Here is a 70541-nt window from a genome sequence, read left to right as displayed (position 1 = left end):
CAGTGAAGGCGTTACAGAGGAAGTGCATTTTATGGCTCTGGCTTAAAGACAAAATAGATGTTGGTTGCTGTCTGAGGGAGAACAGCGTGAGACAGGTTCAGATGGGTAGGTTCAGACGGAGACCCCATGCTAGTGGAGCAAAATGACTAGAAGGAGAAAATAGGGGCAGAGAATTAGCCAGAAACGAATGGACCAAGTCATTATTGTGCTTTTCTCCCTCTCTCTCTCTAGACTCCTATATGTCCCCATTGCCCTAGTATACGAGTTTTGTGCCATTCATTCCACTGGCACTTGTGCTGTATGTTTACTCCACTCCCTACTGTCTATTTCAGGTTTGCCTCTATCTCTGAAAGATGTCTTTCAATGGAGTGCCATGCAATGACCGGTGCCACAACCCATGTGAAGTCACATGCCCACAACCCATTGTGAACAGCAGCAACCAGCCCTGTGTTGTATCATGTGGCGATTCAAGAGTGGTGATCTACCCTCCACCGGTGGTCGTGACCTTCCCAGGACCAATTCTCAGCACTTGTCCCCAAGACAGCATTGTGGGATCCTCAGTACCATCTGGCTCCAGGATATCTGGGTCAGCTTCTGGGATTTCTTCGACACCAGGAGTCACTGGGTGCTCAAAGCCACATGCTGAAAGTGTCTTTGTGAGGAGTGAGCCCCAGTACACTCCAAAATACTCATGCACTTATTCTTCCCCTAGGATAAATCCAGGCAATAAGTCTGGCTCTGGATACTATCAGTCATCTTATGTCCAGAATGAATGTCCCCGAAATGAGGAACAACAAAAAAAATGAAAAGCAAGATTCAGAGCAGTGCTCATGAGCGTAGTTTTCACAGGTGCTAAACACTCATAACTCAAATTAAAGTCAATAGCAGCTGTGCATGCTGAAGCCCTCTGTCAGACAGACATATACGTCTCTCTTCTATTAGGCTTTTTTCTTAGATCGGTGTTTCCCAAACTTGGGACGTCCCTCGGCCCACGCAGCTTCCCGCAGCCCCCATTGGCCGGGCACAGCGAACCGCGGCCAGTGGGAGCCGCGATCGGCCAAATCTGCGGACGCGGCAGGTAAACAAACCGGCCCAGCCCGCCAGGGGCTTTCCCTGAACAAGCGGTGTCCCAAGTTTGGGAAACACTGCCTTTGATTTACAACTAAATCTTCCAATGTCTTCCCAGCAATGCGACTCTGCTACCTTAGCACAGTAAGGCTGATTCCAGTACATGTTCACAGAAAGTCAAGAACAGTTGAGGCCTGATTTTCATTGATACTAAAATCCCTTTGCAGGCACTCTAACGCAGCCATAAATTAGATTTACACACGCATTATGGCCCCTTTCCATGGCTAGAGCCATATAAAGGGGCCTTAGTATCAATGAGAATTAGGCCCTGTCAGTTTTAGCCTTTCCATACAGGTGTGCCGTTCATTTTTGGCTTTTAATGTGGTTACAGACAGTGCATCACGGGGAAGCTGCTTAGTCTGCTGCTTGTATTGTGCTTTGTCCTATTCAACCAAAGGAAAAATGTCTTAGGTGAAATATTTCACCTTGGAGCAGGTGAATAGTTTGAGCCCTGATTGAAACCCTGGAAATAGGTCCTTAATCTTCTGTATTAGCTCTTTTTGCAACTTTATAACTCTGCTTCTCATTCCTATTAAAAATGATGCTGCATCATGATATCAGTAGCCTGGTTTTCCTTTCTCCTCCTTGCAAACCACTCTGAGTGCAAGTCATAGGGCTGTGGGCAGGCTTAAGTCCCGCTTATTTCTGAAGTGAAAGGAGAATCAAGTCCTTTAGGTGGTTAATCGCATTGTCCAGGCCTTCTGCATCAGGGATGGAGGTGACATTCACTCTTGTTAAACACATTTCAGTTCTTATGGTTTTGTGGAGCGATTTTCCTTCTCAGAGAGGTCTGGTTACACCAACTTCTAGCTACAAAGCAGCAAAAATATTAATAAACAAATGACTCTCAACTTGAAAGTATTCCCCTGCTCTAAACAATATTTATTTGGGTCTTAGCCAAAATGACCCTCCACTGATCATTGAATATGGTGTTCATCTTTGTTAAAATAACCTTTAAAAGGTTTTTTTCAGCTGAATTGTGAATATCCACTGTCGCACTCCACTGATATGCTATAATTACATGCTTGATTTCATTCCTCCCCCCACCAACAAGGAATTGTACAGCCCAGTTTTTGCAGAGACTTACGAACACACTGTGTTTTCAGCATGTGGGGATTTGGTTGAACTCAGTGTGAGTACTCCCATGGTTAACATTAAGCCCCCGTGTAAGTCTTTGTAAGCAGAGACCCAAGTTTGCACTAGCAAAGGCAAATTCAGGGCCAAAGACTTAACATAGATTTAAGGTTGGCCAGCCCTGCTTCATAGCCTTCCAAATGTGGTGTGTAGCTAAACTTAAAACTTCTAATAACCAGGAAATAAAGAGTTTGAGTAATAACTGCCACTGCACATTCCCACCCAACCTTAACGTGGCCACCGTGGAGATGGCAACAGGAAGTACAGATATGGAAGAAGTCTCTTTGCTTTCCATAACTCCATGACATCTATCCGATCTGCAATTGCACTGTCCCTCAAGACACGGTGTTATGGATCTGAAGAGAACTTTCAGGCGAGCTGGATGGCTCTCACGGCCACTACCAGAAGCTGAGGTTCCTCTGGGAATGTCAAGAAGAAAAGGAAATATAAGAGAACTGAGCCTCATTCTAACAACTCCTTCCCCTTTCCCAGCAGGCAAGAGAACTCCACCTCTGCACTCTGTCCTGGGCTCTCTGTTATTGCTCCAATGAGGGGTTAGCAAGTATTACTGCGCTCCATCCAGCTCTGTCAGAGGAAAGTGAAGGTGTGTCCCAGAAGAATTGCTTAGGTCAAGGATGAAAGTGTGAAAACTTCAAGGGGGGTTTCTTTTCATTGGGAAAAGTGGGCGAATTTAATGCACGCTTACCAAGTGTCTTCCTCATCAAAGGAAGGCCGAAAAGTTTGTTCACACTCCTCTTCCTCCCTCTCACCCAGGAAGGATACGGCCTATGATCTCTCATTGGGGTGTTGCTCAAAGAGATAAGGTTGAATGGGAGCTTGTGAATTTTAAAGCACTGTGAATGCTGCCTTTGCATGGAAATATTGCCACACAGCCTCTCCCAGGGAGCTCCTGTATGCTAGTTTTTCTTGCTGTGCTTAGCATGTGCCCTACTTTATTGATCCAAAATGAAGGTTTAATTATTAGTTTTGTTATTATGACATTGTTGAAGGTGGATCTTGGTGGCACACCTGAGATAATCTAAAAACTAAACGAGAAGGTAAGATTGATCTGGCCGACAAATCTTTGCATAGGTGTGGTGAACAGCTGTTGTAAGAACCAGGAAATTTTAAACTATGATCACACGGTAGGAGATTCTTAGGAATCACTAGACCAAATGAACCCAAACTTGATTCTTTAAGTCCATCCCATCCCCTTAACTGGTATGGCACTTTTTAAGACAACCTGAGTATGAAAGTGGTATTTGGAGCAAATTTACACCAGCTAAAGATTCGTCCCATAAACTTTAAAGTAAATAATAAATAATAATAATAATAATAATTATTATTATTATAGCAACAGCATTTTAGTGAAAATCAAATAACCACTGTTGATCCTCCCCCCTCCTTCCCCGGAGCTCCTTGTTGAAAGGCTTTAAGAAAGAGGCATTTGACATACAACCCAAGAACTCTTGAGCTTGAATCCTGTTTGGGAAATGTGTATTCTCTGCCCATTCCATACATATTTGCTCTCTCAGCCTGCCTTCTGCTTGGTTTATGGGGATGGAATTGGATTCTTTTCAAAATATGAGAGCCGTATGGAATTTTGAGGAAGGTGAGGTTTCCCTAAGGAGTCCCCAATCTTATATACCCACCTGCCTGAGTCCTGCTCTGCATCTCTTTGGTGGGCAGGAGAAGGGAAAGAAAACACCTGCTGAAACGAGTGTGGCATTCTTAGAGATTTAGGCTATGTCTACACTACACAGCCTTTCGCGACACGGCAAAACTTCCACCCCCAACGAGCGGCATTTGCGCTGTTGGTAGGAGAGTGCTCCTGCCGACAATAACGCTGTTCACACTGGTGCTTGTCGGGGCAAAACTTTTGTCTTTCGGGGTGGGGGTGGGGGTTAACACCTCTGAAAGACAAAAGTTTTGTCATTCAGTTGCCAGTGTAGACATAACCTTAGTTTCAGTCAGTATTTGTCTGAATGGGGTGTTCTCATTCAGCTAAGTACCTCCCATTGAGAAAAATGGGCCATTTTACACCTCTGAGAGCCTCCTTGTTTCCTTTGGAGCCTCTTCTCCCTATACTAGGCCCTGACGTAGAGTAGAGACTTTCGGAGACTCTTCCCCACCACTCACTTCCCCCTTGCTGCTTCACCTGGCATATGAACTCCTCAAAGCCCCAAAGACATGAAGGCATCAAAAGCAGAGCAGAATTTTCTTTTACTTGTGCAGCCTTGGGTTGTGAACTTGCAGACACTTACACAAGTGCTTATCTTTCACCACGTGATTAGCCTCACTGAGTTCCAACCTTTTACCTTTTACTCCGAAGAGCAGCAGTCCCACATCATTCAAGGGTATTTTAAAAAGGTGAACAATTAGTGCCACTTCCTTCGACTGCGATTGTGGGTGCTCACTGTTCTGTACCTCCAAAAGTCACGCCCTAAACTCAGATGTGAATCTTTGCCTTGCTCTTCATTTCCTGGTTGCTCCTTGTTCTGTGGGATCTTCCTGCTTGGTTTGACATGTTCCACAGGTTCCATAGCTTCAGCTTATGGCCTGGCTGGGTGAAAAATTGCACATTTTATATTTTGCATCAAAATTTGACATTTTGTTTAATGTAATTTTTTTTCAGGGATTTCCAATTTTCAGCCAAATTTACACTGCTGCCATTTTCTCCTTATGGCCTTCTTGCTCTTTTCCCCTGAGCTTCCCTCCAAACCAACACCTATGAACCTTTCTCACTTTCATTGTCTCCCTTTCGGAGACACCAAGTAACCTCCCTCTTTCTTTCAGACCTGCTACTGAAATGCATTTCTGCTGTAAAGCCGGAATTGATGAATGTTTGCAGAGGTCTCATTTCTTTGAGCTTGCACCATCCCCATCCCTCCTCCTGCTCTGTTTCTTGAGCCTTTCCCCCTGCAGAGTCTAGTCCTTCTTTTCATAGCGTTAGACATTAACAAGAAGGCTGCCTATTATTTTCAAAGCGAGTTATGATATCACAGTTTCATGCAACCCTGAATTCTCTTGAGCAGAACCAGACCCAGAATTGATCCCTGAGGGACCCCACTCCTTATGCCCTTCCAGCAGGACAGCGAACCATGGATAACTACTCTCTGGGAATGGTTTTCCAACCAGTTTTGCACCCACCTTATAGTAATTCCATCTAGGTTGCATTTCCCTAGTTTATTTATGAGACCTGATCATCTTGGCTAATAAGCATTGATGGACCTATTCTCCATGAACTTATCTACTGCTTTTTTGAACCCAGTTATACTTTTGGCCTTCACAACATCCCCTGGCAATGAGTTCCCCAGGTTGACTGTGTGTTGTGTGAAGTACTTCCTTACATTTGTTTCAAATATGCTGCATAATAATTTCACTGGGTGACCCCTAGGTCTTGTGTAAAGTGAAAGGGTAAATAACCCTTCCCCATTCACTTTCTCCACACCATTCATGATTTCTTATGTTCCAATACAATGCCGCAACCACAAGACCATACATTTGCTCCCATGTCCATGTCATTGAGATACTTTGTATTGTTTGCCACTCCCTTTTGAACCCCATTTCTTGCAATGCCCTAGAATTGTTCTGACAAAACCCACAGAATAAGGAAGGCTAAGGATGATGGTTTGGTTAAAATCTCCGACTGTAACAAGTAAGCAGATTATATACAAACATTCTATCACTGACAAAGGAGAGCCACAAGAAGGATGAGATGATTAGAAAACAAACCTTCAAAGAAGACTCAAGGAGTTCAGTCTATTCCACTTAACAAAGGCCGGATTAAGGGTGACTTGATCCCAGTTTATAATTACTTAGATGGGGAACAAATATTTGATAATGGGCTCGTCAGTCTAGCAGACAAAATTATAACAAAATCCAATGGCTGGAAGTTGAAGCTAGACAAATTCAAACTGGAGATAAGTTGTAAAATTTTAAGAGTGAGGGTAATTAACCACTGGAAGAATTTACCAAGCGTCATAGTGAATTCTCCATCACTGGCAGCTTTTAAATCAAGGTTGGATTTCATTTAAATGATACGCTTTAGTTCAGAAGGAATTATTTTGGGGAAGTTCTATGGCCTGTGTTACACAGGAGGTCAGACTAGATGATCACAATGGTCCCATCTGGCCTTGGAATCTGAGAGTCTATGTTATTTTCAAACCAGTTTAGAAAATTATAGGGCACAGCAGGGTGGAGATAATGCTAATAATTCCACCTCCTTTGTTAAGATTTAATCTCAGCATGCAAACCTGTTCTGTGCAGTAAAGCCTGGTTTCTAAAGCCTGTGAGTCAGCAAAACATGCAAATGAATAAGCAGAAAATATGCTTTTGTGAAAAGAAAACCTACAGATTATATAAATGGTCACAATTCACTTTCCTTCAGTGGACCTACACTAACTTATACCTGCTGAGGGGCTGGATCTACAAATGTTAGTTGTACACATAAGAACTCAGGAATTTCTAGACCAGTCCAGCCCACTTTTCCAGCTAGTCCATTATTCTGTCCTTCATAGTGTTAAGCCCGAGATACTGCAGAAAAAAAATTATAAGTACCCTGAAATGGTCCATTATAGAATAATCTGCCCATAGGGAGAGTCTGTCTCTTATACAAGTAAGGTACAGGTGAGCTTTTCCCTGAAAAAGGAGGATATACAAACGATGGAGTCTAGCCAGCTAGCTAGTTCCACTTCAAAATATCTATGAAAGCTGATCACCATAGCCTGATGGAATTAGTAGGGCCAAATCCTCTGCTGGTGTATTTTGCCCTGACTCTAGTAAAACAAGGTGGTCAAGAAAATATTTTGAGAGAGACAAGTTTTCGAGCTACACAGAACTCTTCGGGGCCTGAAAAAAAGTTTGATGCAGCTTGAAAGCTTGTCTCTCTCATCAGCAGAAGTTGGTCCAGTAAAAGATATCACCTCACCCACCTTGTTTCTCTAATATCCTGGGGCCGACATGGCTGCAGAAACACTGTCTCTAGTAAGTCAGATGAGGATTTGGTCATTTATGTATATATTTAAAAAACGCCAAAATAATATTCTCTAGTAGCCAAGTACCTTTTAGGCTGAGATTTTTTGAAAGCTGTCTAAGGCTTATGAATATCCAATTTAAATTTAACCAGAATTAGGAGTCCCAAATCCCTATGTGGTTTTGAAATTACCCACCTTATATTTTCCACCTGAAACTGGACTCTACCACTGCCTGCAACTGACTGGGCAACGTGAATTGTTTATTCATTGAAATTGGAGTTAACTGAAACTGTTTGTGAATTTGGGGTGCATTTCCCTAACATTGCTTAGAATCACAGAATGTTTGTGCAGGTTCAAGTCTATGTTCAAAGTAACCCTAAAGCAACGTTTTAATATTAATGAGTTTTGTTAAACCACGCAGAGGAGATGAGAAGCCCTTGGTGAAGGAAGTCCTTCTCACTTACCAAACTAAATTTTCACACGGGTAACACCTCTAATTTTGGTAACTGTTTTAATAATTGTTTATGGTTATTAGGCATTCCCAGATTGTAGGATATGCATATTACACCCTGCAAATTGCTTTAATCTTAAAGCGTTACGTACCCTATTCTTTCCTTGTTTCATTCCACTGACTTCCCTGGTGTCAAAATGAGAATTTAATAACCTGATAATATGAGCTGGCTCAGATATGTATCAGTAGCACAATCTGCTGTTGTGCACAGGATTCTAGATTAGTTTTTTCTTTTTTTAAATCCAGGCGAGTATCTAGTTGGGGGCATGGTGGAATTTATCCTTGTAACTCCTAGGAGGATGGGAGATTTTATTCTGTATGTTTAGGATTCCTACCCCTAACAATTCTCTGTGGGCCCTTTGAAATGAATTAATAGAGTTTAAGATATTTCACAGGCCACCAAAACTACCCAGCGCCCACACACTCACTCCCAACAACCTAAATGCAACAAAATATTACAGTCCACAGGAGTCTAAACTATTGTCTGCCACAGGCAGATAATAGAAGGGACCAAGTTGTACCAGCGCTTGAGGCTCCTGCAATGGCAGGTAACTGGAAGGAAATCAATGGACATCTTTTCAATGAGTTAAATGGCCTTCAAATATGAGTCGGTGGGTTGCAGTTATCTCCTGGACACAGTCCTGGCAGAAGGCATATGCACCATTTAAATCCCTGTTAAACTTTCAAAATAGGGTTTAAGTGGGACGGAAGTGGAGCATAGAATTTTGGGCTGACCTTCTGCCCTGGGGCCCATTTCATAGTAAAAGGATTAGAAATTCAGCTCTGAAGGACCTCCAGTCATGTGAATCATTGACGGTCACTATTGCAGCAGGAGAAAGAACAGATGTTTCAGTTCAGTGGCAGTTCTGAAAAATAAACAATAAAAGAAATAAATAAAAGGGAAAAAAAAGACAAGGTGGGTGAGACAGTGTTTTTTCTTGGACTAACTGTTGGTGAAAGAGGCAAGCTTTCAAGCCACACAGAGCTCTTCTGCAGGTCTGGGAAAGGTACTCAGGGTGTCACAGCTAAATAGAAGGTGGAACAGATCGATTAGCATAAGTAGTTAACACATATTCTAAGAGACCATTCCAGGTGAAGTGACCCAACACCTTCAAATCACAAGCCTGGGAGCTTAAATTTATAACTTTGCTAGACACTAAAAATCATGGATTGAACAGAGAAACTGGATTTATGGCTTATTATAACCCACTAATCCCCCTTTTTAGTCCTGTGACTGCAGAGCTTAATGGGCCACTTCACCTTGAATGGTCTCTTAGAATATGTGTTAACTACTTATGCTAAACGATCTGTTCCACCTTCTATTTAGCTGTGACACCCTGAGTACCTTTCCCAGCATGGAAACGGAGCTCAGCATAACTCGAAAGTTCGTCTCTCTCATTGACAGAAGTTGGTCCAATAAAAGATATGATCTCACCCACCTTGTCTCTCTAATATGTTGAGACCAACAAGCTACTGGAACACAACAAACAAAAAGAAAAAAAATCAATTTGGCAAGACTGAAGCTTAAATTCTCTGGAATTTTTGGTTAATTGAAAAAGTCTGTCTTGAGATGTTCTGTCCTCTGACCAATCTGTTCCACCTTGAGATGTTCCAGAGCAGGGATTTGAACCCATGTCTACGGTGCTATCCGCCAGGCTAAAGGTTATAACTGGGTCAGGCGGCAGTCCACTATTACCACTTCTTTATTGACAGCCTCCCTCCTCCACCAGCCATCTTGTGAATGGCTGAAACTATTTGTGTCAAATTTGCAAACAGTTTTGGGGCGACCGAAACCGCATTTTTCGTCAAATAAACCACTAGTCTGAAAAAATTTATTCAGCTGTGTGCTGAGACACCAGCGGAGGCGCTAGTGCTGTATTTTACTGCAGGACACTCCAGCTCTCTCAGTGACGTGTACGCTCTTCTCCTTTATGGTAAACCAATCTTCTCTATCTTTAGGCATGTCTGTAAATATGTTTAGCAGGCTCACTTAACCTTCAGTAGGAAGCCTGAAGAAATGAAAGCCAAGATTGCTAGTTTTTCTTGCTGGAATTAGTATACACCCTGTTTTAATAATTCAGAATGAAGATTTAATTAACACCCTTGGAATTATTTGGTTTTGAAGCTGGATACTGGTACCACACCCTAGATGAGCTAAGAGGCGGTGCAGAGACATAAGGTTACATTGATGCTACCCATTGATTTTTGCATGGCTGTGATTGAAAGATGTTATAAGAATCAGGCCATCTTAAAAAGGGCTTACTTGGTGGGGTGGAGCTCTTGGGAAACTCCAGCCTGAATAACACCAAACATGATTCACTATCTCCACCCCATCCCCTTATCTGGCACAGCCCTGTCTAGGACAATCTGAGTATGCCAGTGGAATCTCAAGCTGGTTTACACCAGCTGTGGATCTAGCCAGACAATTCTAAGAAGTATTATGTTACTAAATACTAGTAAAATCCTAATGAAAATCAAATAGCCACTGGGGGAATATTGTCTCTTCAGGAGATCACTGGTGAGCAAGTCATCGTCACTGAGTTAACTATACCTCTGACCCTGCATGATCTCCTCAAGTCCACTCCGTCAGGGGATAGGTCTCCTTACCTCCACCTCTCTACCCGACTCTCTGACCAGGACTTTGGCTGCAGTCCTTTATGTCCCATCTCTGATTCCTTAGCTGCATTTTGGCCTTTCCTGTCAACTTCCATTTGGGAGCTATGACTAGGGATTATTACAGTGACCAAGTGATAACTTAAAGTATGGTTACACAGTGTTTTACCAAAGCGGCTGCTGCCAGATTATAATAGACCCCCTAGTCTTTTTAGACCATTTTAAGCTATGCTAGACACCAGGTCTTTCAGAGAAACATACCTTACCATATTAGACAGTCTACACACTTTTATACAAAGATAAACAAGAATCAACAGTTGGAAGTTGGAGCTAGACAAATTCAGACTGGAAATCAGATGTAAAATATTGACAGGGAGGGTAATGAACCAAGGGTCATGGTGGATTCTCCGTCACTGGCAATTGGATGTTTTGTTTAAAAGATACACTCTACTTCATAAGGAATTATTTTGGAGGAAGTTCTATGGCCTGTGATATCTAGGAGGTCAGACTAGATGATTAGAAGAGTCCCTTTTAGCTTTGGAGTCTATGAACCTATGTCTTACCTGTGCTTACATGGACCTAGCTTATCCCAGGCTCTCCTCCCTCCCCGCACACTTCTGGAGTCCAAAGAGCAGAATGCCTCCATGCAGCTCCCCCATCTCCGTCTCATCAGAGCCTGTGCTTTAAACAGTTTCAAAGCTCTTTGTTAGGTTCTCTGTCTGGATCACATCTCCCTTGGAATCATGAGCATGGCAGTGTCTTAAGCAAAGCAGAGGTAAAACTTCAAAGGATTTGAAAGTTCTGTTGGCTTTTGTGTAATAGCTTTAGGGATTATCTGAAGCCACTGTCTGCTTGCCAGCCAACTGTAGCTAGCTCTCACAGAATTAACTCTTTGCTAGTCACCTAGCAAGCAATTTAATAGCTACTAAACAAATGGATGGATATATAATACTCATAAACATATCACAGGCAGCTCTCATGTTCTCCATCAGTGGCTTTAGTGAAGAGACATATAGCCTTTCGACCCAAGGACTCTGAATATGAACCCTCTTTGGCAAATGTATGTAACAATAGTGAAACTGACCCCTGTACAAAGGATGTGCACAATGCTAATGACCACTTAACAGGCCAGATTCTCATCTTACCTGAGTGAGGCTTAAGTAGTACATAGGCCTAGTGCAGGTCCCTTGCACAGGCGTGAATTTCACCAAGTGGTGTGTAAATAAAAAATGCAGGAGGAAGGAAAACCAGAAGGCCAATATTACAATGCAACAGAATTTTAAAGCAAATGAGAAGCCAAGTCTATACTTTCAGAACAAAGTAATGCAGAGTAGAGCGAATATAGTTCCAGGGTTTCACGGCACGCTATAATCATTCACCTACTCCAGCCAGCTGCATTTAACACAGGATGTTCTTCGTTCTTCGTTGCATGTGTGGAATTTGACGGTCATGTCCTATTTTCAACAATTTTAGATTACTTGTTTTACCTCACTTTATGTCAAAAAAGGCAAAATATAATATAAGCAGGGGCTTAAGCTGAAACGTGATAAAAACAAAAAAGCTATTCATAGAAGGAAAAGCATAACAAGGGGAAAACATATGCAGATCTGATTTAAAGAGGTTCTGAGCTTTCCTGGTTCCCTTTGACTTCCCTTGGAATTATGGATATTCAGCACTTCTGAAAGCCATGCCCATAAGTTCAGTTGTGAAACTGCATCTTGCTTTTCATTTCCTGGTGCTTCCTTGTTCTATGCATATTTCTTCTGGATTTAACATGGCCCAAAACTTCCAGAGCCATATCTACAGCCTTATAGGAAACCCCAGAACTCTATGATCCCCTGGAACCATAGGAGGTACCAAAACCTTTGGAGCCCCTAGAACCATACACATTCCTTATTCAGTTGGCACTGCAGTTCCCAGTAAGCTTTTCTGAGAGCAAGTGCTGAGAATTGATCCCGGAATGTGACTACAACTGGTAGTACATAGACCACCGCTCTTGTGTCTCCACATGATGTGACACAAGGGCTCATTGCAGACTTTAACTTTTCGGTGGGGAAATATCACATCACAAGGTGGCGTTGCTCTGTGTGGCTCACAAGCTTGTACTCTTTCCTCAACAGAAGTTGGTCCAATAAAAGGTGTGACCTCACCCACATTGTCTTTAATATCCCGGGACTAACACAGCTACAAAAACAGTGCAAACAAGCTGTCAATAGGAAGACATGTCTCTGTGATGGAGGTAAACCCGAAACACACTGTGGAGAGGAGAGTAAGAATAAAAGTTCCAATGATCCAATATTATTATAGTAGGGGCTCTGTAGGAACTTGCATATATAGCTAATTAAAGAGAGGGTGTTGATGACTTGGTCCTCTAGTTCTTGGCCAGATCTCTGGCCCATTTTCTCCTTTTGGTCCTCATACCCTTTTCCCCATAAACTTCCTTCTAACCAATATTTTTGAACCCTTCGCCTTCTTTTATCTCCTCACTCTTCCCCTCCCCCCGCCCCCGACACCTCTCTTTCTTTGGGACCTACCACTGAAATGCTCCTGTTTTCTAAAGCCTTTAGTGGTGACCATTTGTAGCAATCCCACAGCTCTGACCTTCTACCATCCTCTTTCTTCCACTTCTCTTGGCCACCTGCCCCCCGTTTCCTGACCGTTCCACCCTGCAGCTGCTAATCCTTCCTTTTATAGCTTCAGACAATAAAAAGAAGTCTGGCTATAACTTTTATAGCAGTTTACATTTTCACCATTCATGGCACCATTAATTCTCACAACACTCGTATGAAGTAGGTAATTATTATTTTATTACCTAATGAAGAGATCGTTGATGCACAAATCCTAACTGAGTTGCCCAAGGCCACTTCAGTGGAAAGACTAGAACTAGAATACCGCCACACCTAATTACTATTAATCTTATTATTTATAATTTGAACTCCAGGATATCCTGGATGCCACCACTGAGATCAGGGCCCCGGTGTGCTGCTCACTTTACAAACCCAGAGTCTGAGACAGTTCCTATCTTGAAGAGTTGACAAATTAACTAGACATGACTGAGAAAGGGTGGGAGGAAGGACAATCATCACCATTTTGCAGACTGGGAGGCGATGAACTGACTTGCCCAAGGTCCCGCAGAATGTTTTTCTAAAAGACATGCTCTAGGATTTTTTTCGGAGATATTCAGTGGCCTGCATTATACAAGCAATCAACATGAATGATCACAGTAGTCCCTTTTGTGGCTTTGGAATCTATAAACCCATGAATCATTATCCCCATATGAATGATAGGGAGGACATGAATAGAGAGATTAAGAGCAAGGTTTTTAATAGAGTCGGGGCTGATACAACGACCAGTGAAATCCAATAACTTGAGTTCCCTTTTAATATGTCCCTGTGGGTTGCACTTTCCTCCTCCGCAAAGGGCGACAAAAGGCAGATGCTCCATTTGCATCTCTCTTAAACATAAAAAGAACTGAAGTAGGACTGAAGTGAGGCACAGACCTTTATGGTGTCCCTCTAGCCTGGCTGAATTTCATCCTATGATGATTGGAGGACTGGTGTAAATTCATCAAGATGAAATTGAATAAAAACAAGTGCAAAGTACTTCATTTGGGAAGGAACAATCCCATGCAAACTACAAAATGGGAAATAACTGGCAAGGTGGTCGTACGGCTGAAAAGGATCTGCGGGCTATAGCGGATCACAAAGTGAATGCGAGTCCACAGTGTGACACAGTTGTGAAAAAGGATAATATCATTCGAGGCTGTATTAACAGGAGTGTTGTAGGTAAGACACAGGAGGTAACTGTCCCCCTCCACTCAGCACAGGTGAGGCCTCAGTTGAAACACTGTGTCCAGTTCCGGGCTCCACACTCTAAAAGACGTTGCCGCACCAGAGAGACTCCAGAGTAGAGAAACAACAAGGACAAAAGGTTTAGAAAGCCGGATGTACAAGAAAAAAGGTTATAAAAACCTGGCCACATTTAGTTTTGAGAAAAGAAGACTGAGAGGTGACCCGATAAATGTCTTCAAATATGTTCAGGGCATTTATGATCAACCGTTCTCCATGTCCACTGAAGCTAGGACAAGAAGTAATGGGCTTAAAATGCAGCAAGGGAGATTCAGATTAGCTATTAGGAAATCTTTCTAGCTCTAAGGGTAGTTTAGCTCTGGAATAGGCTTTCAAGGGGGGTTGTGGAATTCCCATCACTGGAGGTTTTTAAGAACAGGTTGGACAAACACCTATTGGGGATGGTCTAGGTTTACTTGGTCCTGCCTCAGTTCAGGGGAATGGACTAGATGACTTCTCAAGGTCCCTTCCAGTCTCACATTTTTATTATTCTGTTATTATAAATTCATCTCTGAAGGGACTTCTAGTCATGTGAGTCTTGAGCCAACACCAATGATATTGTTCCAGTTTACGCCAGTTGAGGATTTGGCCCTATATTTCAAGTAGTATTTTCCTAGGACACTCCAGCTCTGCTAGTGATGTTTATTCTCCTTTGTAGGAAAAGCATGCTCTGTCTCTTTAAGCATGTCTATACATTTCTTTTCCAGGCTGTTCTGAGCCTAGTTGAAGGCTCCCATGTTCTTTAGTATAAAGTATGAAGGACATTTATCTATCGGACATTATTCTATAATACCCACTAGCACAGTGCATTAAGCCTTTGCTAGATGTCCTCACACGTTCTTGTCAACTGCTGGAAATGGCCCACCTTGATTAGCACTACAAAAGGTTTCCCCCGCTCTCCTGCTGGTAATACCTCACCTTACCTGATCACTCTCATTACAGTGTGTATGGTAACACCCATTGTTTCATGTTCTCTGTGTATATAAATCTCCCCACTGTATTTTCCACTGCGTGCATCCAATGAAGTGAGCTGTAGCTCACGAAAGCTTATGCTCAAATAAATTTGTGAATCTCTAAGGTGCCACAAGTACTCCTTTCCTTTCTTTGAAAGAGGTGCTACTGGGTATTATTGACCAAAGGATCTAGGACCAGAGGAACAACTGAGCAATTCCTCTCTTCCTAAATATCCACAGAGAGTTCCCCAGTAAGCTTCAGAGAGTCTTTTGTTCTTCCTACTTCCCTCATTATAGGAAGCTATGCTTGGACTGTACATTAGAGAGACATGGAGGGTCAGGTAATATCTTTTATTGGATCAACTTCTGTTGCTGAGAGACAAGCTTTCGAGCTACACTGAGCACTTCTTCAGGTCATGGGCTGTATATAGCAATTTAAAAATCATTCCAGCAGTGGTAGGATAGTTCTCTGAAAAAGGAAGACCTTGCATCCTGTGCTGAAGCTGGTCATACACTGGATTAGTCTACTTTGCTCTAGAACATTATTCCTTAACCATTCTGCCGATGATTAAGTAGGGTTCGCTTCCATCGCTGATGGTATTCTTCCTGTGCTTTGTCAGTTACATTGTCCCAGAAAAACACCAGTGTCTTTTTACAGGTTCCATAGTTTATACAAGTCTTTATACAACACTGCACTCTTTCCTTTCTCCTACTGCCACTTTTGCTGCAACTCAGGAGCAAGCCTGCTGTAGGTAGCCCTTCGGTGTCCTGCTATAATCATCACCTGTCTTCCAGTCCCTAAACCAATGATCACTTGACTGGACATCTCTTCAGACTGGAAAGTCTAATTGCATTAGGCTGAAAGTCACTACTGAGCAGAGCAAGAGCACAAAAGATTATCGAAACATTTCAATCCTGCTTCAGCTCTACTTTGAAGGCTATGGAGGGATTTACGTTGTGGATAAGTCATGAACATAAGAATGCCCTGCAGGGTTAGAACAATGGTCCATCTAGCCCAGTATACGATCTTCCAACAGTGGCCGGGGCCAGATGCTTCAGCAAGAGTGAACAGAAATGGGCAATATGTCATCCAATCCCAGCTTCTAGCCGTCACAGGTTCAGGAACACCCAGAACATGGGGTTGCCTTCCTGACCAACTGGGTTACTAGGCATAGATGGACCTATCTTCTATGAACTCACCTATTTCTTTTTTGAATCCAGTTATCATTTTGGCCTTTACATGATTCATGATTTTATAGACCTCTGTCACATTCCCCCTCAGTCCTCGCTTTTCCAAGTTGAACACTCTTAGTCATTTTCATCTCGCCTCATACGGAAGCTGTTCTATACCCTTAATCATTTGTGTTGCCCTTCTCTGGACTTTATACCTTTTTTGAGATGGGGTGACCAGAACCGCATGCAGTATTCCAGGGGTGGCACACCACAGATTTACATAATGGCATTACAATGTTTTTCTGTCTTAGACAGATAGAATACCAGGGTCGGAAGGGACCTCAGGAGGTCATCTAGTCCAACCCCCTGCTCAAAGCAGGACCAATCTCCAGTTTTTGCCCCAGATCCCTAAATGGCCCCCTCAAGGGTTGAACTCACAACCCTGGGTTTAGCAGGCCAATGCTCAAACCACTGAGCTATCCCTCCCCCCAGGGATCCTACCCGTTTCATAATGGTTCCTAACATTCTCTTAGTGTTTTTGACTGCTGCTGGACATGGAGCCGATATTTTCAGAGACCTACCTGCAGTGAGTTTAAATTCTCTTTCCTGAAGGGTAACAGCTAACTTAAACCCCATCATTGTGCACGTAGAGTTGGGATTATGTTTTCCAATGTGCATTACTTTGCCTTTTCCAACATGCCATTTCATCTGCCATTTGCTTGCCAGTTTTGTAAGATCCCTTTGTTGCTTCAACTTAACTATCTGGAGTAATTTTGTGTGGTCTGCAAACTTTGCCAACTCACAGTATACCCCCTTTTTCATTTATGAGTACGTTGAACAGCACTGGTCCCAGAGCAGCTCCTAGAAGGAGCCAGCTATTTACCTCTTTCCACTTTGAAAACTGAACATTTTCTTCCTACCCTTTTCCTCCCTATGTTTTAACCAGTTACTGATTCATGAGAGGACCTTCCCTCTTTTCCCATAACTGCTTAGTTTACTTAAGGGCTTTCAGTGCAAGAGCTTGTCAAAGACTTTCTGAAAGTCCAAGTATACATTCTCCTCTGGAACACCCTTCTCCATGTATTTGTAGACCAACTCAAAGAATTCTAATGATTGGTAAGGCATGATTTCTCTTCACAAAGTCATATTGATTCTGCCCCAGTGTATCCTGTTAATCTATGTGGCTGATTATTCTGATCTTTTCCAAGTTGCAACCAATTTACCTGATACTGAATTTAGGAGACTTTTGTCAAAATTGGCGTCACATTAGTTATCTGCCAGTCATCTCATAGAGAGGCTGATTTAAGCAATAGGCTAGTTACCAGAGTTAGCAGTTCTGCAATTTTATATTTGAGTTCCTTCTGAACTTTTGGGTGAACACCATCTGGTCCTGGTGACTTATTACCGTTTAATTTATCAGTTTGTGCTATTGTCCTGGTCATGTGTCCAGCACAGTATTGTAACCCAGAAGGCCTGGTTCCAAGGCCATTGAACTGATTGGAGAGACATTCATGCAATTCCAAAGGGTGTTGGCTCAAATACCCACTGTACAGGTAAGGACGGGAATGCTAGACATGCAGAATAATGTCTCCCACCCCACTAAGAATTCAGAAGGGTGAATTCCACCTTGCCGCTAATTAGATACTAGTCAGGATTTCAGGAACGACATGGAATCCTGTACATCACAGCAGATTGTAATATTGATACACCTTCATATTTTGAAGTTATTCAATGAAGAAGTAATGCAATGAAACTGGATTTTTACCTCTGTCAACACCAAAGAGATCAGTGGGATGATACCAAGAAGGTATGTTGCCCATAAAGCTTTCAGATTAAAGGGACTTCAGGGTGTAATACGGAAGTCATCCATATGTGGGATTGGGAATTGAGTAATTGATGAACCAATGCAAAGCCGTTTAAATAATTAGAGGATAATAATAATTATCATCCAAAGCAAGAAAAAAATTTGTTTGGTCAGTGGTAATGCACGCAAGAAAACACTTTGGTTGGTTGGTTATTGAAAGGGTGTCTCCTATCCTTCCCATTGGCTAAGAAAGCATATAAAAGTGCTTGCAACTCTGGGTTGTTCTATCCACTTCTCTTGACTTCATCCCCTTGGTGAACTGGGTAAGTCTATTGAATTCAAGTTACTCTAGTTGTTGCTTTAGTGTTAGTTTTAACTATGGATTGAACCTTCAACAATACTGTGTGATTTTACCAATATTAATGAGGGTGGTTTTTCTTTCCAAAAGAGACTCTCTGTAACTAGTCAGTTGCAGGCCTTGGCGGTGGCAGACTTTAAAATTATCATGCTGGGATTTTCAAATCATATTTTCAAATCAATTTTCAAAACATATGGGATTGGGACACCCATTTGCAATAAATATAACAGGCTAGTGCATATACATCCATTACACAATTCTGAAAAATCTCAGCCTTAAACTACTTTAGGAATGGACAGCTTTATTCTGACTCTTTATAGATAAATATAATTGCCAGACCGTCAGCTGACTTCACTGGACTCACAGGTATTTGCAGGAGGGGATGATCTGATCCTCCAGTTTCCATAAAATGCTGGAGATCAGTTTTGAAATATAACAACTGAACAGCAACTTGATTGTTCCTTTTAGTTTAGTGGATGATCAAGATCTAGATAAGTTTGAGAGGTTGGAAGTGCTTTAAATGAATTTCCCTTCAGGGCAAATCTAGCCCCTAGTTTAGTGATGCTGAGAAGAAATTCACCTTATGAGCAGTTTCCTCCATAATGGGCCACGTCAGGGCTTCTATAATTTTCTCTCAAGGGTGTGGTGCTGCACAGCATTAGAGACAGGACATTGGATGAATTGGACCAAGAGCTGACACACTATGGCAAAACTTAAAGTCTTAAGGGTAGAGCTTGTACTGTTCGATCCCGATCTTTAGCTGGTGCAAGCTGAAATAGCAGCTTTGAATGAAAAGTAGCTCTCACTGACTTCACAGGGTGTTGTGCAGCTTAATGGTTGCATGAAGCAGTGAAAAGGTAACTTGTTCTGAAATTGCTGGGATTTTGTGTGTGTGTGTGTGTGTTTGAAGCCTAAGGGGAATGGGTGTGAAGAAATAGAAGGAAGAAACGGGAGCAGATATGTGGCCTTCAACAAAACTTATCTACCTACCTAGCCCCCATTACTCTAAAACTCAATGCCTGAATCTCTTTTTCCATTATCAGTTGTGTCTTACGCTTTCCTCCCTCCTGTGTTTTTCAGGATTCTCTCCATCACAGAAGATGTCTTACTGCCCGCCCCAGGATGGCTATTATGATATATGCCCACGCCCATGTATTGACGTCCGCAACGAGCCGTGTGTCACATCATGTGGCGATTCGAGTGCAGTGGTTTATGCGCCACCAGTTGTTGTGAGATTCCCAGGACCAACTCTCGCTACTTGCCCTCAAGACAGCTTTGTGGGAACAGCCTTACCAAATTTGCCCGCAAGACCTGGAGTCCCATATGGTTCTAGTGGAGGTTTCAGAGGCTCAATCGGTTCTGGGGGTAGTTATGGTGGTGGTTATGGGGGAGATTATGGTGGTGGTTATGGGGGAGGTAACGTTGTTGTTTATGGGAGTGGAGCCGGGGGTGTTTATGGAGGTGGAGCCGGGCGTGGTTATGGGGGTGGTTATGGAGGCTCATATGGTTATGGGGGCTCATGTGGTTATAGCAGGAAGTCATATCGTAGCATTTCTGGGGGAGGATATTCTGGGTCCGGCTATGGAAATTGTGGGCCATGTTAAACCCAGAAGAACGATCCATGGAATGAAAAACAATCAGGAAATGACAAGATAGAAATTCACAACTGATCTAATGGACAATGATGCCTACAACTCTACTTGCAGACTCTGGGTGTTCATCACCTCTGTAAATCAGGCCTATCGGTCTCTTCCACTTGTTACTTATTAGTGTAGGTTTATGATCCAATGGTTTTGCAGCTTAGTCTTATGCTCCTATTGTGCTTTGCGCTACTTGATGTTGAACTGGCTAAAACAAGTCACTTGGTTGAAAAAGGGACGTGATTTTCAAAGTCAGCAGCTTCAAGACAGAAAGCAGATCATCTTGTGTGAAAAGCATCACTTTGGAGCGGGTGATTGGTTCTTGCTCTATTTTAACCCTGAAAATACATTCTTTGTACTCTGCACTCATTCATTCTGCAAGTGTGTGCTCCACGGCTCATTCCCATTAAAAATTATTCTGCATCATAGCATTGGCCTTCTGGTTTTAGTTTCTCCTCCCTTCTTTCTATCCAAAGCAACTTGGGTGGAAATTCACCCCGGTGCAGATGCTCAGTACGTGCCCCCTGCACTACAACCCTCCACCTCAATGGAATAACTGAGAAGCAAAGTGCATTAACTGGTCAATAGCATGGTGCTGGCCATCTGCCCAGGGGAGATATTCCCCCTTGTTCCAAAAGTCTCAGAAGGGAATTAGAATATATTTCCCAGCTCTAAATATTATATAAAATTGTAGAATCCTGGAAATATAGGGGTGGAAAGAAACTTGGGATGTCACCTTTTCCAGCCCCCTAGAATCATAGAATCATAGAATCATAGAATATCAGGGTTGGAACGGACCTCAGGAGGTCATCTAGTCCAACCCCCTGCTCAAAGCAGGACCGATCCCCAATTAAATCACCCCAGCCAGGGCTTTGTCAAGCCTGACCTTAAAAACTTCTAAGGAAGGAGATTCCACCACCTCCCCAGGTAACACATTCCAGTGTTTTACCACCCTCCTAGTGAAAAAGTTTTTCCTAATATCCAACCTAAATCTCCCCCACTGCAACTTGAGACCATTACTCCTTGTGCTGTCATCTGCTACCTCTGAGAACAGTCTAGAGCCATCCTCTTTGGAACCCCCTTTCAGGTAGTTGAAAGCAGCTCTCAAATCCCCCCTCATTCTTCTCTTCCGTAGACTAAACATCCCCAGTTCCCTCAGCCTCTCCTCATAAGTCATGTGTTCCAGTCCCCTAATCATTTTTGTTTCCCTCCGCTGGACTCTTTCCAATTTTTCCACATCCTTCTTGTAGTGTGGGGCCCAAAACTGGACACAGGACTCCAGATGAGGCCTCACCAGTGTCGAATAGAGGGGAACGATCACATCCCTCGATCTGCTGGCAATGCCCCTATGTATACATCCCAAAATGCCATTGGCCTTTTTGGCAACAAGGGCACACTGTTGACTCAGATCCAGCTTCTCGTCCACTGTAACCCCTAGGTCCTTTTCCGCAGAACTGCTGCCTAACCATTCGGTCCCTAGTCTGTAGCGGTGCATTGGATTCTTCTGTCCTAAGTGCAGGACTCTGCACTTGTCCTTGTTGAACCTTATCAGATTTCTTTTGGCCCAATTCTCCAATTTGTCTAGGTCCCTCTGTATCCTATCCCTACCCTCCAGAGTTTTTTCCTCTCCTCCCAGTTTAGTGTCATCTGCAAACTTGCTGAGGGTGCAATCCACACCATCCTCCAGATTATTTATGAAGATATTGAACAAAACCGGCCCCAGGACCGACCCTTGGGGCACTGCACTTGATACCAGCTGCCAACTAGACATGGAGCCATTGATCTCTACCTGCTGAGCCCGAAAATCTAGCCAGCTTTCTATCCACCTTATAGTCCACCCTGTGCGGATGCACGACCTGACCTGACTGGTCTTCGTCAAACCTCTCCTTATAAACCGTCAATGATGGAGATTCCACAACTTCCCGTCAAAGCCTGAAATCAATGCTTTACAATCATAATAGTTAGAAAGTTATGGCCAGCATCTAACCTGTATCTCCCATCATGCAGATTAAGCCAATTACATCTCATCTTATCTTCAGCGGACGTGCAGAATAATTTACCATCATGCTCTTTAAAATGGCCCTACACATACTTAAAAGTTTTATCCGGTCCCCCGTCAGTCTGCTTTTCTTAACACTAACCAGGCCAAGTGTTTTCAATTTTTCCTCAGACGTCAGGTTTCTAAAATTTTTGTCATTTTTGTAGCTCTCCTCTGGACTCTCTCCAGTTTGTCCACATCTTCCCTATTGAAGTATGATGCCCCAAACTGGAGACAAAACTCACCAGTCCCTATCCGAGTATGACAATTTCCTTCCCAAACTTCATACTTTGTAGTTGCCTTTATTGAATTTCCGTTTATTGATTTCAGATGAAGTCTCCAATTAGGGAAGCTCATTTTGAATTCTTATCCTGTCTTCCAAAGTGCTTGCAACCTCTCTCAGCTTGGTGTCCTCTGCAAATATTATCAGTGAACTGTCGACGCCATTATTCAAGTTATTAGAGAATATATTGATGAGTAAAAGACCCAGGATAACCTCCTCTGGGTACCCCCCTACGTATAGCGTTCTAGGTTGACGTGGTTGAGGGAAATGTTTCTCAAGTTTGCTTATAAGAATATCTGGGGTGACTGTCAAAAACTTTCCTAAGATCAAGATATAGATAGGACTCTAAAATAATAAAATGATAACCCTTAAGAGAATATGAGTGAAAGGATTTTTAGTTGAATAATGAATTTTCTTCAAGTGACACCTACTTACTATACTAGAAACACTTGGCTTGTTTCATGCCCGAAATTTCTAAGTCTCTGTTCCTGCAAAACGTATGCACAGAAGAACTGAAAACTAAGAATTTCAAAAGTGCTTCGTCCTAGATTCTGCTTGAGACGTATTCATGAGAACAGGGGTCCAGAGAATAGACAGTGAGTACTTCTAAAAACAAGGATTTTTTCAAGATGTCTGAAGTTAGGAACCAAAATCACCAGTTGCTTTTGAAAATCAACGTCTTGGGTTTCGCCACAGAGGTCTTGAGTGGTCTTTGCAAAATCAATATTCTCTTTCATCTCCCTATAAGTAAAAAGGGTGGTGGTGATAAATCACTCATTCTGGGGAGATTACAATCTACTTATCTATCTAAGGCCTGGTCTACACGACGGGGGGCGGGGATTGATCTAAGTTACGTCTCAAGCAGAATCTAGGATCTAGCACTTTTGAAATTCTTAGTTTTCAGTTCTTCTGTGAATACATTTTGCAGGAAAAGAGACTTGGTGGGTTTGTGTAGGGCCATTTTAAAGAGCATGATGGTAAATTGCTCTGTATGTCCGTTGAAGATAAAATGAGATGTAATTGGCTTAATCTGCATGATGGGAGATACAGGTTAGATACTGGCCATAACTTTCTAACTATTATGATTGTAAAGCATTGATTTCAGGCTTTGACGGGAAGTTGTGGAATCTCCATCATTGACGGTTTATAAGGAGAGGTTTGACAAAGACCAATCAGGTCAGGTCCTGCGTCGGCACAGGGGGATGGACAAGGTGACATCCCAAGGTTCCTTCCAGCCCTATATTTCCAGGATTCTACAATTTTATATAATATTTAGAGCTGGGAAATATATTCTAATTCCCTTCTGAGACTTTTCGAACAAGGGGGAATATCTGCCCTGGGCAGATGGCCAGCACCATGCTATTGACCAGTTAATGCACTTTGCTGCTCAGTTATTCCATTGAGGCGGAGGGTTGTAGTGCAGGGGGCATGTACTGAGCATCTGCACCAGGGTGAATTTCACCCAAATTGCTTTGGATAGAAAGAAGGGAGAAGAAAGTAAAACCAGAAGGCCAATGCTATGATGCAGAATAATTTTTAATTGGAATCAGCAGTGGAGCGCACACTTACAGAATGAATTAATGCAGAGTACAAAGAATGTATTTTCAGGGTTACAATACGAGCAAGAACCAATCACCCGCTCCAAAGTGATGCTTTTCACATAAGATGATCTGCTTTCTGTCTTGAAGCTGCTGACTTTGAAAATCACGTCCCTTTTTCAACCAAGTGACTTGTTTTAGCCAGTTCAACATCAAATAGCACAAAGCACAATAGGAGCATAAGACTAAGCTGCAAAACCATTGGATCACAAACCTACACTAATAAGTAACAAGTGGAAGAGACCGATAGGCCTGATTTACAGAGGTGATGAACACCCAGAGTCTGCAAGTAGAGTTGTAGGCATCATTGTCCATTAGATCAGTTGTGAATTTCTATCTTGTCATTTCCTGATTGTTTTTCATTCCATGGATCGTTCTTCTGGGTTTAACATGGCCCACAATTTCCATAGCCGGACCCAGAATATCCTCCCCCCACAATGCTACGATATGACTTCCTGCTATAACCACATGAGCCCCCATAACCATATGAGCCTCCATAACCACCCCCATAACCACGCCCGGCTCCACCTCCATAAACACCCCCGGCTCCACTCCCATAAACAACAACGTTACCTCCCCCATAACCACCACCATAATCTCCCCCATAACCACCACCATAACTACCCCCAGAACCGATTGAGCCTCTGAAACCTCCACTAGAACCATATGGGACTCCGGGTCTTGCGGGCAAATTTGGTAAGGTTGTTCCCACAAAGCTGTCTTGAGGGCAAGTAGCGAGAGTTGGTCCTGGGAATCTCACAACAACTGGTGGCGCATAAACCACTGCACTCGAATCGCCACATGATGTGACACACGGCTCGTTGCGGACGTCAATACATGGGCGTGGGCATATATCATAATAGCCATCCTGGGGCGGGCAGTAAGACATCTTCTGTGATGGAGAGAATCCTGAAAAACACAGGAGGGAGGAAAGCGTAAGACACAACTGATAATGGAAAAAGAGATTCAGGCATTGAGTTTTAGAGTAATGGGGGTTAGGTAGGTAGATAAGTTTTGTTGAAGGCCACATATCTGCTCCCGTTTCTTCCTTCTATTTCTTCACACCCATTCCCCTTAGGCTTCAAACACACACACACACACAAAATCCCAGCAATTTCAGAACAAGTTACCTTTTCACTGCTTCTTGCAACCATTAAGCTGCACAACACCCTGTGAAGTCAGTGAGAGCTACTTTTCATTCAAAGCTACTATTTCAGCTTGCACCAGCTAAAGATCGGGATCGAACAGTACAAGCTCTACCCTTAAGACTTTAAGTTTTGCCATAATGGGTCAGCTCTTGGTCCAATTCATCCAATGTCCTGTCTCTAATGCTGTGCAGCACCACACCCTTGAGAGAAAATTATAGAAGCCCTGACGTGGCCCATTATGGAGGAAACTGCTCATAAGGAGAATTTCTTCTCAGCATCACTAAACTAGGGGCTAGATTTGCCCTGAAGGGAAATTCATTTAAAGCACTTCCAACCTCTCAAACTTCTCGAGATCTTGATCATCCACTAAACTAAAAGGAACAATCAAGTTGCTGTTCAGTTGTTATATTTCAAAACTGATCTCCAGCATTTTATGGAAACTGGAGGATCAGATCATCCCCTCCTGCAAATACCTGTGAGTCCAGTGAAGTCAGCTGACGGTCTGGCAATTATATTTATCTATAAAGAGTCAGAATAAAGCTGTCCATTCCTAAAGTAGTTTAAGGCTGAGATTTTTCAGAATTGTGTAATGGATGAATATGCACTAGCCTGTTATATTTATTGCAAATGGGTGTCCCAATCCCATATGTTTTGAAAATTGATTTGAAAATATGATTTGAAAATCCCAGCATGATAATTTTAAAGTCTGCCACCGCCAAGGCCTGCAACTGACTAGTTACAGAGAGTCTCTTTTGGAAAGAAAAACCACCCTCATTAATATTGCTAAAATCACACAGTATTGGTGAAGGTTCAATCCATAGTTAAAACTAACACTATAGCAACAACTAGAGTAATTTGAACTCAATAGACTTACCCAGTTCACCAAGGGGATGAAGTCAAGAGAAGTGGATAGAACAACCCAGAGTTGAAAGCACTTTTATGTGCTTTCTTAGCCAATGGGAAGGATAGGAGACACCCTTTCAATAACCAACCAACCAAAGTGTTTTCTTGCGTGCATTACCACTGACCAAACAACATTTTTTCTTGCTTTGGATGATAATTATTATTATCCTCTAATTATTTAAACGGCTTTGCATTGGTTCATCAATTACTCAATTCCCAATCCCACATATGGATGACTTCCGTATTACACCCTGAAGTCCCTTTAATCTGAAAGCTTTATGGGCAACATACCTTCTTGGTATCATCCCACTGATCTCTTTGGTGTTGACAGAGGTATAAATCCAGTTCCATTGCATTACTTCTTCACTGAATAACTTCAAAATATGAAGGTGTATCAATATTACAATCTGCTGTGATGTACAGGATTCCATGTCGTTCCTGAAATCCTGACTAGTATCTAATTAGCGGCAAGGTGGAATTCACCCTTCTGAATTCTTAGTGGGGTGGGAGACATTATTCTGCATGTCTAGCATTCCCGTCCTTACCTGTACAGTGGGTATTTGAGCCAACACCCTTTGGAATTGCATGAATGTCTCTCCAATCAGTTCAATGGCCTTGGAACCAGGCCTTCTGGGTTACAATACTGTGCTGGACACATGACCAGGACAATAGCACAAACTGATAAATTAAACGGTAATAAGTCACCAGGACCAGATGCTGTTCACCCAAAAGTTCAGAAAGAACTCAAATATAAAATTGCAGAACTGCTAACTGTGGTAACTAGCCTATTGCTTAAATCAGCCTCTCTATGAGATGACTGGCAGATAACTAATGTGACGCCAATTTTGACAAAAGTCTCCTAAATTCAGTATCGGGTAAATTGGTTGCAACTTGGAAAAGATCAGAATGATCAGCCACATAGATTAACAGGATACACTGGGGCAGAATCAATATGACTTTGTGAAGAGAAATCATGCCTTACCAATCATTAGAATTCCTTGAGTTGGTCAAGAAATACGTGGAGAAGGGTGTCCAGAGGAGAATGTATACTTGGACTTTCAGAAAGTCTTTGACAAGCTCCTGCACTGAAAGCCCTTAAGTAAACTAAGCAGTTATGGGAAAAGAGGGAAGGTCCTCTCATGAATCAGTAACTGGTTACAACATAGGGAGGAAAAGGGTAGGAAGAAAATGTTCAGTTTTCAAAGTGGAAAGAGGTAAATAGCTGGCTCCTTCTAGGAGCTGCTCTGGGACCAGTGCTGTTCAACGTACTCATAAATGAAAAAGGGGGTATACTGTGAGTTGGCAAAGTTTGCAGACCACACAAAATTACTCCAGATAGTTAAGTTGAAGCAACAAAGGGATCTTACAGAACTGGCAAGCAAATGGCAGATGAAATGGCATGTTGGAAAAGGCAAAGTAATGCACATTGGAAAACATAATCCCAACTCTACGTGCACAATGATGGGGTTTAAGTTAGCTGTTACCCCTCGGGAAAGAGATTTTAAACTCACTGCAGGTAGGTCTCTGAAAATATCTGCTCCATGTCCAGCAGCAATCAAAACCGCTAAGAGAATGTTAGGAACCATTATGAAACGGATAGGATCCTAAGACAGAAAAACATTGTAATGCCACTATGTAAATCTATGGTGTGCCACCCCTGGAATAATGCATGCGGTTCTGGTCACCCCATCTCAAAAAAGATATAAAGTCCAGAGAAGGGCATCACAAATGATTAAGGGTATAAAACAGCTTCCATATGAGGCGAGATTAAAATGACTAAGAATGTTCAACTTGGAAAAGAGAGGACTGAGGGGGAACGTGACAGAGGTCTACAAAATCATGAATCATGTAATGGAAATGCATAAGGGAGTGCTATTTACCCTTTCACAGAACACATGAACCAGGGGTCACCCAAAGTAATTAATAGGCAGCAAGTTTAAAACAAACATCGGAGAAGAGCAACAAAAATGATTAAAGGTCTAGAAAACGTGACCTATGAGGGAACATTGCAGAAATTAGGTTTGTACACTCTGGAGAGGAGAAGACTGAGAGGGGACATGATAACAGTTTCCAAGCACATAAAAGGTTGTTAGAAGGAGGAGGGAGAAAACTTGTTCTCCTTAACCTCTGAGGATAGAACAAGAAGCAATGGTCTCAAATTGCAGGTTGGGCCGTTTAGATTGGACATTAGGAAAAACTTCCGAACTGCCAGGGTGGTTAAGCACTGGAATAAATTACCCAGGGAGGTTGTGGAATCTCCATCAATAGAGATCTTAAGAGCAAGTTAGACAAACACCTGTCAGGGATGGTCTAGATAAAACGTAGTCCTGCCATGAGTGCAGGGGACTGGACTACATGACCTCCTAAGGTCCCTTCCAGTCCTACATTTCTGTGATTCTACGATTGAGCGGACGTTTTCAGAAAACTCCCCACAATAATTCCAAGATCTTTCTTGAGTGGCAACAACTAAATTAGACCCCACCATTGTTAGTGTATAATTGAGATTATATTTTTCAATCTCTATTACTTTGCATTTGTCAACTTGAAATCGTACTACCATTTTCTTGCCCAGTCACCCAGTTTTGTAAGATCTCTTTGTAACTCTTTGCCGTATGCACTGCACTTAACTATCATAAGTATTTTGTGTGGCCTGCAAACTTTGCCAATTCAAAATTTACCTCTTTTTCCAGATCATTCATGAATACATTAAAGAGCACTGGTCTGAGTACGGCTCCTTGAGGGAGCCCACTGTTTACCTCTTTCCACTTTGAAAACTAAAAATTTCCTTTCTACCCCTTTCCCCTTTATATATTAACTGGTTACTAATCCATGAGAGAACTTTCCCTTTTACCCCATAACTGCTTTAGTTTGTTTACGAACATTTGGTGCGGGAGCTTGTCAAAGACTTTCTGAAAGTCCAAGTACCCATTCTCCACTGGATCACCCTTGCCCAGATATTTGTTAACTGACTCAAAGAATACTAATTATTAGTAAGCCATGACTTCTCTTCACAAAAGCCATATTGACTCTTCCCCCGCATATCATGTTCCTCTATATGGCTGATAATACTGATCGTTACTATAGTTTCAAATGATTTACCTTGTACTGAACTTCAGAGCCATTTTTAAAAATCGGCATCACATTAGATATCCATCAATCATCTGATAGAGAGGCTGCTGTAAGCGACAGACTTCTTACCACAGTTAGTACTGAGGCAATTTCATATTTGAGTTCCTTCTGAACTCTTGGGTGAATACCATCTGGTCCTGGTGACTTATTACCATTTAATTTATCAGTTTGTGCCATTGCCCTGGTCATGTGTCCGGCACAGTTCTGTAACCCAAAAGGCCTGGTTCCAAGGCCATTGAACTGATTGCAGAGACATTCATGCACTTCAAAAGGGTGTTGGCTCAAACAAACATGGTATAGCTAAGGGTGGGAATACTAAGCATGCAGAATAATGTCTCCCACCCTACAAGGATTTAGAAGGGTGAACTCCACCTTGTCACTAATTAGATACTTGTCGGGATTTAATGAAAAAAACATGCAATCCTGTATGTCACAGCAGATTGTAACCTCGATACGCCTCTGTGTCACCCTCTTATTTTCAAGTTTTTCAATGGAGTACTAATGAAATGGAACTGGATTTATACCTGTGTCAACACCAAGGAGATCAGAGAGATAATACCAGGGAGGTATCTTGCCCATAAAGATTTAAGATGAAATGTTCATGTCATCTATGTGGAACTGAGAATTGAGTAATTGATTAATCATGATCAAGACTACTGCAAACATTAGAGGCGTTACCCATCGAGAAAAACACTTTGTTTTGTTACTGATAAGGTCTTAGTACAGAAAGGGTGCCTCCTAGCCTTCTCATTGGCTAAGAAGGCATATAAAAGTGCTTGCAAGGCCGGGTTGTTCTATCCACCTCTCTTGACTTCATCTCCTTGGTGACCTGGGTAAGTCTAATGAATTCAAACTACTCTAGTTGTTGCTTTAGAGATAGTTTAACTATGGACTGAACCTGCACCAACAGTCTGTAAGATTAGCAATATTAAGGAAGTTAGTTCTTTCTTTCCAAAAGAGGCTCTCTGGAACTAGTCCGTTGCAGGCCTTGGTGGATGCTGACTTTAAAAATATCACGCTAGGATTAACAAATGGGACGGGGACACCCATTCCCAATAATTATACTAGGGTAGGCTATGTAAATCCACTCCACAATTCTGAAAAATTGCAGCCTTAAACGACTTTAGGAATGGACAGCTTTATTCCGACCCATTATAGACAAGTAAGACTGGCAGACCTTGAGCCGACTCCACTGGATTCAGAAGTATTTGCATGAGGGGATGATCTGATCCTGCTCTTTCCATAAAACCCTGGAGATCAAATTTGAAATATAACAATTGAAATGCAACCCAAGTGTTCTTTTTAGTTTAGTAGATGATCTCGATCAAGGTAAGTTTGAGAAGTTGGAAGTGCTATATGTGAATTCTTCTTCAGGGCAATTCTAGCCTCTTCGTTAGTAATGTTAGGAAGAAATTCTCCTTATGAGCAGTTTCCTCAATAATGGGCCATAACAGGGCTCCTAGAATTTCCTCTGAAGGGTGTGGTGCTGCACAGCATTAGAGACAGGGTACTGGATGAGTTCAACCACGGAGCTTACCAGTATCGCAAACTGTCAAGTGTTATGGGTGCAACTTGTAAACTTCAATCCAGATCTTTACCTGGTGTAAGTTGAAATAGCACCTTTGAACTAAAAGCAGCTATGATGACTTAGATCAGATGAGGGTTCTAGCCCCACTTTTCAGCTCATTTAACAAGGGTACTTGCATTCTTAACAGCTTCTCTGCACTTCTTTCTGGTAAAACTTTCCAAAAGGATTTGAAAATTCCAGGCATCCATAACGGAAATAGTTTCGACTGTGGGTTTAGTAATTAGACTCTGTGTTTTTTACCTCATTCCTCCTGGGCTGCTGAGAACAGAAGGTCCTGTGGTAAGGGCAGAGGACAAGGACGCAGTTAATCTGCATTCGGATTCTGCATTTGATTTCCTGTGTGATGGTGGGCAAGTCCGATAGGATGAGCTTCTCAAACAGCTCAGCGCTCAGACAGTGTAGCTGCATTGAAAGCTGGGACTCTAATCTCCTGAAGCTACAGCAACAAAGAGACTTAAGCATCTAAGGTCCCCTTTAGGCAATGAAGTCCAACAATAAGGTGACACTGATGTCTTCCAAACTGCCAGCACTGCAGGCACCTAAATTCTCTCAGCACCTAAGTTTCTATTTGTGCACATGCAGAAAACCACCAATGTCCTGATTCTCCCATGGTGCTCAGTGTCCTGGCTCCAGAGGGAATTTCCCCCCGATCTCACCTATGGCTCATAGTGCATTAGGTTGCCTCAGGGCACACCTTACCAGTTCAAGATGCACCACAGATACAACTGAGGGTGACCATATCAGGGCTTTGGGGGGCTAGTGGCATGGGGGTGTTCTAGAATATCTGATAGCCCAGTGGTTAGAGCACTCTGCTCAGATTTAGGAGACCTGTTTTCACAATCTCACTCTGTCAAAGTCAGAGCAGCAACTTGACCCCAGATCTGACACCTCACAGGTGAGCTCCTTACCTCTGGTCTTACTCTTTGTTGGTTGTACAGTGCCTGTCACAATGGGGCCCTATTCTCAGTTGCAGCAGTTAGGAGCAATTGGAATTTCCTAATGATCAATTCTATCACAAATAGCAATTAGGAAGGTCTAAATTCTGCTTCCAACTCATCCAATGACTCACCAATAATGGTGAGCAAGTCACTTGCGTCTATCCTCTGTGCTGTTAATATTGTCTCCCAACGAAAATAGCAACTCACTTGTGTGTTGTGCAGCTTTATGCTTGCATGGAGCAGTGAAAGGGTAATTTCTCATGAAATTGCTTGGAATTATTTTAGTTTGTTTTTGTTTCTGAAGCCTAAGGGGGAATGGGTTCAGAGGAATAGAAGGAAGAAACAGGAGCAGATATGTGGCCTTCAACAAAACTTATCTACCTACCTAACCCCCATTACTCTAAAACTCAATGCCTGAATCTCTTTTTCCATTATCAGTTGTGTCTTACGCTTTCCTCCCTCCTGTGTTTTTCAGGATTCTCTCCATCACAGAAGATGTCTTACTGCCCGCCCCAGGATGGCTATTATGATATATGCCCACGCCCATGTATTGACGTCCGCAACGAGCCGTGTGTCACATCATGTGGCGATTCGAGTGCAGTGGTTTATGCGCCACCAGTTGTTGTGAGATTCCCAGGACCAACTCTCGCTACTTGCCCTCAAGACAGCTTTGTGGGAACAGCCTTACCAAATTTGCCCGCAAGACCCGGAGTCCCATATGGTTCTAGTGGAGGTTTCAGAGGCTCAATCGGTTCTGGGGGTAGTTATGGTGGTGGTTATGGGGGAGATTATGGTGGTGGTTATGGGGGAGGTAACGTTGTTGCTTATGGGGGTGGAGCCGGGGGTGTTTATGGAGGTGGAGCCGGGCGTGGTTATGGGGGTGGTTATGGAGGCTCATATGGTTATGGGGGCTCATGTGGTTATAGCAGGAAGTCATATCGTAGCATTTCTGGGGGAGGATATTCTGGGTCCGGCTATGGAAATTGTGGGCCATGTTAAACCCAGAAGAACGATCCATGGAATGAGAAACAATCAGGAAATGACAAGATAGAGATTCACAACTGATCTAATGGACAATGATGCCTACAACTCTACTTGCAGACTCTGGGTGTTCATCACCTCTGTAAATCAGGCCTATCGGTCTCTTCCACTTGTTACTTATTAGTGTAGGTTTGTGATCCAATGGTTTTGCAGCTTAGTCTTATGCTCCTATTGTGCTTTGTGCTATTTGATGTTGAACTGGCTAAAACAAGTCACTTGGTTGAAAAAGGGACGTGATTTTCAAAGTCAGCAGCTTCAAGACAGAAAGCAGATCATCTTGTGTGAAAAGCATCACTTTGGAGCGGGTGATTGGTTCTTGCTCGTATTGTAACCCTGAAAATACATTCTTTGTACTCTGCATTAATTCATTCTGCAAGTGTGTGCTCCGCTGCTGATTCCCATTAAAAATTATTCTGCATCATAGCATTGGCCTTCTGGTTTTACTTTCTCCTCCCTTCCTTCTATCCAAAGCAACTTCGGTGGAAATTCACCCCAGTGTAGATGCTCCCTATGTGCCCCCTGCACTACAAACCTCCACCTCAAGGGAATAAATAAGTAGCAAATCAGGTAGTCTCAGAAGCGAATTAGAATATATTTCCCTGGTCTAAATTTTACATAAAAAATGTAGAATCCTTGAGAAAGAGGCCTGAAAGGAACCTTGAGAGGTCACCTAGTCCAGCCCCCTGTGCGGAGGAAGCACCTGACTTGACTGGCCTTTGATTACATGTCCTTATAAACACCTTCAATGATGGAGATTCTACAACTTCCTGTGGGAGTGTGAAATCAATGCTTAACTATGATAGTTAGAAAGTTATTGCTAATATCCAACCTCAATCTCCCATGCTGCAGATTAAACCAATTACAACTCATCTTATTTTCATCAGACACGCAAAACAATTGAACAGGATGCTCTTTATAACAGCCCTGCATATACTTGAAAACTGTTATCCGTTCCCATGTCAGTCTGCTTTTCTCAACACTAAACATGTCCAGTGTTTTGAACTAGTCCTCAGAGGTCAGCTTTCTAAACCTTTTGGGGTTTTTTTGTTGCTCTCCTCTGGACTCTCTCTAGTTTGTCCACATCTTCCCTATTGAATTGTGCTGGCCAAAACTGGGGACAAAACTCCAGCTTAGGCCCACCAGTGTCTATCAGAGTGGGACAGTTTCCTTCCTAGACTTCATACTTTGTAGTTGCCTTTATTGAATTTCAGTTTATTGATTTCAGATGAAGTCTCCAATTAGGGAAGCTCATTTTGACTTCTCATCCTGTCTTCCAAAGTGCTTGCAACCTCTCTCAGCTTGGTGTCCTCTGCAAATATTATCAGTGAACTGTCGACACCATTATTCAAGTTATTAGAGAATATATTGATGAGTAAAAGACCCAGGATAACCTCCTCTGGGTACCCCCCTACGTATAGCGTTCTAGGTTGACGTGGTTGAGGGAAATGTTTCTCAAGTTGGCTTATAAGAATATCTGGGGTGACTGTCAAAAACTTTCCTAAGATCAAGATATAGATAGGACTCTAAAATAATAAAATGATAACCCTTAAGAGAATATGAGTGAAAGGATTTTTAGTTGAATAATGAATTTTCTTCAAGTGACACCTACTTACTATACTAGAAACACTTGGCTTGTTTCATGCCCGAAATATCTAAGTCTCTGTTCATGCAAAACGTATGCACCGAAGAACTGAAAACTAAGAATTTCAAAAGTGCATGGTCCTAGATTCTGCTTGAGACGTATTCATGAGAACAGGGGTCCAGAGAACAGACAGCGAGTACTTCTAAAAACAAGGATTTTTTCAAGATGTCTGAAGTTAGGAACCAAAATCACCAGTTGCTTTTGAAAATCGACGTCTTGGGTTTCGCCACAGACGTCTTGAGTGATCTTTGCAAAATCAATATTCTCTTTCATCTCCCTATAAGTAAAAAGGGTGGTGGTGATAAATCACTCATTCTGGGGAGATTACAATCTACTTATCTACCTAAGGCCTGGTCTACACGACGGGGGGCGGGGATCGATCTAAGTTACCTCTCAAGCAGAGTCTAGGATCTAGCACTTTTGAAATTCTTAGTTTTCAGTTCTTCTGTGAATACATTTTGCAGGAACAGAGACTTGGTGTTTTGTGTAGATCCGTTTTAAAGAGCATAGTGATCAATTTTTCTGCATGTCTGCTGAAGATAAGATGAGAAGGAATTGGCTTAATTTGCATGATGGGAGATACAGGTTAGATACTGGCCATAACTTTCTAACTATTATGATTGTAAAGCATTGATTTCAGGCTTTGACGGAAAGTTGTGGAATCTCCATCATTGATGGTTTATAAGGAGAGGTTCGACAAAGACCAGTCAGGTCGGGTCCTGCGTCCGCACAGGGGGCTGGACAAGGTGACATCCCAAGGTTCCTTCCAGCCCTATATTTCCAGGATTCTACAATTTTATATAATATTTAGAGCTGGGAAATATATTCTAATTCCCTTCTGAGACTTTTGGAACATGGAGGAATATCTCCCCGGGGCAGATGGCCAGCACCATGCTATTGACCAGTTAATGCACTTTGCTGCTCAGTTATTCCATTGAGGCGGAGGGTTGTAGTGCAGGGGGCATGTACTGAGCGTCTGCACCGGGGTGAATTTCACCCAGATTGCTTTGGATAGAAAGAAGGGAGGAGAATGTAAAACCAGAAGGCCAATGCTATGATGCAGAATAATTTTTAATGGGAATGAGCCGTGGAGCACACACTTGCAGAATGAATTAATGCAGAGTACAAAGAATGTATTTTCAGGGTTACAATACGAGCAAGAACCAGTCACCCGCTCCAAAGTGATGCTTTTCACACAAGATGATCTGCTTTCTGTCTTGAAGCTGCTGACTTTGAAAATCACGTCCCTTTTTCAACCAAGTGACTTGTTTTAGCCAGTTCAACATCAAGTAGCGCAAAGCACAATAGGAGCATAAGACTAAGCTGCAAAACCATTGGATCACAAACCTACACTAATAAGTAACAAGTGGAAGAGACCGATAGGCCTGATTTACAGAGGTGATGAACACCCAGAGTCTGCAAGTAGAGTTGTAGGCATCATTGTCCATTAGATCAGCTGTGAATCTCTATCTTGTCATTTCCTGATTGTTTCTCATTCCATGGATCATTCTTCTGGGTTTAACATGGCCCACAATTTCCAATGCCGGACCCAGAATATCCTCCCCCCACAATGCTACGATATGACTTCCTGCTATAACCACATGAGCCCCCATAACCATATGAGCTTCCATAACCACCCCCATAACCACGCCCGGCTCCACCCCCATAAACACCCCCGGCTCCACCCCCATAACCACCATTGTAACCTCCCCCATAAACAACACCGTTACCTCCCCCGTAACCACCACCATTGTAACCTCCCCCATAAACACCACCATAACTACCCCCAGAACCAATTGAGCCTCTGAAACCTCCACTAGAAATATATGGGAAATTTGGTAAGGTTGTTCCCACAATGCTGTCTTGAGGGTAAGTAGCGAGAGTTGGTCCTGGGAATCTCACAACAACTGGTGGCGCATAAACCACTGCACTCGAATCGCCACATGATGTGACACACGGCTCGTTGCGGACGTCAATACATGGGCGTGGGCATATATCATAATAGCCATCCTGGGGCGGGCAGTAAGACATTTTCTGTGATGGAGAGAATCCTGAAAAACACAGGAGGGAGGAAAACGTAAGACACAACTGATAATGGAAAAAGAGATTCAGGCATTGAGTTTTAGAGAAATGGGGGTTAGGTAGGTAGATAAGTTTTGTTGAAGGCCACATATCTGCTCCCGTTTCTTCCTTCTATTTCTTCGCATCCTTTCCCCTTAGGCTTCAAACACACACACACAAAATCCCAGCAATTTCAAAACAAGTTACCTTTTCACTGCTTCATGCAACCATTAAGCTGCACAACACTCTGTGAAGTCAGTGAGAGCTACTTTTCATTCAAAGCTGCTATTTCAGCTTGTACCAGCTCAAGATCGGGATCGAACATTACAAGCTCTACCCTTAAGACTTTAAGTTTTGTCATAGTGGGTCACCTCATGGTCCAACTCATCCAATGTCCTCAACGTGGCCCATTATGGAGGAAACTGCTCATAAGGAGAATTTCTTCTCACCATCACTAAACTAGGGGCTAGATTTGCCCTGAAGGGAAATTCATTTAAAGCACTTCCAACCTCTCAAACTTCTCTAGATCTTGATTATCCACTAAACTAAAAAGAGCAATCAAGTTGCTGTTCAGTTGTTATATTTCAAAACTGATCTCCAGCATTTTATGGAAACTGGAGGATCAGATCATCCCCTCCTGCAAATACCTGTGAGTCCAGTGAAGTCAGATGACGGTCTGGCAATCATATTTATCTATAAAGAGTCAGAATAAAGCTGTCCATTCCTAAAGTAGTTTAAGGCTGAGATTTTTCAGAATTGTGTAATGGATGTACATGCACTAGCCTGTTATATTTATTGCAAATGGGTGTCCCAATCCCATATGTGGATTTGAAAATCCCAGCATGATCATTTTAAAGTCTGCCACCGCCAAGGCCTGCAACTGACTAGTTACAGAGAGTCTCTTTTGGAAAGAAAAACCACCCTCATTAATATTGCTAAAATCACACAGTATTGGTGAAGGTTCGATCCATAGTTAAAACTAACACTATAGCAACAACTAGAGTAATTTGAACTCAATAGACTTACCCAGTTCACCAAGGGGATGAAGTCAAGAGAAGTGGATAGAACAACCCAGAGTTGCAAGCACTTTTATATGCTTTCTTAGCCAATGGGAAGGATAGAAGACACCCTTTCAATAACCAACCAACCAAAGTGTTTTCTTGCGTGCATTACCACTGACCAAACAAAATGTTTTCTTGCTTTGGATGATAATTATTATTATCCTCTAATTATTTAAACGGCTTTGCATTGGTTCATCAATTACTCAGTTCCCAATCCCACATATGGATGACTTCCGTATTACACCCTGAAATTCCTTTAATCTGAAAGCTTTATGGGCAACATACCTTCTTGGTATCATCCCACTGATCTCTTTGGTGTTGACAGAGGTAAAAATCCAGTTTCATTGCATTACTTCTTCATTGAATAACTTCAAAATATGAAGGTGTATCAATATTACAATCTGCTGTGATGTACAGGATTCCATGTCGTTCCTGAAATCCTGACTAGTATCTAATTAGCGGCAAGGTGGAATTCACCCTTCTGAATTCTTAGTGGGGTGGGAGACATTATTCTGCATGTCTAGCATTCCCGTCCTTACCTGTACAGTGGGTATTTGAGCCAACACCCTTTGGAATTGCATGAATGTCTCTCCAATCAGTTCAATGGCCTTGGAACCAGGCCTTCTGGGTTACAATACTGTGCTGGACACATGACCAGGACAATAGCACAAACTGATAAATTAAACGGTAATAAGTCACCAGGACCAGATGCTGTTCACCCAAAAGTTCAGAAAGAACTCAAATATAAAACTTGCAGAACTGCTAACTGTGGTAACTAGCCTATTGCTTAAATCAGCCTCTCTATGAGATGACTGGCAGATAACTAATGTGACGCCAATTTTGAGAAAGGTCTCCTAAATTCAGTATCGGGTAAATTGGTTGCAACTTGGTAAAGATCAGAATGATCAGCCACATAGATTAACAGGATACACTGGGGCAGAATCAATATGACTTTGTGAAGAGAAATCATGCCTTACCAATCATTAGAATTCCTTGAGTTGGTCAAGAAATACGTGGAGAAGGGTGTTCCAGAGGAGAATGTATACTTGGACTTTCAGAAAGTCTTTGACAAGCTCCTGCACTGAAAGCCCTTAAGTAAACTAAGCAGTTATGGGAAAAGAGGGAAGGTCCTCTCATGAATCAGTAACTGGTTACAACATAGGGAGGAAAAGGGTAGGAAGAAAATGTTCAGTTTTCAAAGTGGAAAGAGGTAAATAGCTGGCTCCTTCTAGGAGCTGCTCTGGGACCAGTGCTGTTCAACGTACTCATAAATGAAAAAGGGGGTATACTGTGAGTTGGCAAAGTTTGCAGACCACACAAAATTACTCCAGATAGTTAAGTTGAAGCAACAAAGGGATCTTACAAAACTGGCAAGCAAATGGCAGATGAAATGGCATGTTGGAAAAGGCAAAGTAATGCACATTGGAAAACATAATCCCAACTCTACGTGCACAAGGATGGGGTTTAAGTTAGCTGTTACCCCTCGGGAAAGAGATTTTAAACTCACTGCAGGTAGGTCTCTGAAAATATCTGCTCCATGTCCAGCAGCAATCAAAACCGCTAAGAGAATGTTAGGAACCATTATGAAACGGATAGGATCCTAAGACAGAAAAACATTGTAATGCCACTATGTAAATCTATGGTGTGCCACCCCTGGAATACTGCATGCGGTTCTGGTCACCCCATCTCAAAAAAGATATAAAGTCCAGAAAAGGGCAACACAAATGATTAAGGGTATAAAACAGCTTCCATATGAGGCGAGATTAAAATGACTAAGAGTGTTCAACTTGGAAAAGAGAGGACTGAGGGGGAACGTGACAGAGGTCTACAAAATCATGAATCATGTAATGGAAATGCATAAGGGAGTGCTATTTACCCTTTCACAGAACACATGAACCAGGGGTCACCCAAAGTAATTAACAGGCAGCAAGTTTAAAACAAACATTGGAGAAGAGCAACAAAAATGATTAAAGGTCTAGAAAACGTGACCTATGAGGGAATTATTATGCAGAAATTAGGTTTGTACACTCTGGAGAGGAGAAGACTGAGAGGGGACATGATAACAGTTTCCAAGCACATAAAAGGTTGTTAGAAGGAGGAGGGAGAAAACTTGTTCTCCTTAACCTCTGAGGATAGAACAAGAAGCAATGGTCTCAAATTGCAGGTTGGGCCGTTTAGATTGGACATTAGGAAAAACTTCCGAACTGCCAGGGTGGTTAAGCACTGGAATAAATTACCCAGGGAGGTTGTGGAATCTCCATCAATAGAGATCTTAAGAGCAAGTTAGACAAACACCTGTCAGGGATGGTCTAGATAAAACGTAGTCCTGCCATGAGTGCAGGGGACTGGACTACATGACCTCCTAAGGTTCCTTCCAGTCCTACATTTCTGTAATTCTACGACTGAGCGGACGTTTTCAGAAAACTCCCCACAATAATTCCAAGATCTTTCTTGAGTGGCAACAACTAAATTAGACCCCATCATTGTTAGTGTATAATTGAGATTATATTTTTCAATCTCTATTACTTTGCATTTGTCAACTTGAAATCGTACTACCATTTTCTTGCCCAGTCACCCAGTTTTGTAAGATCTCTTTGTAACTCTTTGCAGTATGCACTGCACTTAACTATCATAAGTATTTTGTGTGGCCTGCAAACTTTGCCAATTCAAAATTTACCTCTTTTTCCAGATCATTCATGAATACATTAAAGAGCACTGGTCTGAGTACGGCTCCTTGAGGGAGCCCACTGTTTACCTCTTTCCACTTTGAAAACTAAAAATTTCCTTTCTACCCCTTTCCCCTTTATATATTAACTGGTTACTAATCCATGAGAGAACTTTCCCTTTTACCCCATAACTGCTTTAGTTTGTTTACGAACATTTGGTGCGGGAGCTTGTCAAAGACTTTCTGAAAGTCCAAGTACCCATTCTCCACTGGATCACCCTTGCCCAGATATTTGTTAACTGACTCAAAGAATACTAATTATTAGTAAGCCATGACTTCTCTTCACAAAAGCCATATTGACTCTTCCCCCGCATATCATGTTCCTCTATATGGCTGATAATACTGATCGTTACTATAGTTTCAAATGATTTACCTTGTACTGAACTTCAGAGCCATTTTTAAAAATCGGCATCACATTAGATATCCATCAATCATCTGATAGAGAGGCTGCTGTAAGCGACAGACTTCTTACCACAGTTAGTACTGAGGCAATTTCATATTTGAGTTCCTTCTGAACTCTTGGGTGAATACCATCTGGTCCTGGTGACTTATTACCATTTAATTTATCAGTTTGTGCCATTGCCCTGGTCATGTGTCCGGCACAGTTCTGTAACCCAAAAGGCCTGGTTCCAAGGCCATTGAACTGATTGCAGAGACATTCATGCACTTCAAAAGGGTGTTGGCTCAAACAAACATGGTATAGCTAAGGGTGGGAATACTAAGCATGCAGAATAATGTCTCCCACCCTACAAGGATTTAGAAGGGTGAACTCCACCTTGTCACTAATTGGATACTTGTCGGGATTTAATGAAAAAAACATGCAATCCTGTATGTCACAGCAGATTGTAACCTCGATACGCCTCTGTGTCACCCTCTTATTTTCAAGTTTTTCAATGGAGTACTAATGAAATGGAACTGGATTTATACCTCTGTCAACACCAAGGAGATCAGAGAGATAATACCAGGGAGGTATCTTGCCCATAAAGATTTAAGATGAACTGTTCATGTCATCTATGTGGAACTGAGAATTGAGTAATTGATTAATCATGATCAAGACTACTGCAAACATTAGAGGTGTTACCCATTGAGAAAAACACTTTGTTTTGTTACTGATAAGGTCTTAGTACAGAAAGGGTGCCTCCTAGCCTTCTCATTGGCTAAGAAGGCATATAAAAGTGCTTGCAAGGCCGGGTTGTTCTATCCACCTCTCTTGACTTCATCTCCTTGGTGACCTGGGTAAGTCTAATGAATTCAAACTACTCTAGTTGTTGCTTTAGAGATAGTTTAACTATGGACTGAACCTGCACCAACAGTCTGTAAGATTAGCAATATTAAGGAAGTTAGTTCTTTCTTTCCAAAAGAGGCTCTCTGGAACTAGTCCGTTGCAGGCCTTGGTGGATGCTGACTTTAAAAATATCACGCTAGGATTAACAAATGGGACGGGGACACCCATTCCCAATAATTATACTAGGGTAGGCTATGTAAATCCACTCCACAATTCTGAAAAATTGCAGCCTTAAACGACTTTAGGAATGGACAGCTTTATTCCTGACCCATTATAGACAAGTAAGACTGGCAGACCTTGAGCCGACTCCACTGGATTCAGAAGTATTTGCATGAGGGGATGATCTGATCCTGCTCTTTCCATAAAACCCTGGAGATCAAATTTGAAATATAACAATTGAAATGCAACCCAAGTGTTCTTTTTAGTTTAGTAGATGATCTCGATCAAGGTAAGTTTGAGAAGTTGGAAGTGCTATATGTGAATTCTTCTTCAGGGCAATTCTAGCCTCTTCGTTAGTAATGTTAGGAAGAAATTCTCCTTATGAGCAGTTTCCTCAATAATGGGCCATAACAGGGCTCCTAGAATTTCCTCTGAAGGGTGTGGTGCTGCACAGCATTAGAGACAGGGTACTGGATGAGTTCAACCACTGAGCTTACCAGTATCGCAAACTGTCAAGTGTTATGGGTGCAACTTGTAAACTTCAATCCAGATCTTTACCTGGTGTAAGTTGAAATAGCACCTTTGAACTAAAAGCAGCTATGATGACTTAGATCAGATGAGGGTTCTAGCCCCACTTTTCAGCTCATTTAACAAGGGTACTTGCATTCTTAACAGCTTCTCTGCACTTCTTTCTGGTAAAACTTTCCAAAAGGATTTGAAAATTCCAGGCATCCATAACGGAAATAGTTTCGACTGTGGGTTTAGTAATTAGACTCTATGTTTTTTACCTCATTCCTCCTGGGCTGGTGAGAACAGAAGGTCCTGTGGTCAGGGCAGAGGACAAGGACGCAGTTAATCTGCATTCGGATTCTGCATTTGATTTCCTGTGTGATGGTGGGCAAGTCCGATAGGATGAGCTTCTCAAACAGCTCAGCGCTCAGACAGTGTAGCTGCATTGAAAGCTGGGACTCTAATCTCCTGAAGCTACATCAACAAAGAGACTTAAGCATCTAAGGTCCCCTTTAGGCAATGAAGTCCAACAATAAGGTGACACTGATGTCTTCCAAACTGCCAGCACTGCAGGCACCTAAATTCTCTCAGCACCTAAGTTTCTATTTGTGCACATGCAGAAAACCACCAATGTCCTGATTCTCCCATGGTGCTCAGTGTCCTGGCTCCAGAGGGAATTTCCCCCCGATCTCACCTATGGCTCATAGTGCATTAGGTTGCCTCAGGGCACACCTTACCAGTTCAAGATGCACCACAGATACAACTGAGGGTGACCACATCAGGGCTTTGGGGGGCTAGTGGCATGGGGGTGTTCTAGAATATCTGATAGCCCAGTGGTTAGAGCACTCTGCTCAGATTTAGGAGACCTGTTTTCACAATCTCACTCTGTCAAAGTCAGAGCAGCAACTTGACCCCAGATCTGACACCTCACAGGTGAGCTCCTTACCTCTGGTCTTACTCTTTGGTGGTTGTTCAGTGCCTGTCACAATGGGGCCCTATTCTCAGTTGCAGCAGTGAGGAGCAATTGGAATTTCCTAATGATCAATTCTATCACAAATAGCAATTAGGAAGGTCTAAATTCTGCTTCCAACTCATCCAATGACTCACCAATAATGGTGAGCAAGTCACTTGCGTCTATCCTCTGTGCTGTTAATATTGTCTCCCAACGAAAATAGCAACTCACTTGTGTGTTGTGCAGCTTTATGCTTGCATGGAGCAGTGAAAGGGTAATTTCTCATGAAATTGCTTGGAATTATTTTAGTTTGTTTTTGTTTCTGAAGCCTAAGGGGGAATGGGTTCAGAGGAATAGAAGGAAGAAACAGGAGCAGATATGTGGCCTTCAACAAAACTTATCTACCTACCTAACCCCCCATTACTCTAAAACTCAATGCCTGAATCTCTTTTTCCATTATCAGTTGTGTCTTACGCTTTCCTCCCTCCTGTGTTTTTCAGGATTCTCTCCATCACAGAAGATGTCTTACTGCCCGCCCCAGGATGGCTATTATGATATATGCCCACGCCCATGTATTGACGTCCGCAACGAGCCGTGTGTCACATCATGTGGCGATTCGAGTGCAGTGGTTTATGCGCCACCAGTTGTTGTGAGATTCCCAGGACCAACTCTCGCTACTTGCCCTCAAGACAGCTTTGTGGGAACAACCTTACCAAATTTGCCCGCAAGACCTGGAGTCCCATATGGTTCTAGTGGAGGTTTCAGAGGCTCAATCGGTTCTGGGGGTAGTTATGGTGGTGGTTATGGGGGAGATTATGGTGGTGGTTATGGGGGAGGTAACGTTGTTGTTTATGGGGGTGGAGCCGGGGGTGTTTATGGAGGTGGAGCCGGGCGTGGTTATGGGGGTGGTTATGGAGGCTCATATGGTTATGGGGGCTCATGTGGTTATAGCAGGAAGTCATATCGTAGCATTTCTGGGGGAGGATATTCTGGGTCCGGCTATGGAAATTGTGGGCCATGTTAAACCCAGAAGAACGATCCATGGAATGAGAAACAATCAGGAAATGACAAGATAGAGATTCACAACTGATCTAATGGACAATGATGCCTACAACTCTACTTGCAGACTCTGGGTGTTCATCACCTCTGTAAATCAGGCCTATCGGTCTCTTCCACTTGTTACTTATTAGTGTAGGTTTGTGATCCAATGGTTTTGCACCTTAGTCTTATGCTCCTATTGTGCTTTGTGCTATTTGATGTTGAACTGGCTAAAACAAGTCACTTGGTTGAAAAAGGGACGTGATTTTCAAAGTCAGCAGCTTCACGACAGAAAGCAGATCATCTTGTGTGAAAAGCATCACTTTGGAGCGGGTGATTGGTTCTTGCTCGTATTGTAACCCTGAAAATACATTCTTTGTACTCTGCATTCATTCATTCTGTAAGTGTGTGCTCCGCTGCTGATTCCCATTAAAAATTATTCTGCATCATAGCATTGGCCTTCTGGTTTTACTTTCTCCTCCCTTCCTTCTATCCAAAGCAACTTCGGTGGAAATTCACCCCAGTGTAGATGCTCCCTATGTGCCCCCTGCACTACAAACCTCCACCTCAAGGGAATAAATAAGTAGCAAATCAGGTAGTCTCAGAAGCGAATTAGAATATATTTCCCTGGTCTAAATTTTACATAAAAAATGTAGAATCCTTGAGAAAGAGGCCTGAAAGGAACCTTGAGAGGTCACCTAGTCCAGCCCCCTGTGCGGAGGAAGCACCTGACTTGACTGGCCTTTGATTACATGTCCTTATAAACACCTTCAATGATGGAGATTCTACAACTTCCTGTGGGAGTGTGAAATCAATGCTTAACTATGATAGTCAGAAAGTTATTGCTAATATCCAACCTCAATCTCCCATGCTGCAGATTAAACCAATTACAACTCATCTTATTTTTATCAGACACGCAAAACAATTGAACAGGATGCTCTTTATAACAGCCCTGCATATACTTGAAAACTGTTATCCGTTCCCATGTCAGTCTGCTTTTCTCAACACTAAACATGTCCAGTGTTTTGAACTAGTCCTCAGAGGTCAGCTTTCTAAACCTTTTGGGGTTTTTTTGTTGCTCTCCTCTGGACTCTCTCTAGTTTGTCCACATCTTCCCTATTGAATTGTGCTGGCCAAAACTGGGGACAAAACTCCAGCTTAGGCCCACCAGTGTCTATCAGAGTGGAACGGTTTCCTTCCTAGACTTCATACTTTGTAGTTGCCTTTATTGAATTTCAGTTTATTGATTTCAGATGAAGTCTCCAATTAGGGAAGCTCATTTTGACTTCTCATCCTGTCTTCCAAAGTGCTTGCAACCTCTCTCAGCTTGGTGTCCTCTGCAAATATTATCAGTGAACTGTCGACACCATTATTCAAGTTATTAGAGAATATATTGATGAGTAAAAGACCCAGGATAACCTCCTCTGGGTACCCCCCTACGTATAGCGTTCTAGGTTGACGTGGTTGAGGGAAATGTTTCTCAAGTTTGCTTATAAGAATATCTGGGGTGACTGTCAAAAACTTTCCTAAGATCAAGATATAGATAGGACTCTAAAATAATAAAATGATAACCCTTAAGAGAATATGAGTGAAAGGATTTTTAGTTGAATAATGAATTTTCTTCAAGTGACACCTACTTACTATACTAGAAACACTTGGCTTGTTTCATGCCCGAAATATCTAAGTCTCTGTTCATGCAAAACGTATGCACCGAAGAACTGAAAACTAAGAATTTCAAAAGTGCATGGTCCTAGATTCTGCTTGAGACGTATTCATGAGAACAGGGGTCCAGAGAATAGACAGCGAGTACTTCTAAAAACAAGGATTTTTTCAAGATGTCTGAAGTTAGGAACCAAAATCACCAGTTGCTTTTGAAAATCGACGTCTTGGGTTTCGCCACAGACGTCTTGAGTGATCTTTGCAAAATCAATATTCTCTTTCATCTCCCTATAAGTAAAAAGGGTGGTGGTGATAAATCACTCATTCTGGGGAGATTACAATCTACTTATCTGCCTAAGGCCTGGTCTACACGACGGGGGGGCGGAGATCGATCTAAGTTACCTCTCAAGCAGAGTCTAGGATCTAGCACTTTTGAAATTCTTAGTTTTCAGTTCTTCTGTGAATACATTTTGCAGGAACAGAGACTTGGTGTTTTGTGTAGATCCGTTTTAAAGAGCATAGTGATCAATTTTTCTGCATGTCTGCTGAAGATAAGATGAGAAGGAATTGGCTTAATCTGCATGATGGGAGATACAGGTTAGATACTGGCCATAACTTTCTAACTATTATGATTGTAAAGCATTGATTTCAGGCTTAGACGGAAAGTTGTGGAATCTCCATCATTGATGGTTTATAAGGAGAGGTTCGACAAAGACCAGTCAGGTCGGGTCCTGCGTCCGCACAGGGGGCTGGACAAGGTGACATCCCAAGGTTCCTTCCAGCCCTATATTTCCAGGATTCTACAATTTTATATAATATTTAGAGCTGGGAAATATATTCTAATTCCCTTCTGAGACTTTTGGAACATGGAGGAATATCTCCCCGGGGCAGATGGCCAGCACCATGCTATTGACCAGTTAATGCACTTTGCTGCTCAGTTATTCCATTGAGGCGGAGGGTTGTAGTGCAGGGGGCATGTACTGAGCGTCTGCACCGGGGTGAATTTCACCCAGATTGCTTTGGATAGAAAGAAGGGAGGAGAATGTAAAACCAGAAGGCCAATGCTATGATGCAGAATAATTTTTAATGGGAATGAGCCGTGGAGCACACACTTGCAGAATGAATTAATGCAGAGTACAAAGAATGTATTTTCAGGGTTACAATAGAGCAAGAACCAGTCACCCGCTCCAAAGTGATGCTTTTCACACAAGATGATCTGCTTTCTGTCTTGAAGCTGCTGACTTTCAAAATCACGTCCCTTTTTCAACCAAGTGACTTGTTTTAGCCAGTTCAACATCAAATAGCACAAAGCACAATAGGAGCATAAGACTAAGCTGCAAAACCATTGGATCACAAACCTACACTAATATGTAAGAAGTGGAAGACGCAGATAGGCCTGATTTACAGAGGTGATGAACACCCACAGCCTGCAAGTAGAGTTGTAGGCATCATTGTCCATTAGATCAATGCGGAATCTCTATCTTGTCATTTCCTGTTTGTTTCTCATTCCATGGATTGTTCTTCTGGGTTTAACATGGCCCACAATTTCCATAGCCGGACCCAGAATATCCTCCCCCCAAAATGCTACGATATGACTTCCTGCTATAACCACATGAGCCCCCATAACCATATGAGCTTCCATAACCACCCCCATAACCACGCCCGGCTCCACCTCCATAAACACCCCCGGCTCCACCCCCATAACCACCATTGTAACCTCCCCCATAAACAACACCGTTACCTCCCCCGTAACCACCACCATTGTAACCTCCCCCATAAACACCACCATAACTACCCCCAGAACCAATTGAGCCTCTGAAACCTCCACTAGAAATATATGGGAAATTTGGTAAGGTTGTTCCCACAATGCTGTCTTGAGGGTAAGTAGCGAGAGTTGGTCCTGGGAATCTCACAACAACTGGTGGCGCATAAACCACTGCACTCGAATCGCCACATGATGTGACACACGGCTCGTTGCGGACGTCAATACATGGGCGTGGGCATATATCATAATAGCCATCCTGGGGCGGGCAGTAAGACATTTTCTGTGATGGAGAGAATCCTGAAAAACACAGGAGGGAGGAAAACGTAAGACACAACTGATAATGGAAAAAGAGATTCAGGCATTGAGTTTTAGAGAAATGGGGGTTAGGTAGGTAGATAAGTTTTGTTGAAGGCCACATATCTGCTCCCGTTTCTTCCTTCTATTTCTTCGCATCCTTTCCCCTTAGGCTTCAAACACACACACAAAATCCCAGCAATTTCAAAACAAGTTATCTTTTCACTGCTTCATGCAACCATTAAGCTGCACAACACTCTGTGAAGTCAGTGAGAGCTACTTTTCATTCAAAGGTGCTATTTCAGCTTGTACCAGCTCAAGATCGGGATCGAACATTACAAGCTCTACCCTTAAGACTTTAAGTTTTGTCATAGTGGGTCACCTCATGGTCCAACTCATCCAATGTCCTCAACGTGGCCCATTATGGAGGAAACTGCTCATAAGGAGAATTTCTTCTCACCATCACTAAACTAGGGGCTAGATTTGCCCTGAAGGAAAATTCATTTAAAGCACTTCCAACCTCTCAAACTTCTCGAGATCTTGGTTATCCACTAAACTAAAAAGAGCAATCAAGTTGCTGTTCAGTTGTTATATTTCAAAACTGATCTCCAGCATTTTATGGAAACTGGAGGATCAGATCATCCCCTCCTGCAAATACCTGTGAGTCCAGTGAAGTCAGATGACGGTCTGGCAATCATATTTATCTATAAAGAGTCAGAATAAAGCTGTCCATTCCTAAAGTAGTTTAAGGCTGAGATTTTTCAGAATTGTGTAATGGATGTACATGCACTAGCCTGTTATATTTATTGCAAATGGGTGTCCCAATCCCATATGTGGATTTGAAAATCCCAGCATGATCATTTTAAAGTCTGCCACCGCCAAGACCTGCAACTGACTAGTTACAGAGAGTCTCTTTTGGAAAGAAAAACCACCCTCATTAATATTGCTAAAATCACACAGTATTGGTGAAGGTTCGATCCATAGTTAAACCTAACACTATAGCAACAACTAGAGTAATTTGAACTCAATAGACTTACCCAGTTCACCAAGGGGATGAAGTCAAGAGAAGTGGATAGAACAACCCAGAGTTGCAAGCACTTTTATATGCTTTCTTAGCCAATGGGAAGGATAGAAGACACCCTTTCAATAACCAACCAACCAAAGTGTTTTCTTGTGTGCATTACCACTGACCAAACAAAATGTTTTCTTGCTTTGGATGATAATTATTATTATCCTCTAATTATTTAAACGGCTTTGCATTGGTTCATCAATTACTCAATTCCCAATCCCACATATGGATGACTTCCGTATTACACCCTGAAATTCCTTTAATCTGAAAGCTTTATGGGCAACATACCTTCTTGGTATCATCCCACTGATCTCTTTGGTGTTGACAGAGGTAAAAATCCAGTTTCATTGCATTACTTCTTCATTGAATAACTTCAAAATATGAAGGTGTATCAATATTACAATCTGCTGTGATGTACAGGATTCCATGTCGTTCCTGAAATCCTGACTAGTATCTAATTAGCGGCAAGGTGGAATTCACCCTTCTGAATTCTTAGTGGGGTGGGAGACATTATTCTGCATGTCTAGCATTCCCGTCCTTACCTGTACAGTGGGTATTTGAGCCAACACCCTTTGGAATTGCATGAATGTCTCTCCAATCAGTTCAATGGCCTTGGAACCAGGCCTTCTGGGTTACAATACTGTGCTGGACACATGACCAGGACAATAGCACAAACTGATAAATTAAACGGTAATAAGTCACCAGGACCAGATGCTGTTCACCCAAAAGTTCAGAAAGAACTCAAATATAAAACTGCAGAACTGCTAACTGTGGTAACTAGCCTATTGCTTAAATCAGCCTCTCTATGAGATGACTGGCAGATAACTAATGTGACGCCAATTTTGAGAAAGGTCTCCTAAATTCAGTATCGGGTAAATTGGTTGCAACTTGGTAAAGATCAGAATGATCAGCCACATAGATTAACAGGATACACTGGGGCAGAATCAATATGACTTTGTGAAGAGAAATCATGCCTTACCAATCATTAGAATTCCTTGAGTTGGTCAAGAAATACGTGGAGAAGGGTGTTCCAGAGGAGAATGTATACTTGGACTTTCAGAAAGTCTTTGACAAGCTCCTGCACTGAAAGCCCTTAAGTAAACTAAGCAGTTATGGGAAAAGAGGGAAGGTCCTCTCATGAATCAGTAACTGGTTACAACATAGGGAGGAAAAGGGTAGGAAGAAAATGTTCAGTTTTCAAAGTGGAAAGAGGTAAATAGCTGGCTCCTTCTAGGAGCTGCTCTGGGACCAGTGCTGTTCAACGTACTCATAAATGAAAAAGGGGGTATACTGTGAGTTGGCAAAGTTTGCAGACCACACAAAATTACTCCAGATAGTTAAGTTGAAGCAACAAAGGGATCTTACAGAACTGGCAAGCAAATGGCAGATGAAATGGCATGTTGGAAAAGGCAAAGTAATGCACATTGGAAAACATAATCCCAACTCTACGTGCACAAGGATGGGGTTTAAGTTAGCTGTTACCCCTCGGGAAAGAGATTTTAAACTCACTGCAGGTAGGTCTCTGAAAATATCTGCTCCATGTCCAGCAGCAATCAAAACCGCTAAGAGAATGTTAGGAACCATTATGAAACGGATAGGATCCTAAGACAGAAAAACATTGTAATGCCACTATGTAAATCTATGGTGTGCCACCCCTGGAATACTGCATGCGGTTCTGGTCACCCCATCTCAAAAAAGATATAAAGTCCAGAGAAGGGCAACACAAATGATTAAGGGTATAAAACAGCTTCCATATGAGGCGAGATTAAAATGACTAAGAGTGTTCAACTTGGAAAAGAGAGGACTGAGGGGGAACGTGACAGAGGTCTACAAAATCATGAATCATGTAATGGAAATGCATAAGGGAGTGCTATTTACCCTTTCACAGAACACATGAACCAGGGGTCACCCAAAGTAATTAATAGGCAGCAAGTTTAAAACAAACATCGGAGAAGAGCAACAAAAATGATTAAAGGTCTAGAAAACGTGACCTATGAGGGAACATTGCAGAAATTAGGTTTGTACACTCTGGAGAGGAGAAGACTGAGAGGGGACATGATAACAGTTTCCAAGCACATAAAAGGTTGTTAGAAGGAGGAGGGAGAAAACTTGTTCTCCTTAACCTCTGAGAATAGAACAAGAAGCAATGGTCTCAAATTGCAGGTTGGGCCGTTTAGATTGGACATTAGGAAAAACTTCCGAACTGCCAGGGTGGTTAAGCACTGGAATAAATTACCCAGGGAGGTTGTGGAATCTCCATCAATAGAGATCTTAAGAGCAAGTTAGACAAACACCTGTCAGGGATGGTCTAGATAAAACGTAGTCCTGCCATGAGTGCAGAGGACTGGACTACATGACCTCCTAAGGTCCCTTCCAGTCCTACATTTCTGTGATTCTACGATTGAGCGGACGTTTTCAGAAAACTCCCCACAATAATTCCAAGATCTTTCTTGAGTGGCAACAACTAAATTAGACCCCACCATTGTTAGTGTATAATTGAGATTATATTTTTCAATCTCTATTACTTTGCATTTGTCAACTTGAAATCGTACTACCATTTTCTTGCCCAGTCACCCAGTTTTGTAAGATCTCTTTGTAACTCTTTGCCGTATGCACTGCACTTAACTATCATAAGTATTTTGTGTGGCCTGCAAACTTTGCCAATTCAAAATTTACCTCTTTTTCCAGATCATTCATGAATACATTAAAGAGCACTGGTCTGAGTACGGCTCCTTGAGGGAACCCACTGTTTACCTCTTTCCACTTTGAAAACTAAAAATTTCCTTTCTACCCCTTTCCCCTTTATATATTAACTGGTTACTAATCCATGAGAGAACTTTCCCTTTTACCCCATAACTGCTTTAGTTTGTTTACGAACATTTGGTGCGGGAGCTTGTCAAAGACTTTCTGAAAGTCCAAGTACCCATTCTCCACTGGATCACCCTTGCCCAGATATTTGTTAACTGACTCAAAGAATACTAATTATTAGTAAGCCATGACTTCTCTTCACAAAAGCCATATTGACTCTTCCCCCGCATATCATGTTCCTCTATATGGCTGATAATACTCATCTTTACTATAGTTTCAAATGATTTACCTTGTACTGAACTTCAGAGCCATTTTTAAAAATCGGCATCACATTAGATATCCATCAATCATCTGATAGAGAGGCTGCTGTAAGCGACAGACTTCTTACCACAGTTAGTACTGAGGCAATTTCATATTTGAGTTCCTTCTGAACTCTTGGGTGAATACCATCTGGTCCTGGTGACTTATTACCATTTAATTTATCAGTTTGTGCCATTGCCCTGGTCATGTGTCCGGCACAGTACTGTAACCCAAAAGGCCTGGTTCCAAGGCCATTGAACTGATTGCAGAGACATTCATGCACTTCAAAAGGGTGTTGGCTCAAACAAACATGGTATAGCTAAGGGTGGGAATACTAAGCATGCAGAATAATGTCTCCCACCCTACAAGGATTTAGAAGGGTGAACTCCACCTTGTCACTAATTAGATACTTGTCGGGATTTAATGAAAAAAACATGCAATCCTGTATGTCACAGCAGATTGTAACCTCGATACGCCTCTGTGTCACCCTCTTATTTTCAAGTTTTTCAATGGAGTACTAATGAAATGGAACTGGATTTATACCTCTGTCAACACCAAGGAGATCAGAGAGATAATACCAGGGAGGTATCTTGCCCATAAAGATTTAAGATGGAATGTTCATGTCATCTATGTGGAACTGAGAACTGAGTAATTGATTAATCATGATCAAGACTACTGCAAACATTAGAGGCGTTACCCATCGAGAAAAACACTTTGTTTTGTTACTGATAAGGTCTTAGTACAGAAAGGGTGCCTCCTAGCCTTCTCATTGGCTAAGAAGGCATATAAAAGTGCTTGCAAGGCCGGGTTGTTCTATCCACCTCTCTTGACTTCATCTCCTTGGTGACCTGGGTAAGTCTAATGAATTCAAACTACTCTAGTTGTTGCTTTAGAGATAGTTTAACTATGGACTGAACCTGCACCAACAGTCTGTAAGATTAGCAATATTAAGGAAGTTAGTTCTTTCTTTCCAAAAGAGGCTCTCTGGAACTAGTCCGTTGCAGGCCTTGGTGGATGCTGACTTTAAAAATATCACTCTAGGATTAACAAATGGGACGGGGACACCCATTCCCAATAATTATACTAGGGTAGGCTATGTAAATCCACTCCACAATTCTGAAAAATTGCAGCCTTAAACGACTTTAGGAATGGACAGCTTTATTCCGACCCATTATAGACAAGTAAGACTGGCAGACCTTGAGCCGACTCCACTGGATTCAGAAGTATTTGCATGAGGGGATGATCTGATCCTGCTCTTTCCATAAAACCCTGGAGATCAAATTTGAAATATAACAATTGAAATGCAACCCAAGTGTTCTTTTTAGTTTAGTAGATGATCTCGATCAAGGTAAGTTTGAGAAGTTGGAAGTGCTATATGTGAATTCTTCTTCAGGGCAATTCTAGCCTCTTCGTTAGTAATGTTAGGAAGAAATTCTCCTTATGAGCAGTTTCCTCAATAATGGGCCATAACAGGGCTCCTAGAATTTCCTCTGAAGGGTGTGGTGCTGCACAGCATTAGAGACAGGGTACTGGATGAGTTCAACCACTGAGCTTACCAGTATCGCAAACTGTCAAGTGTTATGGGTGCAACTTGTAATCTTCAATCCAGATCTTTACCTGGTGTAAGTTGAAATAGCACCTTTGAACTAAAAGCAGCTATGATGACTTAGATCAGATGAGGGTTCTAGCCCCACTTTTCAGCTCATTTAACAAGGGTACTTGCATTCTTAACAGCTTCTCTGCACTTCTTTCTGGTAAAACTTTCCAAAAGGATTTGAAAATTCCAGGCATCCATAACGGAAATAGTTTCGACTGTGGGTTTAGTAATTAGACTCTATGTTTTTTACCTCATTCCTCCTGGGCTGCTGAGAACAGAAGGTCCTGTGGTCAGGGCAGAGGACAAGGACGCAGTTAATCTGCATTCGGATTCTGCATTTGATTTCCTGTGTGATGGTGGGCAAGTCCGATAGGATGAGCTTCTCAAACAGCTCAGCGCTCAGACAGTGTAGCTGCATTGAAAGCTGGGACTCTAATCTCCTGAAGCTACAGCAACAAAGAGACTTAAGCATCTAAGGTCTCCTTTAGGCAATGAAGTCCAACAATAAGGTGACACTGATGTCTTCCAAACTGCCAGCACTGCAGGCACCTAAATTCTCTCAGCACCTAAGTTTCTATTTGTGCACATGCAGAAAACCACCAATGTCCTGATTCTCCCATGGTGCTCAGTGTCCTGGCTCCAGAGGGAATTTCCCCCCGATCTCACCTATGGCTCATAGTGCATTAGGTTGCCTCAGGGCACACCTTACCAGTTCAAGATGCACCACAGATACAACTGAGGGTGACCATATCAGGGCTTTGGGGGGCTAGTGGCATGGGGGTGTTCTAGAATATCTGATAGCCCAGTGGTTAGAGCACTCTGCTCAGATTTAGGAGACCTGTTTTCACAATCTCACTCTGTCAAAGTCAGAGCAGCAACTTGACCCCAGATCTGACACCTCACAGGTGAGCTCCTTACCTCTGGTCTTACTCTTTGGTGGTTGTACAGTGCCTGTCACAATGGGGCCCTATTCTCAGTTGCAGCAGTTAGGAGCAATTGGAATTTCCTAATGATCAATTCTATCACAAATAGCAATTAGGAAGGTCTAAATTCTGCTTCCAACTCATCCAATGACTCACCAATAATGGTGAGCAAGTCACTTGCGTCTATCCTCTGTGCTGTTAATATTGTCTCCCAACGAAAATAGCAACTCACTTGTGTGTTGTGCAGCTTTATGCTTGCATGGAGCAGTGAAAGGGTAATTTCTCATGAAATTGCTTGGAATTATTTTAGTTTGTTTTTGTTTCTGAAGCCTAAGGGGGAATGGGTTCAGAGGAATAGAAGGAAGAAACAGGAGCAGATATGTGGCCTTCAACAAAACTTATCTACCTACCTAGCCCCCATTACTCTAAAACTCAATGCCTGAATCTCTTTTTCCATTATCAGTTGTGTCTTACGCTTTCCTCCCTCCTGTGTTTTTCAGGATTCTCTCCATCACAGAAGATGTCTTACTGCCCGCCCCAGGATGGCTATTATGATATATGCCCACGCCCATGTATTGACGTCCGCAACGAGCCGTGTGTCACATCATGTGGCGATTCGAGTGCAGTGGTTTATGCGCCACCAGTTGTTGTGAGATTCCCAGGACCAACTCTCGCTACTTGCCCTCAAGACAGCTTTGTGGGAACAACCTTACCAAATTTGCCCGCAAGACCTGGAGTCCCATATGGTTCTAGTGGAGGTTTCAGAGGCTCAATCGGTTCTGGGGGTAGTTATGGTGGTGGTTATGGGGGAGATTATGGTGGTGGTTATGGGGGAGGTAACGTTGTTGTTTATGGGGGTGGAGCCGGGGGTGTTTATGGAGGTGGAGCCGGGCGTGGTTATGGGGGTGGTTATGGAGGCTCATATGGTTATGGGGGCTCATGTGGTTATAGCAGGAAGTCATATCGTAGCATTTCTGGGGGAGGATATTCTGGGTCCGGCTATGGAAATTGTGGGCCATGTTAAACCCAGAAGAACGATCCATGGAATGAGAAACAATCAGGAAATGACAAGATAGAGATTCACAACTGATCTAATGGACAATGATGCCTACAACTCTACTTGCAGACTCTGGGTGTTCATCACCTCTGTAAATCAGGCCTATCGGTCTCTTCCACTTGTTACTTATTAGTGTAGGTTTGTGATCCAATGGTTTTGCAGCTTAGTCTTATGCTCCTATTGTGCTTTGTGCTACTTGATGTTGAACTGGCTAAAACAAGTCACTTGGTTGAAAAAGGGACGTGATTTTCAAAGTCAGCAGCTTCACGACAGAAAGCAGATCATCTTGTGTGAAAAGCATCACTTTGGAGCGGGTGATTGGTTCTTGCTCGTATTGTAACCCTGAAAATACATTCTTTGTACTCTGCATTCATTCATTCTGCAAGTGTGTGCTCCGCTGCTGATTCCCATTAAAAATTATTCTGCATCATAGCATTGGCCTTCTGGTTTTACTTTCTCCTCCCTTCCTTCTATCCAAAGCAACTTCGGTGGAAATTCACCCCAGTGTAGATGCTCCCTATGTGCCCCCTGCACTACAAACCTCCACCTCAAGGGAATAAATAAGTAGCAAATCAGGTAGTCTCAGAAGCGAATTAGAATATATTTCCCTGGTCTAAATTTTACATAAAAAATGTAGAATCCTTGAGAAAGAGGCCTGAAAGGAACCTTGAGAGGTCACCTAGTCCAGCCCCCTGTGCGGAGGGAGCACCTGACTTGACTGGCCTTTGATTACATGTCCTTATAAACACCTTCAATGATGGAGATTCTACAACTTCCTGTGGGAGTGTGAAATCAATGCTTAACTATGATAGTTAGAAAGTTATTGCTAATATCCAACCTCATTCTCCCATGCTGCAGATTAAACCAATTACAACTCATCTTATTTTCATCAGACACGCAAAACAATTGAACAGGATGCTCTTTATAACAGCCCTGCATATACTTGAAAACTGTTATCCGTTCCCATGTCAGTCTGCTTTTCTCAACACTAAACATGTCCAGTGTTTTGAACTAGTCCTCAGAGGTCAGCTTTCTAAACCTTTTGGGGTTTTTTTGTTGCTCTCCTCTGGACTCTCTCTAGTTTGTCCACATCTTCCCTATTGAATTGTGCTGGCCAAAACTGGGGACAAAACTCCAGCTTAGGCCCACCATTGTCTATCAGAGTGGAACAGTTTCCTTCTTAGACTTCATACTTTGTAGTTGCCTTTATTGAATTTCAGTTTATTGATTTCAGATGAAGTCTCCAATTAGGGAAGCTCATTTTGACTTCTCATCCTGTCTTCCAAAGTGCTTGCAACCTCTCTCAGCTTGGTGTCCTCTGTAAATATTATCAGTGAACTGTCGACACCATTATTCAAGTTATTAGAGAACATATTGATGAGTAAAAGACCCAGGATAACCTCCTCTGGGTACCCCCCTACGTATAGCGTTCTAGGTTGACGTGGTTGAGGGAAATGTTTCTCAAGTTTGCTTATAAGAATATCTGGGGTGACTGTCTAAAACTTTCCTAAGATCAAGATATAGATAGGACTCTAAAATAATAAAATGATAACCCTTAAGAGAATATGAGTGAAAGGATTTTTAGTTGAATAATGAATTTTCTTCAAGTGACACCTACTTACTATACTAGAAACACTTGGCTTGTTTCATGCCCGAAATATCTAAGTCTCTGTTCATGCAAAACGTATGCACCGAAGAACTGAAAACTAAGAATTTCAAAAGTGCATGGTCCTAGATTCTGCTTGAGACGTATTCATGAGAACAGGGGTCCAGAGAACAGACAGCGAGTACTTCTAAAAACAAGGATTTTTTCAAGATGTCTGAAGTTAGGAACCAAAATCACCAGTTGCTTTTGAAAATCAACGTCTTGGGTTTCGCCACAGACGTCTTGAGTGATCTTTGCAAAATCAATATTCTCTTTCATCTCCCTATAAGTAAAAAGGGTGGTGGTGATAAATCACTCATTCTGGGGAGATTACAATCTACTTATCTATCTAAGGCCTGGTCTACACGACGGGGGGCGGGGATCGATCTAAGTTACCTCTCAAGCAGAGTCTAGGATCTAGCACTTTTGAAATTCTTAGTTTTCAGTTCTTCTGTGAATACATTTTGCAGGAACAGAGACTTGGTGCTTTTGTGTAGATCCGTTTTAAAGAGCATAGTGATCAATTTTTCTGCATGTCTGCTGAAGATAAGATGAGAAGGAATTGGCTTAATTTGCATGATGGGAGATACAGGTTAGATACTGGCCATAACTTTCTAACTATTATGATTGTAAAGCATTGATTTCAGGCTTTGACGGAAAGTTGTGGAATCTCCATCATTGATGGTTTATAGGGAGAGGTTCGACAAAGACCAGTCAGGTCAGGTCCTGCGTCCGCACAGGGGGCTGGACAAGGTGACATCCCAAGGTTCCTTCCAGCCCTATATTTCCAGGATTCTACAATTTTATATAATATTTAGAGCTGGGAAATATATTCTAATTCCCTTCTGAGACTTTTGGAACATGGAGGAATATCTCCCCGGGGCAGATGGCCAGCACCATGCTATTGACCAGTTAATGCACTTTGCTGCTCAGTTATTCCATTGAGGCGGAGGGTTGTAGTGCAGGGGGCATGTACTGAGTGTCTGTACCAGGGTGAATTTCACCCAGATTGCTTTGGATAGAAAGAAGGGAGGAGAATGTAAAACCAGAAGGCCAATGCTATGATGCAGAATAATTTTTAATGGGAATGAGCCGTGGAGCACACACTTGCAGAATGAATGAATGCACAGTACAAAGAATGTATTTTCAGGGTTACAATAGAGGAAGAACCAATCACCCGCTCCAAAGTGATGCTTTTCACACAAGATGATCTGCTTTCTGTCTTGAAGCTGCTGACTTTCAAAATCACGTCCCTTTTTCAACCAAGTGACTTGTTTTAGCCAGTTCAACATCAAGTAGCGCAAAGCATAATAGGAGCATAAGACTAAGCCGCAAAATCATTGGATCATAAACCTACACTAATATGTAAGAAGTGGAAGACGCAGATAGGCCTGATTTACAGAGGTGATGAACACCCACAGCCTGCAAGTAGAGTTGTAGGCATCATTGTCCATTAGATCAGTGCGGAATCTCTATCTTGTCATTTCCTGTTTGTTTCTCATTCCATGGATTGTTCTTCTGGGTTTAACATGGCCCACAATTTCCATAGCCGGACCCAGAATATCCTCCCCCCAAAATGCTACGATATGACTTCCTGCTATAACCACATGAGCCCCCATAACCATATGAGCTTCCATAACCACCCCCATAACCACGCCCGGCTCCACCACCATAAACACCCCCGGCTCCACCCCCATAACCACCATTGTAACCTCCCCCATAAACAACACCGTTACCTCCCCCGTAACCACCACCATTGTAACCTCCCCCATAAACACCACCATAACTACCCCCAGAACCAATTGAGCCTCTGAAACCTCCACTAGAAATATATGGGAAATTTGGTAAGGTTGTTCCCACAATGCTGTCTTGAGGGTAAGTAGCGAGAATTGGTCCTGGGAATCTCACAACAACTGGTGGCGCATAAACCACTGCACTCGAATCGCCACATGATGTGACACACGGCTCGTTGCGGACGTCAATACATGGGCGTGGGCATATATCATAATAGCAATCCTGGGGCGGGCAGTAAGACATTTTCTGTGATGGAGAGAATCCTGAAAAACACAGGAGGGAGGAAAACGTAAGACACAACTGATAATGGAAAAAGAGATTCAGGCATTGAGTTTTAGAGAAATGGGGGTTAGGTAGGTAGATAAGTTTTGTTGAAGGCCACATATCTGCTCCCGTTTCTTCCTTCTATTTCTTCGCATCCTTTCCCCTTAGGCTTCAAACACACACACACAAAATCCCAGCAATTTCAAAACAAGTTACCTTTTCACTGCTTCATGCAACCATTAAGCTGCACAACACTCTGTGAAGTCAGTGAGAGCTACTTTTCATTCAAAGCTGCTATTTCAGCTTGTACCAGCTCAAGATCGGGATCGAACATTACAAGCTCTACCCTTAAGACTTTAAGTTTTGCCATAGTGGGTCACCTCATGGTCCAACTTATCCAATGTCCTCAACGTGGCCCATTATGGAGGAAACTGCTCATAAGGAGAATTTCTTCTCACCATCACTAAACTAGGGGCTAGATTTGCCCTGAAGGAAAATTCATTTAAAGCATTCCAACCTCTCAAACTTCTCTAGATCTTGATTATCCACTAAACTAAAAAGAGCAATCAAGTTGCTGTTCAGTTGTTATATTTCAAAACTGATCTCCAGCATTTTATGGAAACTGGAGGATCAGATCATCCCCTCCTGCAAATACCTGTGAGTCCAGTGAAGTCAGATGACGGTCTGGCAATCATATTTATCTATAAAGAGTCAGAATAAAGCTGTCCATTCCTAAAGTAGTTTAAGGCTGAGATTTTTCAGAATTGTGTAATGGATGTACATGCACTAGCCTGTTATATTTATTGCAAATGGGTGTCCCAATCCCATATGTGGATTTGAAAATCCCAGCATGATCATTTTAAAGTCTGCCACCGCCAAGGCCTGCAACTGACTAGTTACAGAGAGTCTCTTTTGGAAAGAAAAACCACCCTCATTAATATTGCTAAAATCACACAGTATTGGTGAAGATTCAATCCATAGTTAAAACTAACACTATAGCAACAACTAGAGTAATTTGAACTCAATAGACTTACCCAGTTCACCAAGGGGATGAAGTCAAGAGAAGTGGATAGAACAACCCAGAGTTGCAAGCACTTTTATATGCTTTCTTAGCCAATGGGAAGGATAGAAGACACCCTTTCAATAACCAACCAACCAAAGTGTTTTCTTGTGTGCATTACCACTGACCAAACAAAATGTTTTCTTGCTTTGGATGATAATTATTATTATCCTCTAATTATTTAAACGGCTTTGCATTGGTTCATCAATTACTCAATTCCCAATCCCACATATGGATGACTTCCGTATTACACCCTGAAGTCCCTTTAATCTGAAAGCTTTATGGGCAACATACCTTCTTGGTATCATCCCACTGATCTCTTTGGTGTTGACAGAGGTAAAAATCCAGTTTCATTGCATTACTTCTTCATTGAATAACTTCAAAATATGAAGGTGTATCAATATTACAATCTGCTGTGATGTACAGGATTCCATGTCGTTCCTGAAATCCTGACTAGTATCTAATTAGCGGCAAGGTGGAATTCACCCTTCTGAATTCTTAGTGGGGTGGGAGACATTATTCTGCATGTCTAGCATTCCCGTCCTTACCTGTACAGTGGGTATTTGAGCCAACACCCTTTGGAATTGCATGAATGTCTCTCCAATCAGTTCAATGGCCTTGGAACCAGGCCTTCTGGGTTACAATACTGTGCTGGACACATGACCAGGACAATAGCACAAACTGATAAATTAAACGGTAATAAGTCACCAGGACCAGATGCTGTTCACCCAAAAGTTCAGAAAGAACTCAAATATAAAATTGCAGAACTGCTAACTGTGGTAACTAGCCTATTGCTTAAATCAGCCTCTCTATGAGATGATTGGCAGATAACTAATGTGACGCCAATTTTGAGAAAGGTCTCCTAAATTCAGTATCGGGTAAATTGGTTGCAACTTGGAAAGATCAGAATGATCAGCCAGATAGATTAACAGGATTCACAGGGCAGAATCAATATGACTTTGTGAAGAGAAATCATGTCTTACCAATCATTAGAATTCCTTGAGTTGGTCCACAAATATGTGGAGAAGGGTGTTCCAGAGGAGAATGTATACTTGGACTTTCAGAAAGTCTTTGACAAGCTCCTGCACTGAAAGCCCTTAAGTAAACTAAGCAGTTATGGGAAAAGAGGGAAGGTCCTCTCATGAATCAGTAACTGGTTACAACATAGGGAGGAAAAGGGTAGGAAGAAAATGTTCAGTTTTCAAAGTGGAAAGAGGTAAATAGCTGGCTCCTTCTAGGAGCTGCTCTGGGACCAGTGCTGTTCAACGTACTCATAAATGAAAAAGGGGGTATACTGTGAGTTGGCAAAGTTTGCAGACCACACAAAATTACTCCAGATAGTTAAGTTGAAGCAACAAAGGGATCTTACAAAACTGGCAAGCAAATGGCAGATGAAATGGCATGTTGGAAAAGGCAAAGTAATGCACATTGGAAAACATAATCCCAACTCTACGTGCACAATGATGGGGTTTAAGTTAGCTGTTACCCCTCGGGAAAGAGATTTTAAACTCACTGCAGGTAGGTCTCTGAAAATATCTGCTCCATGTCCAGCAGCAATCAAAACCGCTAAGAGAATGTTAGGAACCATTATGAAACGGATAGGATCCTAAGACAGAAAAACATTGTAATGCCACTATGTAAATCTATGGTGTGCCACCCCTGGAATACTGCATGCGGTTCTGGTCACCCCATCTCAAAAAAGATATAAAGTCCAGAGAAGGGCAACACAAATGATTAAGGGTATAAAACAGCTTCCATATGAGGCGAGATTAAAATGACTAAGAGTGTTCAACTTGGAAAAGAGAGGACTGAGGGGGAACGTGACAGAGGTCTACAAAATCATGAATCATGTAATGGAAATGCATAAGGGAGTGCTATTTACCTTTTTACATAACACATGAACCACGGGTCACCCAAAGTAATTAATAGGCAGCAAGTTTAAAACAAACATCGGAGAAGAGCAACAAAAATGATTAAAGGTCTAGAAAACGTGACCTATGAGGGAATTATTATGCAGAAATTAGGTTTGTACACTCTGGAGAGGAGAAGACTGAGAGGGGACATGATAACAGTTTCCAAGCACATAAAAGGTTGTTAGAAGGAGGAGGGAGAAAATTTGTTCTCCTTAACCTCTGAGGATAGAACAAGAAGCAATGGTCTCAAATTGCAGGTTGGGCCGTTTAGATTGGACGTTAGGAAAAACTTCCGAACTGCCTGGGTGGTTAAGCACTGGAATAAATTACCCAGGGAGGTTGTGGAATCTCCATCAATAGAGATCTTAAGAGCAAGTTAGACAAACACCTGTCAGGGATGGTCTAGATAAAACTTAGTCCTGCCATGAGTGCAGGGGACTGGACTACATGACCTCCTAAGGTCCCTTCCAGTCCTACATTTCTGTGATTCTACGATTAAAGCGGACGTTTTCAGAAAACTCCCCACAATAATTCCAAGATCTTTCTTGAATGGCAACAACTAAATTAGACCCCACCATTGTTAGTGTATAATTGAGATTATATTTTTCAATCTCTATTACTTTGCATTTGTCAACTTGAAATCGTACTACCATTTTCTTGCCCAGTCACCCAGTTTTGTAAGATCTCTTTGTAACTCTTTGCAGTATGCACTGCACTTAACTATCATAAGTATTTTGTGTGGCCTGCAAACTTTGCCAATTCAAAATTTACCTCTTTTTCCAGATCATTCATGAATACATTAAAGAGCACTGGTCTGAGTACGGCTCCTTGAGGGAACCCACTGTTTACCTCTTTCCACTTTGAAAACTAAAAATTTCCTTTCTACCCCTTTCCCCTTTATATATTAACTGGTTACTAATCCATGAGAGAACTTTCCCTTTTACCCCATAACTGCTTTAGTTTGTTTAAGAACATTTGGTGCGGGAGCTTGTCAAAGACTTTCTGAAAGTCCAAGTACCCATTCTCCACTGGATCACCCTTGCCCAGATATTTGTTAACTGACTCAAAGAATACTAATTATTAGTAAGCCATGACTTCTCTTCACAAAAGCCATATTGACTCTTCCCCCGCATATCATGTTCCTCTATATGGCTGATAATACTGATCGTTACTATAGTTTCAAATGATTTACCTTGTACTGAACTTCAGAGCCATTTTTAAAAATCGGCATCACATTAGATATCCATCAACCATCTGATAGAGAGGCTGCTGTAAGCGACAGACTTCTTACCACAGTTAGTACTGAGGCAATTTCATATTTGAGTTCCTTCTGAACTCTTGGGTGAATACCATCTGGTCCTGGTGACTTATTACCATTTAATTTATCAGTTTGTGCCATTGCCCTGGTCATGTGTCCGGCACAGTACTGTAACCCAAAAGGCCTGGTTCCAAGGCCATTGAACTGATTGCAGAGACATTCATGCACTTCAAAAGGGTGTTGGCTCAAACAAACATGGTATAGCTAAGGGTGGGAATACTAAGCATGCAGAATAATGTCTCCCACCCTACAAGGATTTAGAAGGGTGAACTCCACCTTGTCACTAATTAGATACTTGTCGGGATTTAATGAAAAAAACATGCAATCCTGTATGTCACAGCAGATTGTAACCTCGATACGCCTCTGAGTCACCCTCTTATTTTGAAGTTTTTCAATGGAGTACTAATGAAATGGAACTGGATTTATACCTCTGTCAACACCAAGGAGATCAGAGAGATAATACCAGGGAGGTATCTTGCCCATAAAGATTTAAGATGAAATGTTCATGTCATCTATGTGGAACTGAGAATTGAGTAATTGATTAATCATGATCAAGACTACTGCAAACATTAGAGGTGTTACCCATCGAGAAAAACACTTTGTTTTGTTACTGATAAGGTCTTAGTACAGAAAGGGTGTCTCCTAGCCTTCTCATTGGCTAAGAAGGCATATAAAAGTGCTTGCAAGGCCGGGTTGTTCTATCCACCTCTCTTGACTTCATCTCCTTGGTGACCTGGGTAAGTCTATTGAATTCAAACTACTCTAGTTGTTGCTTTAGAGATAGTTTAACTATGGACTGAACCTGCACCAACTGTCTGTAAGATTAGCAATATTAAGGAGGTTAGTTCTTTCTTTCCAAAAGAGGCTCTCTGGAACTAGTCCGTTGCAGGCCTTGGTGGATGCTGACTTTAAAAATATCACGCTAGGATTAACAAATGGGACGGGGACACCCATTCCCAATAATTATACTAGGGTAGGCTATGTAAATCCACTCCACAATTCTGAAAAATTGCAGCCTTAAACGACTTTAGGAATGGACAGCTTTATTCTGACCCATTATAGACAAGTAAGACTGGCAGACCTTGAGCCGACTCCACTGGATTCAGAAGTATTTGCATGAGGGGATGATTGATCCTGCTCTTTCCATAAAACCCTGGAGATCAAATTTGAAATATAACAATTGAAATGCAACCCAAGTGTTCTTTTTAGTTTAGTAGATGATCTCGATCAAGGTAAGTTTGAGAAGTTGGAAGTGCTATATGTGAATTCTTCTTCAGGGCTCAGCGCTCAGACAGTGTAGCTGCATTGAAAGCTGGGACTCTAATCTCCTGAAGCTACATCAACAAAGAGACTTAAGCATCTAAGGTCCCCTTTAGGCAATGAAGTCCAACAATAAGGTGACACTGATGTCTTCCAAACTGCCAGCACTGCAGGCACCTAAATTCTCTCAGCACCTAAGTTTCTATTTGTGCACATGCAGAAAACCACCAATGTCCTGATTCTCCCATGGTGCTCAGTGTCCTGGCTCCAGAGGGAATTTCCCCCCGATCTCACTTATGGCTCATAGTGCATTAGGTTGCCTCAGGGCACACCTTACCAGTTCAAGATGCACCACAGATACAACTGAGGGTGACCACATCAGGGCTTTGGGGGGCTAGTGGCATGGGGGTGTTCTAGAATATCTGATAGCCCAGTGGTTAGAGCACTCTGCTCAGATTTAGGAGACCTGTTTTCACAATCTCACTCTGTCAAAGTCAGAGCAGCAACTTGACCCCAGATCTGACACCTCACAGGTGAGCTCCTTACCTCTGGTCTTACTCTTTGTTGGTTGTACAGTGCCTGTCACAATGGGGCCCTATTCTCAGTTGCAGCAGTTAGGAGCAATTGGAATTTCCTAATGATCAATTCTATCACAAATAGCAATTAGGAAGGTCTAAATTCTGCTTCCAACTCATCCAATGACTCACCAATGATGGTGAGCAAGTCACCTGCATCTATCCTCTGTGCTGTTAATATTGTCTCCCAACGAAAATAGCAACTCACTTGTGTGTTGTGCAGCTTTATGCTTGCATGGAGCAGTGAAAGGGTAATTTCTCATGAAATTGCTTGGAATTATTTTAGTTTGTTTTTGTTTCTGAAGCCTAAGGGGGAATGGGTTCAGAGGAATAGAAGGAAGAAACAGGAGCAGATATGTGGCCTTCAACAAAACTTATCTACCTACCTAACCCCCATTACTCTAAAACTCAATGCCTGAATCTCTTTTTCCATTATCAGTTGTGTCTTACGTTTTCCTCCCTCCTGTGTTTTTCAGGATTCTCTCCATCACAGAAGATGTCTTACTGCCCGCCCCAGGATGGCTATTATGATATATGCCCACGTCCATGTATTGACGTCCGCAACGAGCCGTGTGTCACATCATGTGGCGATTCGAGTGCAGTGGTTTATGCGCCACCAGTTGTTGTGAGATTCCCAGGACCAACTCTCGCTACTTGCCCTCAAGACAGCATTGTGGGAACAACCTTACCAAATTTGCCCGCAAGACCCGGAGTCCCATATGGTTCTAGTGGAGGTTTCAGAGGCTCAATCGGTTCTGGGGGTAGTTATGGTGGTGGTTATGGGGGAGATTATGGTGGTGGTTATGGGGGAGGTAACGTTGTTGTTTATGGGGGTGGAGCCGGGGGTGTTTATGGAGGTGGAGCCGGGCGTGGTTATGGGGGTGGTTATGGAGGCTCATATGGTTATGGGGGCTCATGTGGTTATAGCAGGAAGTCATATCGTAGCATTTCTGGGGGAGGATATTCTGGGTCCAGCTACGGAAATTGTGGGCCATGTTAAACCCAGAAGAACGATCCATGGAATGAGAAACAATCAGGAAATGACAAGATAGAGATTCACAACTGATCTAATGGACAATGATGCCTACAACTCTACTTGCAGACTCTGGGTGTTCATCACCTCTGTACATCAGGCCTATCGGTCTCTTCCACTTCTTACATATTAGTGTAGGTTTGTGATCCAATGGTTTTGCAGCTTAGTCTTATGCTCCTATTATGCTTTGTGCTATTTGATGTTGAACTGGCTAAAACAAGTCACTTGGTTGAAAAAGGGACGTGATTTTCAAAGTCAGCAGCTTCAAGACAGAAAGCAGATCATCTTGTGTGAAAAGCATCACTTTGGAGCGGGTGATTGGTTCTTGCTCGTATTGTAACCCTGAAAATACATTCTTTGTACTCTGCATTCATTCATTCTGTAAGTGTGCGCTCCACTGCTGATTCCCATTAAAAATTATTCTGCATCATAGCATTGGCCTTCTGGTTTTACTTTCTCCTCCCTTCCTTCTATCCAAAGCAACTTGGGTGAAATTCACCCCAGTGTAGATGCTCCCTATGTGCCCCCTGCACTACAAACCTCCACCTCAAGGGAATAAATAAGCAAATCAGGTAGTCTCAGAAGGGAATTAGAATATATTTCCCTGGTCTAAATTTTACATAAAAAATGTAGAATCCTTGAGAAAGAGGCCTGAAAGGAACCTTGAGAGGTCACCTAGTCCAGCCCCCTGTGCGGAGGGAGCACCTGACCTGACTGGCCTTTGATTACATGTCCTTATAAACACCTTCAATGATGGAGATTCTGCAACTTCCTGTGGGAGTGTGAAATCAATGCTTAACTATGATAGTTAGAAAGTTATTGCTAATATCCAACCTCAATCTCCCATGCTGCAGATTAAACCAATTACAACTCATCTTATTTTCATCAGACACGCAAAACAATTGAACAGGATGCTCTTTATAACAGCCCTGCATATACCTGAAAACTGTTATCCGTTCCCGTGTCAGTCTGCTTTTCTCAACACTAAACATGTCCAGTGTTTTGAACTAGTCCTCAGAGGTCAGCTTTCTAAACCTTTTGGGGTTTTTTTGTTGCTCTCCTCTGGACTCTCTCTAGTTTGTCCACATCTTCCCTATTGAATTGTGCTGGCCAAAACTGGGGACAAAACTCCAGCTTAGGCCCACCATTGTCTATCAGAGTGGGACAGTTTCCTTCCTAGACTTCATACTTTGTAGTTGCCTTTATTGAATTTCAGTTTATTGATTTCAGATGAAGTCTCCAATTAGGGAAGCTCATTTTGACTTCTCATCCTGTCTTCCAAAGTGCTCGCAACCTCTCTCAGCTTGGTGTCCTCTGCAAATTATATCAGTGAACTGTCAATGCTGTTATGCAAGTAATTAGTGAAAATCTTGAAAAATAAAAGATCCAGGATAAGCTCTTGTGGGTGCCCTTTAGATATAAACTCCCAGGTTGACACCAAACCATTGATAACTAGTCTCTGAGTCCAGTCTTTCAACCAGTTATATAGCACCTGATAATAATTTTGTCTCAACCATGTGGTTGAGGGAAATGTTTCCCTAGTTTGCTTATAAGAATATCCTGTGGGACTGTTTCAAAAGCTTTACTAATATCAAGATACAGTTGGGGCTCTAAAATAATTTCCCTCCAGCTAATTTATGATAACCTTCAAGGGGATATGAGTGAAAGGTTTTTTAGTTGAATAATGAATTTTCTTCAACTGACGCCTACTTAGTACACTAGAAACACTTGGCCTATTGCACACCCAAAATTTCTAAGGCTCTGTTCCTGCAAAATGTATTCAGAAGATCTGAAAGCACGAGTTTCAAACATGCATGGTGCTAAAGTCTGCTTGAGACATGTTCACGGGATCAGGGCTCCAGAGAATTGACACTGAGCACTTCTAAAAACCATGTTTTTTGAGGATGTCTGAAGGTAGGCACCAGAATCACCAGTCGCTTTTGAAAATCTTAGAGTTGGGTTTAGCCACAGACATCTTGAGTGATCTTTGCGAAATCAATATTCTCTCTCATCTCCCTAAGTAAAAAGGGTGGTGGTGATAAATCACTCATTCTGGGGAGATTACAATCTACTTATCTATCTGAGAATGTTGCATAGTCCCCAGTAGCACAGCAGCTAAAGCTTTTCTAGTTGAACTTGTTGCAAGAGGTGATACTGGGTATGATTGCACAGTGGATATAAGAACCGAGGCGTCACACAGCAATTACTGTGTTCCGGAATTCCCATAAAGGGTTCTCTAGTAAATTTCATATTGTCGTTTTTACTTCCTACTATTCTGGTTATAGGAAGTGCAGGTTAGGGTGGAGATAGCAATTTAAAAAGCATTCTGGCAATGGTGGGGTAATTTGTTGAAAGAGAAGGGCCTTCCATCCTGTGCTAAATTTGGTCAGACTCTGAATTACTCTGATTTCTTCAAGAAACTCATTCCTCAACCATCTTCCACCCACAGGACTAAGTGGGCAGTATTTCCATCTCTCATGTGATTTTTCCCTCTTTGCAGGAGCATTGTCCCAGAAGGACACCACTGTCTTGTTAGGTCAAGATGGAGATGGAGTTACAAGATTTTAATTCCAAGCCTTTATACAACACTACACTCTTTTTTTTCATCTACTGAACCAGAACTGCATGCAGTATTCCAGGGGTGGGCATACAATGGATTTATTCAATGGCATTATGAAATTTTCTTTCTTGTGATCCTATCCATTTCCTAATGGTTCCTAACATTCTGTAAGCTTTTTTGACTCTGCTGCACATTGTTGTTGGTTGTTAGTTGTTTTTTTAAACAACTAACAAAATCATCCAAAGCATATGACTTGGTGGTGATGGAGGACTCTAACAATCCAGACATCTGTTGGGAAAACAATAAATCAGGGCACTAATAATCCAACTAGTTCTTGGAATGTATTGGACAAATTGTTTTAGTTCAGAAGGTGGAGAAAGCTACTGGGGGGAGGCTGTTCTAGATTTGATTTTGACAAATAGGGAGGAACTGGTTGAGAATTTGAAAGTGGAAGGCAGCTTATGTGAAAGTGAGCATGAAATGGTAGAGCTCATGATTCCAAGGAATGGTAGGAGGGAAAAGAGCACAATCATGATAATGGACTTGAAGAAGGCAGACTTTAGCAAACTCGGGGAGGTGGTAGGTAAGATCCCACGGGAAGCAAGTCTAAAGGGAAAAACAGTTCAAGAGAGTTGGCAGTTTTTCAAAGACAAATTATTAAGGACACATAGCAAACTACCCCACTGCACAGGAAAGAGAGGAAGTATGGCAAGAGGCTAACTTTGCTTAACCAGGAAATCTTCAGTGATCTGAAACTCAAAAATGAGCCCTACAAAAAGCGGAAACTTGGTCAAATTACAAAGGATGAGTATAAACAAATAACACAAGGATGCAGGGACAAAATTAGAAAGGCCAAGGCACAAAATGAGATTAAACTAGCTAGAGACATAAAGGGTAACAAGATAACAGGCTACAAATACATTAGGAGGAAGACCAAGGACAGGGTGGGCCCGCTATTCAATGAGAGGTAGTAACAGTAACAGAAAATGTGAAAATGGCAGAAGTGTTAAATGACTTTTTATTTCAGTTTTCACCAAAAAGGTTAGTAGTGATTGGATGTTAAACATAGCGAATGCCAGTGAAAATGAAATAGAATCAGAGGTTAAAATGGGTGAAAGAACAAGTTAAAAACACTTAGACAAGTCAGATGTCTTCAAGTTACCAGGGCCTGATGAAATACATGCTAGAATACTCAAGGAGCTGACTGAGTTGGTATCTGAGTCATTAGGGATCATCTTTGAATAGTTATGGAAGATAGGAGAGATTCCAGAGGACAAGAAAAGGTCAAACATAGTGCCCATGTATACAAAGGGAAATAAGGGCAACCCAGAGATTACAGACCAGTCAACTTAACTTCTGCACCTGGAAAGATAATGAAGCAAACAATTAAGCAATCAATTTGCAAACACC

General features: G+C 42.2%; 9 protein-coding genes across 9 annotated transcripts; 5 read left to right on the top strand and 4 right to left on the bottom strand.

Moving 5' to 3' along the window:
* Window positions 1–18426: 18426 nt before the first annotated feature.
* Window positions 18427–20566, top strand: LOC114020361 (scale keratin). The gene is made up of 2 exons (XM_037883297.2): window positions 18427–18463; window positions 19579–20566. Exon 2 carries the CDS (start codon window positions 19599–19601, stop codon window positions 20100–20102), a length of 504 nt encoding a protein of 167 aa, XP_037739225.1. The 5' UTR covers window positions 18427–18463; window positions 19579–19598; the 3' UTR covers window positions 20103–20566.
* A 3418-nt stretch (window positions 20567–23984) lies between these two features.
* On the bottom strand, window positions 23985–26116 carry LOC119564227 (scale keratin). Its single transcript, XM_037883511.2, has 2 exons — window positions 26080–26116; window positions 23985–24966 (listed from the first exon to the last, which is right to left on the bottom strand). The coding sequence occupies exon 2, from the start codon at window positions 24944–24946 to the stop codon at window positions 24443–24445; it is 504 nt and encodes a 167-aa protein (XP_037739439.1). The 5' UTR covers window positions 24947–24966; window positions 26080–26116; the 3' UTR covers window positions 23985–24442.
* A 3912-nt stretch (window positions 26117–30028) lies between these two features.
* LOC119564231 (scale keratin) lies at window positions 30029–33148 on the top strand. Its single transcript, XM_037883516.2, has 2 exons — window positions 30029–30070; window positions 32239–33148. Exon 2 carries the CDS (start codon window positions 32259–32261, stop codon window positions 32760–32762), a length of 504 nt encoding a protein of 167 aa, XP_037739444.1. The 5' UTR covers window positions 30029–30070; window positions 32239–32258; the 3' UTR covers window positions 32763–33148.
* A 2351-nt stretch (window positions 33149–35499) lies between these two features.
* Window positions 35500–37565, bottom strand: LOC119564226 (scale keratin-like). Its single transcript, XM_037883508.2, has 2 exons — window positions 37534–37565; window positions 35500–36497 (listed from the first exon to the last, which is right to left on the bottom strand). Exon 2 carries the CDS (start codon window positions 36475–36477, stop codon window positions 35965–35967), a length of 513 nt encoding a protein of 170 aa, XP_037739436.1. The 5' UTR covers window positions 36478–36497; window positions 37534–37565; the 3' UTR covers window positions 35500–35964.
* Window positions 37566–41487: 3922 nt separating this feature from the next.
* On the top strand, window positions 41488–44688 carry LOC119564229 (scale keratin-like). The gene is made up of 2 exons (XM_037883514.2): window positions 41488–41529; window positions 43700–44688. The coding sequence occupies exon 2, from the start codon at window positions 43720–43722 to the stop codon at window positions 44221–44223; it is 504 nt and encodes a 167-aa protein (XP_037739442.1). The 5' UTR covers window positions 41488–41529; window positions 43700–43719; the 3' UTR covers window positions 44224–44688.
* Window positions 44689–46961: 2273 nt separating this feature from the next.
* On the bottom strand, window positions 46962–49024 carry LOC119564225 (scale keratin-like). The gene is made up of 2 exons (XM_037883506.2): window positions 48993–49024; window positions 46962–47958 (listed from the first exon to the last, which is right to left on the bottom strand). Exon 2 carries the CDS (start codon window positions 47936–47938, stop codon window positions 47426–47428), a length of 513 nt encoding a protein of 170 aa, XP_037739434.1. The 5' UTR covers window positions 47939–47958; window positions 48993–49024; the 3' UTR covers window positions 46962–47425.
* A 3918-nt stretch (window positions 49025–52942) lies between these two features.
* LOC119564230 (scale keratin-like) lies at window positions 52943–56141 on the top strand. Its single transcript, XM_037883515.2, has 2 exons — window positions 52943–52984; window positions 55153–56141. Exon 2 carries the CDS (start codon window positions 55173–55175, stop codon window positions 55674–55676), a length of 504 nt encoding a protein of 167 aa, XP_037739443.1. The 5' UTR covers window positions 52943–52984; window positions 55153–55172; the 3' UTR covers window positions 55677–56141.
* Window positions 56142–58414: 2273 nt separating this feature from the next.
* LOC119564224 (scale keratin-like) lies at window positions 58415–60467 on the bottom strand. Its single transcript, XM_037883504.2, has 2 exons — window positions 60447–60467; window positions 58415–59411 (listed from the first exon to the last, which is right to left on the bottom strand). The coding sequence occupies exon 2, from the start codon at window positions 59389–59391 to the stop codon at window positions 58879–58881; it is 513 nt and encodes a 170-aa protein (XP_037739432.1). The 5' UTR covers window positions 59392–59411; window positions 60447–60467; the 3' UTR covers window positions 58415–58878.
* Window positions 60468–64398: 3931 nt separating this feature from the next.
* On the top strand, window positions 64399–67003 carry LOC119564228 (scale keratin-like). Its single transcript, XM_037883512.2, has 2 exons — window positions 64399–64440; window positions 66015–67003. The coding sequence occupies exon 2, from the start codon at window positions 66035–66037 to the stop codon at window positions 66536–66538; it is 504 nt and encodes a 167-aa protein (XP_037739440.1). The 5' UTR covers window positions 64399–64440; window positions 66015–66034; the 3' UTR covers window positions 66539–67003.
* Window positions 67004–70541: the final 3538 nt, after the last annotated feature.

Source organism: Chelonia mydas, chromosome 24 (assembly GCF_015237465.2).
Source record: "Chelonia mydas isolate rCheMyd1 chromosome 24, rCheMyd1.pri.v2, whole genome shotgun sequence".
Lineage (NCBI taxonomy): Eukaryota > Metazoa > Chordata > Testudines > Cheloniidae > Chelonia > Chelonia mydas.
This window is presented reverse-complemented; position numbering and strand designations above follow the sequence as displayed.

Excerpts from the sequence above, each read along its gene's own strand:
- LOC119564227 (XM_037883511.2), bottom strand. The coding sequence starts at position 24,946 with ATGTCTTACTGCCCGCCCCAGGATGGCTATTATGATATATGCCCACGC.
- LOC114020361 (XM_037883297.2), top strand. The coding sequence starts at position 19,599 with ATGTCTTACTGCCCGCCCCAGGATGGCTATTATGATATATGCCCACGC.
- LOC119564226 (XM_037883508.2), bottom strand. The coding sequence starts at position 36,477 with ATGTCTTACTGCCCGCCCCAGGATGGCTATTATGATATATGCCCACGC.
- LOC119564231 (XM_037883516.2), top strand. The coding sequence starts at position 32,259 with ATGTCTTACTGCCCGCCCCAGGATGGCTATTATGATATATGCCCACGC.
- LOC119564225 (XM_037883506.2), bottom strand. The coding sequence starts at position 47,938 with ATGTCTTACTGCCCGCCCCAGGATGGCTATTATGATATATGCCCACGC.
- LOC119564228 (XM_037883512.2), top strand. The coding sequence starts at position 66,035 with ATGTCTTACTGCCCGCCCCAGGATGGCTATTATGATATATGCCCACGT.
- LOC119564230 (XM_037883515.2), top strand. The coding sequence starts at position 55,173 with ATGTCTTACTGCCCGCCCCAGGATGGCTATTATGATATATGCCCACGC.
- LOC119564224 (XM_037883504.2), bottom strand. The coding sequence starts at position 59,391 with ATGTCTTACTGCCCGCCCCAGGATTGCTATTATGATATATGCCCACGC.
- LOC119564229 (XM_037883514.2), top strand. The coding sequence starts at position 43,720 with ATGTCTTACTGCCCGCCCCAGGATGGCTATTATGATATATGCCCACGC.